The 72,089-nt window shown below is 43.5% G+C and overlaps 1 protein-coding gene across 1 annotated transcript; it reads right to left on the bottom strand.

Annotated features, from left to right (window-relative positions):
- Positions 1-35,813: 35,813 nt before the first annotated feature.
- On the bottom strand, positions 35,814-55,772 carry LOC311113348 (hemicentin-1-like). Its single transcript, XM_084156563.1, has 8 exons — positions 55,713-55,772; positions 51,807-51,889; positions 51,244-51,588; positions 50,148-50,471; positions 47,237-47,356; positions 46,201-46,233; positions 36,733-36,780; positions 35,814-36,369 (listed from the first exon to the last, which is right to left on the bottom strand). Exons 1-8 carry the CDS (start codon positions 55,715-55,717, stop codon positions 36,326-36,328), a joined length of 1,002 nt encoding a protein of 333 aa, XP_084012689.1. The 5' UTR covers positions 55,718-55,772; the 3' UTR covers positions 35,814-36,325.
- Positions 55,773-72,089: the final 16,317 nt, after the last annotated feature.

Here is a 72,089-nt window from a genome sequence, read left to right as displayed (position 1 = left end):
CAATTTGCTGAGTAGAGTGTTGGAGGCTATTTTGTAAATGACATCGCCGAAGTCAAGGATCGGTAGGATAGTCCGTTTTACGAGGGCATGTTTGTGAAGGAGGCTTTGTTGCAAAATAGGAAGCCGATTCTGGATTTAACTATATTTTGGAGATGCTTTATGTGAGTCTGGAAGGAGAGTTTACAGTCTAACCAGACACCTAGGTATTTGTAGTTGTCCACATACTCTAGGTCAGACCCGTCGAGAGTAGTGATTCTAGTCGGGTGGGCGGGTGCCAGCAGCGTTCGATTGAAGAGCATGCATTTAGTTTTACTTGTGTTTAAGAGCAGTTGGAGGCTACGGAAGAAGTGTTGTATGGCATTGAAGCTTGTTTGGAGGTTTGTTAACACAGTGTCCAATGAAGGGCCAGATGTATACAAAATGGTGTCGTCTGCGTAGAGGTGGATCTGAGAATCACCAGCAGCAAGAGCGACATCACTGATATACACAGAGAAAAGTGTCGGCCCAAGAATTGAACCCTGTGGCACCCCCATAGAGACTGCCATAGGTCCAGACAACAGGCCCTCCGATTTGACACATTGAACTCTATCTGAGAGATAGTTGGTGAACCAGGCGAGGCAGTCATTTGAGAAACCAAGGCTATTTAGTCTGCCAATAAGAATGCGGTGGTTGACAGAGTCGAAAGCCTTGGCCAGGTCGATGAAGACGGCTGCACAGTACTGTCTATTATCGATCGCGGTTATAATATCGTTTAGGACCTTGAGCATGGCTGAGGTGCACCCATGACCAGCTCGGAAACCGGATTGCATAGCGGAGAAGGTGGTAGTGGTAGCCAGGTGGAAAGCATGGCCAGCCATAGCAAAATGCTTGTTGAAATTCTCGATTATTATAGATTTATCGGTGGTGATAGTGTTTCCTAGCCTCAGTGCAGTGGGCAGCTGGGAGGAGGTGCTCTTATTCTCCATGGACTTTACAGTGTCCCAAAACTTTTTGGAGTTAGTGCTACAGGATGCAAATATCTCTTTGAAAAAGCTAGCCTTTGCTTTCCTAACTGCTTGTGTATATTGGTTCCTAACTTCCCTGAAAAGTTGCATATCGCAGGGGCTATTCGATGCTAATGCAGTACGCCACAGGATGTTTTTGTGCTGGTCAAGGGCAGTCAAGTCTGAGGAGAACCAGGGGCTATATCTGTTCTTAGTTCTGAATTTTTTGAATGGGGCATGCTTATTTAAGGTAAAGCACTTTTAAAGAACAACAAGGCGTCCTCTACTGACGGAATGAGATCGATATCCATCCAGGATACCTGGGCCAGGTCAATTAGGAAGGTCTGCTCGCTAAAGTGTTTTAGGGAGCGTTTGACAGTGATGAGGGGTGGTCGTTTGACCGCAGACCCGTTACGGACGCAGGCAATAAGGCAGTGATCGCTGAGATCCTGGTTGAAGACAGTGGAGGTGTATTTAGAAGTTAGTCAGGATGATATCTATAAGGGTGCCCATGTTTACATATTTAGGGTTGTACCTGGTAGGTTCCTTGATAATTTGTGTGAGATTGAGGGCATCTAGTTTGGATTGTAGAATGGCCGGGGTGTTAAGCATATCCCAGTTTAGGTCACCAAGCAGTACAAACTCTGAGGATAGATGGGGGGCAATCAATTCACATATGGTGTCCAGGGCACAGCTCGGGGCTGAAGGGGGTCTGTAGCAAGCGGCAACAGTGAGAGACTTATTTCTGGAAAGGTGGATTTTTAGAAGTAGGAGCTCAAACTGTTTGGGCACAGACCTGGATAGTATGATAGAGCTCTGCAGGCTATCGCTACAGTAGATTGCAACTCCACCCCCTTTGGCAGTTCTATCTAGATGTAAAATGTTGTAGTTGGGGATGGACATTTCTGAATTTTTGGTGGCCTTCCTAAGCCAGGATTCAGACACTGCTAGAACATCAGGGTTGGCGGAGTGTGCTAACGCAGTGAATAACTCAAACTTAAGGAGGATGCTTCTGATGTTAACATGCAAAAAAACTATGCTTTTACGGTTACAGAAGTCAACAAATGATAGCTCCTGGGGAGTAGGAGTGATACTGGGGGCTGCAGGGCCTGGGTTAACCTCTACATCACCAGAGGAACAGAGGAGGGCTAGAATAAGGATACGGCTAAAGGCTTTAAGAACTGGTCTTCTAGTGCGTTGGGTACAGAGAGTAAAGGGGGCAGATTTCTGGGCATTGTAGAATAGATTCAGGGCATTATGTACAGACAAGAATATGGAAGCATATGAGTACAGTGGAGGTAATCCTAAGCGTTGGGTAACAATGAAAGAAATTGCGTCACTGGAGGCACCGATTGAGCCGGTCTCCGCGTGTATGGGAGGTGGAACAAAGGAGCTATTTGAGGCAGTTTGAGAGGGACTTGGGGCTTTACAGTGAAATTGTATAATAAGAACTAACTGGAACAGCAATAGGCAAGGCATATTGACATGGGAGAGAGGCATAAAGCAATCACAGGTGTTATTCGAGAGAGCTAAGACAACAACTGGTAATGGCGATGAAAGTTTGGGCTGAGGCTAAACAGATAAACAGGACAGGGTACCGTGTAAAGGAACAGTCCAGCAGGCATCAGCTGTGCAGCTGAGTGATCATAAGGTCCAGTGAACAGCAATATGTGAGTCCGAGAGCAGTTCGAATTGGTGCTACAGCACTGGCTAGCAGGAAGCACGGCTGTTGTTTGCGTGTGCTAGCGGGCTGGGGCTAGCAGATGGATCTTCGTGGTCGTCGAAACGGGAAGCCTGTTGAAACCACAGACGATTACGTCGGCAGACCAGTCGTAATGGATCGGCGGGGCTCCGTGTCGACTCTAGGAGGTCCCGTCCGGTTGACAGAGAGGTAGATAGCCGGGAGATGGGCCTGACTCGAGGCTAGCTCAAGGCTGATTAGCCAACAACAACATACATTTGGTTGCAGCTAGCTAGTTGCGATGATCCGGAGTTAAAGGTCCAGTGATTCAGTGATTCCTGCAGAAAAAACAATATGTTCTGGGTCGATAACGCGCTGTGCAAACAGTGCAGACTGGCCGATAATAGTCCAGGCTAGAGCTGGCTGGTAGGTAGTGCAGGCCACGGACAATGGTGAAAAAACACTAACGGTGGCTAATAGCAACTTATTTGTATCTGGATCAGCAGGCTATGGTTGTTTAGATTGAAACTAACACTTGAGAGCTAACTAAATCGGTCTGGAACACCTCAGGGACCGCTGCCAGTCCATGAACCACAGATTGAGAAACACTAGTCTGGATTCTAGATTACACCATTTTTGTCTGCATGTGAAATTGACTGTCCATTGAGAAGAGTAAAACACATCACCACAACCAGAGTGGAGCCTCTGCCTTGTTTGATATCATTTTCAAACGTGGCTTTATTTAATTTTGTGTAAACACACCAGTAGACTCCTGTGTCCTCTATGGTCAGGTTATTGACGGTGATGGTCAGTTGGTCCACAGGTCCCTCAGTCTTCACTCTGTCCCAGTAGCCTTTCCTGGGTGGACATCTTGGAGTCATGCTGATGGTAATACAGCTCCTCAATGTCCTTGTCCAGCCCAACATACAGGTACATTCCATCCTGGTCTTTTAGAGTGGTGGAGCAATTCATGGTAAACTGCGCCCCTGTATTCACCCTAAGGATGGTTTCTATAGAAAAGAGGTGAACGAAAAGGTAAACCATGATTCAGAGATGCAGTGTAATACATAGATTAAGATTTTGCTACTCAAAACAAAACATCATAGCTGAAAGGCTGAACCCGTTTTCCCCCCAGAAAGGGTTAAACACCAAAAACAAAGCTCAAATTCTATTTTATCTACATACATATCTACATACATAGTAGGGCACTGTACCCTACTATGTCATTTTAGTCTCCAAATGTTTAATACCCATCTGAAAAAACAGGTGCAAACTTTGCACATAGTGTAAACTTTGCTCCTGGTGCAAAAAGGCTTCACAGAGCCCAAACCGGTGATTCTACATTCAATTATGTGAGAAAAAACACAGTTTGTCTTATTACCTGCTGCTGTGGTTGATGCACTGAGACAGATCAACAGCAGATACCAGCGCAGTAACATATCCATCACTTAACCCCTGGGTACTGCTGTCTCTCTGTCGTTATGACTTTTAAAGACAGAGGAAGTGGTATCAATGTCCTCAAAGCCCCTTCTCAACAACCACTCCCTCCTCAACCATCAGTACTGAACATTACACATAATCTAAACAACAATCCTTAATTTAATTCTATTTTTGAGATATGTGTAATCATGTTATCATAGCGTCAATGGGTGTATTGTCGTAGCCTACAATAGTACTGCACTTTGTCTGGGGAAATGATTAATATTCAACTCATTCTGTCATTCAGCAGGGTACCATTTCCTGTAATATCACCATATGACCACTGGATCATTTTCACTTTTCAATACTACCTTTATTGATCTTTTTGCTGTTACATTACCCAACTTGACACACATCACAGGCTGGGAGCAGCCCCTGGAGATCTAGGGTAAAAGGGCCTTGCTGAAGGGCACAACAGTGGAAAGTAGCTCATGGGATATTGAAGCCAGCAACACTCTGGCTGCCAGTTCACTCAGTTATTGAGGAGAGACAGCCCTCTAGTGTCAAGCCATAAAAAAACAGAAGGCAGAAAGAAACAAAGGTTTTATACCATTCCTCAGAAGAGTGTATTCATATAAAGTTATTAACAAGTAATCAATTAGATTTTAACTAACAAGACTGTTTTCTCCCTCAAAAGATGTAACCTGCTTGTCTGATGACTCAAACTGAATTATTCCACTGCTGTATCATTCGCTACATACTTCAGTCTGAGACTGCCATCATTGAAGTAATTTGTGATGACGTCAAAATGAGAGGTGTTGTACAAAACAAAGTCATCAGCGATAGGATAATCTCTAACCAATTAGAGTACCAGATGGGCACGGCTTCTTGACGGCTGGGTGAAAAGGGGTCAGCGTTACCGCAGTAGCTGGAGGACATGGAAGATTTAGGGAGACATCAACGATGGGGAAAATCCGATCAGTGGGCTTTGGGACTCATACATAATAACTATATCAGACACACAATTGTACCAAAAAGAACCAATAAAGGACAGTGTTTCTTAACTGTTTTTTTATCCAGGACCAACAGGCTTTGGTTGCTTATTTGAAACTAGCACGAGAGCTTACTAAATCACCCTGGAACACCTCAGGGACCGCTGCCAGTTTATGAACCACAGATTGAGAAACACTAGTCTGGATTCTAGATTACAAGCAATTTTTTCTACATGTGAAATTACTGTCCATTGAGAAGAGTAAAACACATCACATCTACTATTATAAACATACACCTGCCATTCACCACTACCAGAGTGGAGCCTCTTCCTTGGTTCATGTCATTTTCAAACTAGGCTTTGTTGACTTTTGGGTAAACACATCAGCAGACACCAGTGATGGTAATGGTCAGTTGGTCCACAGGTCCCTCAGTCTTCACTCTGTCCCAGTAGTGTTTCCTGGGGGTTTACGCTGGTAATAATACAGCACCTACCGGTCCCTGTCCAGTCTAACATACAGGTACATTCAATCCTGGTCTTTTAGGGAGGTAGAGCAATTCATGGTAACCTGCTCCCCTGTCTTCACCCGGAGAATGTTTTCTATGGAAAAGAGGTGGAAGAAACAGAAACCATGATTCGGTGCAATGTAATACATAGATTTCTTACTAAAAAAAAAACGTCATAGTTGAACTTTAATGTCTGCACCCGTTTTTCCCCCAGAAAGGTTTAAATACCTTCTAAAAGCAAGCATTATTATATATTTTTACTTTCTTTGGGAAGTAATATGTGACTCTGTCACTTTTAATTGAGCTAATCACTTTCCGAAAAAGATGTTCAACTAAATTGATACTTCATGGTTCAAATAAATTAAAATATTATTTAAAAAATAATATTTTTTTGCAGAATAACATTTGTGTTGAGGGTCAGCGTGGCGGAGAGGTTGTAGCTTACTCTCACCACCTGGGGTCGGCCCATCAGGAAGTCCAGGATCCAGTTGCAGATGGAGTTGTTCAGTCCAAGGGTCCTGAACTTGTAATCTGTAGATCTGTTGGGGCGGTATGCAAACTGGAGTGGGTCTAGGGCACGGTTCCCCAACTGGCGGCCCGAATTTGGCCTGCGGGTGGTTTTATTTGGCCCCCTATGTTTTCTGAGAAAAATAAATCTATATATACACGGTGCATTCGGAAAGTATTCAGACCCCGTGACTTTTTCCACATTTTGTTACGTTACAGCCTTATTCTAACATGGATTAAATTGTTTTTTTTCCTCCCTCATCAATCTACACACAATAGTCCTTTACGTGCCTTTTGGCAAACACCAAGTGGGCTGTCATGTGTCTTTTACTGAGGAGTGGTTTCCGTCTGGCCACTCTACCACAAAGGCCTGATTGGTGGAGTGCTGCAGAGATGGTTGTCCTTCTGGAAGGTTCTCCCATCTCCACAGAGGAACTCTGGAGCTCTGTCAGAGTGACCATCGGGTTCTTGGTCTCCCCCGATTGCTCAGTTTGGCCAGCTCTAGGAAGAGTCTTGGTGGTTCCAGATCTGTGCCTCTATACTTAACTCTATTTCTTGAACTGCATTGTTGGTTAAGGGCTTGTAAGTAAGCATTTCACAATAAGGTCTACTACACCTGTTGTATTCGGCACATGTGACAAATACAATTTGATTTGATTTGATTTTAATCCTGCCTCGGAGCTCTACGGACAATTCCTTTGACCTCATGGTTTGGTTTTTGAGCTGACATGCACTGTCAACTGTGGGACCTTATATAGATAGGTGTGTGCCTTTTCCAATCAATTGAATTTACCACACGTGGACTCCAATCAAGTTGTAGAAACATCTTAAGGATGATCAATGGAAACAGGATGCACCTGAGCTCAATTTCATAACAAAGGTTCTGAATACTAATGTCAATAAGGTATTTCAGTTTTTTCTTTTATATAAAATTGCAACAATTTCTAAAAACCTGTTTTTGCTTTGTCATTATGGGGTATTGTGTGTAGATTGATGGGTTTCAAAAAAGTATTTAATATATTTTAGAATAAGGCTGTAACATAACAAAATATTGAAAAAAGGAAGCGGTCTGAATACTTTCCGAATGCACTGTATGTATATATTTATATATATTTTTTTCATTGTTGGACATAAAAGACTGTAAAAACACCAGGAAATCAGCTCCAAGTGATTTTAATTTAAGAGCCACGTGATCGTATATAAATGTAAGCAAGGTATGAAATGCTACTTTTTTTTGTCAAACATTATGTCTGTTTGGGCTTCTTGCAGTCAATTTGCAGTCTACAAATTATTTGTAATTATGTTCCGGCCCTCCGACCATCTGCTCAAGAAGAAATCGGGCTGAGGCTGAATCTAGCTGATGAACCCTGGTCTAGGGTTTCTGGGATGATGGAGGGGATATGTGCCATGCTGCAAAGGCATCGGTTTCCTCCTAAACTAGCTTTAATTGCGACCAGGCCTAAAAACCTGGGAAAATATGTGTACTGTCCTAAATAAAATAAAATGTTCTACCACCATGCTAGGGTGGTTAATGCTACTCCCGGAGGTTTCATACAGCATTCAACCAATCAGGTTGCACCATTCTATTGTTTACCCCTTGGTTGAACTCACCTGTGACAATGACTCACCTGTGACTATGGCATCACCATCGTCTGTGACCACCATGAATTCATACTCCCCCGTGTCTGCCATCTTGGTATTTGTCAACAACATGAAGACGTTCATATTCTTGTTGTTCCAGGATGGCTCAGCAAATTTAAATCCAGAGGTTGGGTTAATTTTGTCTTTATGGTATTCCAACAAAGCATCAGCTTCACCATCAGCATCAGCTCTCACCTTCTTCCAGTTCACCGCTATGATGTTATAACCTTAACCCTATCCCTTGTTCTAACCCTAACCATAACCATAGCAAGCAGTTACTTATCAACAGATAGTCACACTATCAACAAACTATCTGTAGATCATCTACAGTGGGGGAAAAAAGTATTTAGTCAGCCACCAATTGTGCAAGTTCTCCCACTTAAAAAGATGAGAGAGGCCTGTAATATTCATCATAGGTACACGTCAACTATGACAGACAAATTGAGGAAAAAAAATCCAGAAAATCACATTGTAGGATTTTTAATGAATTTATTTGCAAAATATGGTGGAAAATAAGTATTTGGTCAATAACAATACTTTGTTATATACCCTTTGTTGGCAATGACACAGGTCAAACGTTTTCTGTAAGTCTTCACAAGGTTTTCACACACTGTTGCTGGTATTTTGGCCCATTCCTCCATGCAGATCTCCTCTAGAGCAGTGATGTTTTGGGGCTGTCGCTGGGCAACACAGACTTTCAACTCCCTCCAAAGATTTTCTATGGGGTTGAGATCTGGAGACTGGCTAGGCTACTCCAGGACCTTGAAATGCTTCTTACGAAGCCACTCCTTCGTTGACCGGGCGGTGTGTTTGGGATCATTGTCATGCTGAAAGACCCAGCCACGTTTCATCTTCAATGCCCTTGCTGATGGAAGGAGGTTTTCACTCAAAATCTCACGATACATGGCCCCATTCATTCTTTCCTTTACACGGATCAGTCGTCCTGGTCCCTTTGCAGAAAAACAGCCCCAAAGCATGATGTTTCCACCCCCATGCTTCACAGTAGGTATGGTGTTCTTCGGATGCAACTCAGCATTCTTTGTCCTCCAAACACGACGAGTTGAGTTTTTACCAAAAAGTTCTATTTTGGTTTCATCTGACCATATGACATTCTCCCAATCCTCTTCTCGATCATCCAAATGCACTCTAGCAAACTTCAGACGGGCCTGGACACGTACTGGCTTAAGCAGGGGGACACGTCTGGCACTGCAGGATTTGATTCCCTGGCAGCGTAGTGTGTTACTGATGGTAGGCTTTGTTACTTTGGTCCCAGCTCTCTGCAGGTCATTCACTAGGTCCCCCCGTGTGGTTCTGGGATTTTTGCTCACCGTTCTTGTGATCATTTTGACCCCACGGGGTGAGATCTTGCGTGGAGCCCCAGATCGAGGGAGATTATCAGTGGTCTTGTATGTCTTCCATTTCCTAATAATTGCTCCCACAGTTGATTTCTTCAAACCAAGCTGCTTACCTATTGCAGATTCAGTCTTCCCAGCCTGGTGCAGGTCTACAATTTTGTTTCTGGTGTCCTTTGACAGCTCTTTGGTCTTGGCCATAGTGGAGTTTGGAGTGTAACTGTTTGAGGTTGTGGACAGGTGTCTTTTATGCTGATAACAAGTTCAAACAGGTGCCATTAATACAGGTAACGAGTGGAGGACAGAGGAGCCTCTTAAAGAAGAAGTTACAGGTCTGTGAGAGCCAGAAATCTTGCTTGGTTGTAGGTGACCAAACACTTATTTTCCACCATAATTTGCTAATAAATTCATTAAAAATCCTACAATGTGATTTTCTGGATTTTTTTTCCTCAATTTGTCTGTCATTGTTGACCTGTACCTATGATGAAAATTACAGGCCTCTCTCATCTTTTTAAGTGGGAGAACTTGCACAATTGGTGGCTGACTAAATACTTTTTTTCCCCACTGTATATGGGACTATCCAAATAAAGTGTGGCCTACATTTCTTTTATCTCTATCACATGTTCTAATTTAGTCTGTGTACACTATTGTGTAAACACTGTGATTGCATGCCATGGGCAGAAAGAAAATATGGAGGCTAGTTGTGGAAATTTCAACTGGTCCTACTGCGTGCCATTCGAGCACTGTCATTCTGAAACAGAAAGTAACTATGGCTCATGCTGTGCTGTCCAATCACAACAATGCAGGATATTCAGCCACTCTTGGAGGACAATGGAAATAGAATAGAACTGCATTCCAATTCATTTCGACATGTGGGCATCATAACACCCTGATGAAGACTGTACAGTGTCTTCGGAAAGTATTCAGACCCCTGGACTTTTTCCAAATTTTGTTAGGTTACAGCCTTATTCTACATTTTATTAAATTGTTTTTTTCCCTAATCAATCTACACACAATACCCCATAGTGACAAAGCAAAAACAGGTTTTTAGAAATGTTTGTCTAATTTATTAAAAATAAAAATATTACATTTACATAAGTATTCAGACCCTTTACTCAGTATTTTGTTGAAGCACCTTTGGCAGCAATTACAGCCTCAAGTCTTCTTGGGTATGACTCTACAAGCTTGGCACACCTGTATTTGGGGAGTTTATCCCATTCTTCTCTGCAGATCCTCTCAAGCTCTGTCAGGTTGGATGGGGAGCGTTGCTGCACAGCTATTTCCAGGTCTCTCCAGAGATGTTCAATCGGGTTCAAGTCCGGGCTCTGGCTGGGCCACTCAAGGACATTCAGAGACTTGTCCCGAAGCCACTGCTGTATTGTCTTGGCTGTGTGCTTAGGGTCGTTGTCCTGTTGGAAGGTGAACCTTCGCCCCAGTCTGAGGTCCTGAGCACTGGAGCAGGTTTTCATCAAGGATCTCTCTGTACTTTGCTCCGTTCATCTTTGCCTCGATCCTGACTAGTCTCCCAGTCCCTGCCGCTGACAAACATCCCCACAGCACGATGCTGCCATCACCATGCTTCACTGTAGGGATGGTGCCAGGTTTCCTTTAGATGTGACGCTTGGCATTCAGGCCAAAGAGTTCAATCTTGGTTTCATCAGACCAGAGAATCTTGTTTCTCATGGTCTGAGAGTCTGTAAGTGCCTTTTGGCAAACTCCAAGTGGGCTGTCATGTGCCTTTTACTGAGGAGTGGCTTCCGTCTGGCCACTCTACCATTAAGGCCTGATTGGTGGAGTCCTGCAGAGATGGTTGTCCTTCTGGAAGGTTCTCCCATCTCCACAGAGGAACTCTGGAGCTTTGTCAGAGTGACCATCGGGTTCTTGGTCACCTCCCTGACCAAGGCCCTTCTCCCCCGATTGCTCAGTTTGGCCAGGTGGACGGCTCTAGGAAGAGTCTTGGTGGTTCCAAACTTCTTCCATTTAAGAATGATTGAGGCCACTGTGTTCTTGGGGACCTTCAATGCTGCAAAAATGTTTTGGTACCCTTCCCCAGATCTGTGCCTCGACAAAATCCTGTCTAGTAGCTCTACGGACAATTCCTTCGACCTCATGGCTTGGTTTTTGCTCTGACATGCACTGTCAACTGTGGGACCGTATATAGACAGGTGTGTGCCTTTCCAAATCATGTCCAATCAATTGAATGTACCACAGGTGGACTCCAATCAAGTTGTAGAAACATCTCAAGGATGATCAATAGAAACAGGATGCACCTGAGCTCAATTTCGAGTCTCATAGCAAAGGGTCTGAATACTTATGTAAATACGGTATTTCTGTTTTTAATTTTTGATACATTTGAAACATTTTCTAAAAACCTGTTTTCGCTTTGCCTTTATGGTGTATTGTGTGGAGATTGCTGAGGATTGTATTTTTTATCATCCATTTTAGAATGAGGCTGTAACGTATCAAAATGTGGAAAAAGTCAAGGGGTCTCCTTTCCGTAGGCACTGTAGATCTGAATTTACCACCATCAAATAGCGCAAGACAAGAAGAAAGGAGACAGAGGAAGGACAAAAACATAAACATCTGTGGTAGGAGCGACAGGCTGACCTTTGGTAATAAGAGTGGTTATATGTTACATTCCAGGCCAAATATTATAAAACACAAAGTCAAGTCAAAGGTTGCATTCCAAATGGCACCCTATTCCCTCTGGTCAAAAGTAATGCATTATATAGGGAATTGGGTGCCATTTGGGACTCAAACAAAGAGAATAGAAACAATGTGGTGGGGACTCACATTCTTCCCATAGACATTGTAGCAGAATCAAAGCCCAGGGAGAATAGTGGCAGGCAGGTATCTATTGAAACAACAATTATTTTTCACATTTACAGTTTCATTCCATTGCACTTCCTGGAGGTGATCCCTGAGCAAGATATAGATATACAGTGGGGAAAAAAAGTATTTAGTCAGCCACCAATTGTGCAAGTTCTCCCACTTAAAAATATGAGAGAGGCCTGTAATTTTCATCATAGGTACACGTCAACTATGACAGAGAAAATGAGGAAAAAAAATCCAGAAAATCACATTGTAGGATTTTTAATGAATTTATTTGCAAATTATGGTGGAAAATAAGTATTTGGTCAATAACAAAAGTTTCTTAATACTTTGTTATATACCCTTTGTTGGCAATGACACAGGTCAAACGTTTTCTGTAAGTCTTCACAAGGTTTTCACACACTGTTGCTGGTATTTTGGCCCATTCCTCCATGCAGATCTCCTCTAGAGCAGTGATGTTTTGGGGCTGTCGCTGGGCAATACGGACTTTCAACTCCCGCCAAAGATTTTCTATGGGGTTGAGATCTGGAGACTGGCTAGGCCACTCCAGGACCTTGAAATGCTTCTTACGAAGCCACTCCTTCGTTGCCCGGGCGGTGTGTTTGGGATCATTGTCATGCTGAAAGACCCAGCCACGTTTCATCTTCAATGCCCTTGCTGATGGAAGGAGGTTTTCACTAAAAATCTCATGATACATGGCCCCATTCATTCTTTCCTTTACACGGATCAGTCGTCCTGGTCCCTTTGCAGAAAAACAGCCCCAAAGCATGATGTTTCCACCCCCATGCTTCACAGTAGGTATGGTGTTCTTTGGATGCAACTCAGCATTCTTTGTCCTCCAAACACGACGAGTTGAGTTTTTACCAAAAAGTTCTATTTTGGTTTCATCTGACATTCTCCCAATCCTCTTCTGGATCATCCAAATGCACTCTAGCAAACTTCAGACAGGCCTGGACATGTACTGGCTTAAGCAGGGGGACACGTCTGTACTGCAGGATTTGAGTCCCTGGCAGCGTAGTGTGTTACTGATGGTAGGCTTTGTTACTTTGGTCCCAGCTCTCTGCAGGTCATTCACTAGGTCCCCCCGTGTGGTTCTGGGATTTTTGCTCACCGTTCTTGTGATCATTTTGACCCCACAGGGTGAGATCTTGCGTGGAGCCCCAGATCGAGGGAGATTATCAGTGGTCTTGTATGTCTTCCATTTCCTAATAATTGCTCCCACTGTTGATTTCTTCAAACCCAGCTGCTTACCTATTGCAGATTCAGTCTTCCCAGCCTGGTGCAGGTCTACAATTTTGTTTCTGGTGTCCTTTGACAGCTCTTTGGTCTTGGCCATAGTGGAGTTTGGAGTGTGACTGTTTGAGGTTGTGGACAGGTGTCTTTTATACTGATAACAAGTTCAAACAGGTGCCATTAATACAGGTAACGAGTGGAGGACAGAGGAGCCTCTTAAAGAAGAAGTTACAGGTCTGTGAGAGCCAGAAATCTTGCTTGTTTGTAGGTGACCAAATACTTATTTTCCACCATAATTTGCAAATAAATTCATAAAAAATCCTACAATGTGATTTTCTGGAATTTTTTTCCTCATTTTGTCTGTCATAGTTGATGTGTACCTATGATGAAAATTACAGGCCTCTCTCATCTTTTTAAGTGGGAGAACTTGCACAATTGGTGGCTGACTAAATACTTTTTTTCCCCACTGTAGATATAGATCTGGACGTTCCACCAGTAGATAGTGCAAGACAAGAACAAAGGAGAAAGAGGAAGTACAAAAACAAAAAACATCTGTGGCAGGAGCGACAGGCTGGCTTCTGGTAATAAGAGTGTAAGCCAAAGGTTACATTCCAAATGGCACCCTATTCCCTCTGGTCAAAAGTAATGCACTATATAGGGAATTGGGTGCCATTTGGGACTCAAACAAAGAGAATAGAAACAATGTGGTGAGGACTCACATTCTTCCCATATATTGAATGTTCGCACAACCTTAGTATAGAACAGTGTGTAAAGTTATAGTGATTAGATGGTCTGGTGTTACAGTATAGTAATAACAACCACTATGGTATAATCTACAGTATTAGAAACGTGGAATGTTTACCCATGCACCTTGTGGTATAGTGTGTACAATGATCAGATTACCTGATTATGAAGAAACAAATGCATCAATCAGAATGACCTGAGTGCCAAAGTGACTGTCATCGGACACTTAACAGGAAACAGTCCATCAAAGGATAGTGATGGTGACAAGCCCCTTTTTGATCGTCAAGGAAACAGTCCCTTCCAGAGACTGCCAGCTAACGAATCAGTTACTAGAGACTGGAATGCTGATCCTGTGGACTGTCCCTGTTTAGACCTGGAGAGAGGGAGAGGGAGGGAAGGAGGGAGAGAGAGTGAAATAGAGTGAAAGAGAAAGAGACAGACAGACACACAAACAGACAGAGAAGATGAGAGAGAGAAAGATAGAGAGAAAGAGCATATTGTTACAAAATAATAGAAAGTAAAAACAGGAGAGACACCACTAATCATTACAAGGAACAAGGACAGCATGTAAACTACAAAATAATCAATCATTTAAAAAAACATGTCCCCCATGAAGCTATGATGCTGAATAGAAAGAGAGCTATTATAAATACAGTAGATGTAGATACAATATATTTTAGGTAGATATATTCATTATATATGTACAATATAAATATAGATATATTCATTATTGTCACACCCTGGCTCTGGGGACTCTATATGTTGAGCCAGGGTGTGTAGATTCTATGTGTTCTTGTTCTATGTCGGTATTCTAGAGTTGTGTTTTCTATGTTGGCCAGTATGGTTCTCAATCAGAGGCAACGAGTATCAGCTGTTGCTTGTTGTCTCTGATTGGGAGCCATACTTAAGCAGCCAGTTTACCCACAGTAGTTGTGGGATCTTGTTCCGTGTTGGTTGTGTTTAACCTAGGACGTCATGTTATCATTTATTGTTTTGTTCTTGTTATCACTATCGATAATAAAGTATGTTCGTTCATCACGCTGCGCCTTGGTCTACTCCGTTCAACGATCGTGACAATTATAGATGTACAGTAGAGATATAGACATATTAGATGTAGATACAACATACAGTAAGAATAACTTTTCCTTCTGCCTCCTCATTGTGATGTCTGTCTGTTGGATGGACACTGTGACCTATAACTGACAAGGACAAGTCAGAAGCTGATCTGTGACATATTGTGGAGGAATGTCATCTAACATTTAAATATCCAGAGGAGCATTGCATCCTCCAAAGTTCAGTGAAATTAAGAGTTGGGCAGAAAGAGAAAAGTTAGTCAAGAGACTTGAAAGACAGCAAGTGTTCAGATAGGCCCATATTTCACCCAACATTACATAATAGTAAGACCCAAATAAATAATCTCCCTTCACCACAGCCATGCAAATAAACTACCTTAATTAGGACAGGTAGGAGTCAATTCTTAAGATTTCCCCATGAGAACAGTACAAAAGCGGAGCCATCATCATCGCCAACTGGTTTGGTAAACAATTTATAATCATCCAACCTCCATTTTATACTCCACTTGTGACGGACGAAACACTTCCCTTTGACTTACATTCAATCACCCTAGTAGTCATGTTTAATAGGATAGCTAAGACAGATACTGTGTGTACAGCATATCAGATATTATACTGGGACAGATACAGGGACGGACTGGGACCAGAAACCAGGTCCATGTTTGCCCCTGGAGGCCCCCATACCTGCCCTAGACTGATAGGACAGACACTGTGTGTACAGCATATCAGACATAAGGGCCCAATGCAAACAAAGTATCTCCCTCTGAAGCTACAGTAAAGAGGAACAGAGAGAGGGTGTGGTGAGTGAGGAGATTTGGAAGGGTGACAACAGACAGACATGTGTTCCGGGTGAGTGGCCACTGTTTCACAGTTTTACTGACTAAGGCTGAGTGGCTAGTTTCACAAACCAAAAACATGTGAATGCTAGCCTGGTCAAATGTCTGTTTGTGCTACTCTTGCCAACTCCATAGATCATTGTCAAGACAAAGATGCTAAGCATGACGATGAGTGACGAGTTGGCATGATAGCCCAAACAGACTGGCAGTTTGGTTATGTGAATGCATTATGAAGTGTTGTTTTTGTCTTGTAATCATTTGTTGAGTCCAAATATGATGTAGGTCATTATAAAGTATATGTATTGCTTTTACAGGGAATTCTGTGAACTGTCTAGGAAAGATGGGAAACCATGAACCCAAGGTGACAAATTAAAATTACATATTTTAATAAATACTGAATATTGAAGGACATACTCATTAATGGCAAAGTGGACTGCCTTCGAGCCCCTGGGAAAAAATTACACAAAACCTACTATTACAATTTAGCATAAAACAAACTATACTGAACAAAAATATAAACGCAACATGTAAAGACTTTGTCCCATGTTTCATGAGCTGAAATAAAATATCCCAGAAATGTTCCATATGCACAAAAAGCTTATTTCTCTCAAATGTTGTGCACACATATGTTTACATGCTGTTAGTGAGCATTTCTCCTTTGCCAAAATAATCCATCCACCTGACAGGTGTGGCATATCAAGAAGCTGATTAAACAGCATGATCATTGCACCTTGTAATGGGGACAGTAAAAGGCCACTCTAAAATGTGCAATTTTGTCACACATCACAATGCCACAGATGTCTCAAGTTTTGAGGGAGCATGCATTTGGCATGTTGACTGCAGGAATTTCCATCAGAGCAGTTGCCAGATAATTTAATGTTCATTTCTCTACCATAACCCACCTCCAACGTCGTTTTAGAGAATTTGGCAGTACGTCCAACCGGCCTCACAACCGCAGACAACATGTAACCACGACAGCCCAGGACCTCCACATCCGGCTTCCTCACCTGCGGGATCATCTGAGACCAGCCAACCGGACAGCTGATGAAATTTAGGAGTATTTCTGTCTGTAATAAAGCCCTTTTGTGGGGAAAAACTCATTTTGATTGGCTGGTCCTGGCTCCCCAGTGGGTGGGTCTGGCTCACAAGTGGGGGGGCCTATTCCCTCCCAGGCTCACCCATGGCTGCGCCCCTGCCCAGTCATGTGAAATCCATAGATTAGGGCCTAATGAATTTATTTCAATTGATTTCAACTGATTTCCTTATACTGTAACTTAGTAAAATCCTTGAAATATTTGCATGTTGATGAACAATAAATAGCCTACTATTGCAGTTATCCATTAATAGATAATAGTATTATTGACTTGGATTGAGCATCAACTACACTGTTTTTCATGGTTAGTATAAGCCTATGCCACACATGGCTGAAAGCCACTGATCATATAGTAAAGATGTCTTCTGATGTTTAACTACTGTACATGAAGACTGGCTGAGCCTGGAGTATTTTCACTATGATGTTTGACTACTGAGGTACTTGGCAGTGCTACTTTAAGGTATGCTTCCCCCATTCATAGCCAAAATGGATGGCTGCCAACTGCCAAAGCATGCAGTCCCACTATACAGGTTCATCTAGCACCAACTAGCACATTGTTACACGCACATTGAGAGATCAATGTGCGTGTAACAGCGCCGGAGAAGATGGCTGCCGTTTTACAGCCCTCTAACCATTTGTACTATTATGTGTGTTTTTCCGCGTTATTTGTAATTTATTTTGTACATAATGTTTCTGCCATCGTCTCTTATAACCAAAAAGAGCTTCTGGATATCAGGACAGCGATTACTCACCTCGTATTGGACGAAGATTTTTTCTTCAACGAGGCGGCCGCGAAGGATATCATACAGACACCCGACAAGGCCCAAATCCCCGTCATTCGCGTGAGGAAGAGACGGAGATATCGTGGACGTAGATCGGGGTGCCTTGTAAGGATCCGACGGCGAGCGAGTAAACTGCCTCTTCCATCAATCCTATTAGCCAATCTTCAATCATTGGATAACAAATTGGATGACCTAAGATTACGGTTATCCTACCAACGGGACATTAAAAACTGTAATATCCTATGTTTCACCGAGTCGTGGCTGAACAACGACAATGATAACATACAGCTAGCGGCCTATACGCTACATCGGCAGGATAGAACGGCTGACTCCGGTAAGACAAGGGGTGGCAGTCTGTGTATATTTGTAAACAACAGCTGGTGCACAAAATCAAATACTAAGGAAGTCTCAAGGTTTTGCTCGCCTGAGGTAGAGTGTCTAATGAAAAGCTGTAGACCACTATTTACCATGAGAGTTTTCATCTATATTTTTCATAGCTGTCTATTTACCATCACAAACCAATGCTGGCATTAAGATTGCACTGAATGAGTTGTACAAGGCCATAAATCAACAGGAAAACGCTCATCCAGATGCAGCGCTCCTAGTGGCCGGGGACTTTAATGCAGGGAAACTTAAATCCGTTCTACCTCATTTCTACCAGCATGTTAAATGTGCAACCAGAGGGAAAAAAAACTCTAGACCACCTTTACTCCACACACAGAGACGCATACAAAGCTCTCCCTTGCCCTCCATTTGGCAAATCTGACCATAACTCTATCCTCCTGATTCCTGCTTATAAGCAAAAACTAAAGCAGGAAGCACCAGTGACTCGGTTAATAAAAAAGTGGTCAGATGACGCAGATGCTAAGCTACAGGATTGTTTTGCTAGCACAGACTGGAACATGTTCCGGGATTCTTCAGACAGCATTGAGGAGTACACCACATCAGTCACTGGCTTCATCAATAAGTGCATCGATGATGTCGTCCCCACAGTGACCGTACGTACCCCAACCAGAAGCCATGGATTACAGGAAACATCCGCACTGAGCTAAAGGGTAGAGCTGCCGCTTTCAAGGAACGGGACTCTAACCCGGACGCTTATAAGAAATCCCGCTATGCCCTCCGACGAACCATCAAACAGGCAAAGAGTCAATACAGGGCTAAGATTGAATCGTACTACACTGGCTCTGACGCTCGTCGGATGTGGCAGGGCTCGAAAACTATTACAGACTACAAAGGGAAGCACAGCCGCGAGCTGCCCAGTGACACAAGCCTACCAGACGAGCTAAACCACTTCTATGCTCGCTTCGAGGCAAGCAACACTGAAGCATGCATGAGAGCAGCAGCTGTTCCGGATGACTATGTGATCACGCTCTCCGTAGCCGATGTGAGTAAGACTTTTAAGCAGGTCAACATTCACAAGGCCGCAGGGCCAGACGGATTACCAGGACGTGTACTCCGAGCATGTGCTGACCAACTGGCAAGTGTCTTCACTGACATTTTCAACATGTCCCTGACTGAGTCTGTAATACCAACATGTTTCAAGCAGACCACCATAGTACCCGTGCCCAAGGACTCTAAGATAACCTGCCTAAATGACTACCGATCCGTAGCACTGACGTCTGTAGCCATGAAGTGCTTTGAAAGGCTGGTCATGGCTCACATCAACAACATTATCCCAGAAACCCTAGACCCACTCCAATTTGCATACCGCCCCAACAGATCCACAGATGATGCAATCTCTATTGCACTCCACACTGCCCTTTCCCACCTGGACAAGAGGAACACCTACGTGAGAATGCTATTCATTGACTACAGCTCAGCATTCAACACCATAGTGCCCTCTAAGCTCATCACTAAGCTAAGGATCCTGGGACTAAACACCTCCCTCTGCAACTGGATCCTGGACTTCCTGACGGGCCGCCCCCAGGTGGTAAGGGTAGGTAACAACACATCTGCCACACTGATCCTCAACACGGGGGCCCCTCAGGGGTGCGTGCTCAGTCCCCTCCTGTACTCTCTGTTCACCCATGACTGCATGGCCAGGCATGACTCCAACACCATCATTAAGTTTGCCGATGACACAACAGTGGTAGGCCTGATCACCGACAACGATGAGACAGCCTATAGGGAGGAGGTCAGAGACCTGGCCGTGTGGTGCCAGGACAACAACCTCTCCCTCAACGTGACCAAGACAAAGGAGATGATTGTGGACTACAGGAAAAAAAAGAGGACTGAGCACGCCCCCATTCTCATCGACGGGGCTGTAGTGGAACAGGTTGAGAGCGTCTAGTTCCTTGGTGTCCACATCACCAACGAACTATCATGGTCCAAACACACCAAGACAGTCGTGAAGAGGGCACGACAAAGCCTATTCCCCCTCAGGAGACTGAAAAGATTTGGCATGCGTCCTCAGATCCTCAAAAAATTCTACAGCTGCACCATCGAGAGCATCCTGACTGGTTGCATCACCGCCTGGTATGGCAACTGCTTGGCCTCCGACCGCAAGGCACTACAGAGGGTAGTGCGTACGGCCCAGTACATCACTGGGGCCAAGCTTCCTGCCATCCAGGACCTCTATACCAGGCGGTGTCAGAGGAAGGCCCTCAAAATTGTCAAAGACTCCAGCCACCCTAGTCATAGACTGTTCTCCCTGCTACCGCACGGCAAGCGGTACCGGAGTGCCAAGTCTAGGTCCAAAAGACTTCTCAACAGCTTCTACCCCCAAGCCATAAGACTCCTGAACAGCTAATCATGGCTACCCGGACTATTTGCACTGCCCCCCCACCCCATCCTTTTTAGCTGCTGCTACTCTGTTAATTATTTATGCATAGTCACTTTAACTCTACCCACATGTACATATTACTTCAACTATCTCAACTAGCCGGTGCCCCCGCACATTGACTCTGCACCGGTACCCCCCTGTATATACAGTGGGGAAAAAAAGTATTTAGTCAGCCACCAATTGTGCAAGTTCTCCCACTTAAAAAGATGAGAGAGGCCTGTAATTTTAATCATAGGTACACGTCAACTATGACAGACAAAATGAGAATTTTTTTTCCAGAAAATCACATTGTAGGATTTTTAATGAATTTATTGGCATATGATGGTGGAAAATAAGTATTTGGTCAATAACAAAAGTTTCTCAATACGTTGTTATATACCCTTTGTTGGCAATGACACAGGTCAAACGTTTTCTGTAAGTCTTCACAAGGTTTTCACACACTGTTGCTGGTATTTTGGCCCATTCCTCCATGCAGATCTCCTCTAGAGCAGTGATGTTTTGGGGCTGTCGCTGGGCAACACAGACTTTCAACTCCCTCCAAAGATTTTCTATGGGGTTGAGATCTGGAGACTGGCTCGGCCACTCCAGGACCTTGAAATGCTTCTTACGAAGCCACTCCTTCGTTGTCCGGGCGGTGTGTTTGGGATCATTGTCATGCTGAAAGACCCAGCCACGTTTCATCTTCAATGCCCTTGCTGATGGAAGGAGGGTTTCACTCAAAATCTCACGATACATGGCCCCATTCATTCTTTCCTTTACACGGATCAGTCGTCCTGGTCCCTTTGCAGAAAAACAGCCCCAAAGCATGATGTTCCCAACCCCATGCTTCACAGTAGGTATGGTGTTCTTTGGATGCAACTCAGCATTCTTTGTCCTCCAAACACGACGAGTTGAGTTTTTACCAAAAAGTTATATTTTGGTTTCATCTGACCATATGACATTCTCCCAATCCTCTTCTGGATCATTCAAATGCACTTCAGACGGGCCTGGACATGTACTGGCTTAAGCAGGGGGACACGTCTCGCACTGCAGGATTTGAGTCCCTGGCGGCGTAGTGTGTTACTGATGGTAGGCTTTGTTACTTTGGTCCCAGCTCTCTGCAGGTCATTCACTAGGTCCCCCCGTGTGGTTCTGGGATTTTTGCTCACCGTTCTTGTGATCATTTTGACCCCACGGGGTGAGATCTTGCGTGGAGCCCCAGATCGAGGGAGATTATCAGTGGTCTTGTATGTCTTCCATTTCCTAATAATTGCTCCCACAGTTGATTTCTTCAAACCAAGCTGCTTACCTATTGCAGATTCAGTCTTCCCAGCCTGGTGCAGGTCTACAATTTTGTTTTTGGTGTCTTTTGACAGCTCTTTGGTCTTGGCCATTGTGGAGTTTGGAGTGTGACTGTTTGAGGTTGTGGACAGGTGTCTTTTATACTGATAACAAGTTCAAACAGGTGCCATTAATACAGGTAACGAGTGGAGGACAGAGGAGCCTCTTAAAGAAGAAGTTACAGGTCTGTGAGAGCCAGAAATCTTGCTTGTTTGTAGGTGACCAAATACTTATTTTCCACCATAATTTGCAAATAAATTCATTAAAAATCCTACAATGGGATTTTCTGGATTTTTTTTTCTCAGTTTGTCTGTCATAGTTGACGTGTACCTATGATGAAAATTACAGGCCTCTCTCATCTTTTTAAGTGGGAGAACTTGCACAATTGGTGGCTGACTAAATACTTTTTTCCCCCACTGTATAGCCTCCCTACTGTTATTTTATTTTACTTCTGCTCTTTTTTTCTCAACACTTTTTTTGTTGTTGTTTTATTATTTTTTTGTTTAAAATAAATGCACTGTTGGTTAAGGGCTGTAAGTAAGCATTTCACTGTAATGTCTGCACCTGTTGTATTCGGCGCATGTGACCAATACAATTTGATTTGATTTGATTTGATCACACACATCTGATCAGCCAGGCCCATGTAGCACACAGGCTGTCATCAGTTTGTACTGTATGAGTATGACAATTCATGTACTTACGTTGGGTGGTGCGCCTCTTAAATATCAGCAACGCAGCAAGGAGTCCAATGGTCATAGATCCTATGACCCCAACCGGGGCAAGCCACTTGGTGGTGGAGTCAGAAGCAAAATCCTCTTTTGAACCTTCAACTGCAGGGAGAAAATAAACAATTTGCAAATTAATGTGTTCTTGAATTAAATACAGGTAGTGCTATATCTGTGACCATTTTTTACATTTTAGTCATTTAGCAGACGCTCTTATCCAGAGCGACTTACAGTTAGTGAGTGTATACATTTTCATACTGCCCCCGTGGGAAACAAACCCACAACCCTTGCGTTGCAAGCGCCATGCTCTACCAACTGAACTACAGGGGGACCAGATACAGATGCACAAAGTCCATGACTGAGAACAAATCAAATCAGATTGATTATTTTTACATATCTAATCCAGCAGACCTGGATTCAGTCAACCAGAGTTCACTGTCATTTCTACTAAATAAAAGTTCAAATTACTGTCTGTGTGTGTATACACATTTATTTTCTCAAATATCAAATCCAGAGGAAAAGGTTATTTATGCTTGTTCAAAGTCAGTATCAGGGCATTTCACTTTCTTAAAATAAACACACATACTAAAGCGCTGTTCTAATCTAAATATAATCTTAATTTACTTCCCATTGCTAAGACTAATTAGTTTTGGCATCAGATGGATAATTTTTATTTGGAAATTCCCAGCCAGGCAGGTAAAGATTAAAAATTAAAACATTAAAATTAAAAGGCAGGTCAGAAAAAACATTCAAAATGGCTGCCAGAGGTGAGAAACACAACTGCAGAGGCAGAATGTTCTGGTAAGAAGATATTATGACTGCAATGAATCATGATAAGAGGGAGCATTAGAGACAGATTGGAGACTATCAGCTCTGATTTGTTGTCATGAGAATTTGTATCTCTAATACTAAGCTTTGAATAATTCCTAGAGGTTGTAAGACTCTAGTTAATTAAGAATTAAACAGCTTCTCCAGTGTGTAAGAAATCAGCGATTTTTATTCATGAGAGCTCTCACGCTCAAAACACACACAGCCTTTTTACAGTGGGGAAAAAAAGTATTTAGTCAGCCACCAATTGTGCAAGTTCTCCCACTTAAAAAGATGAGAGAGGCCTGTAATTTTCATCATAGGTACACGTCAACTATGACAGACAAATTGAGGAAAAAAAATCCAGAAAATCACATTGTAGGATTTTTTATGAATTTATTTGCAAATTATGGTGGAAAATAAGTATTTGGTCACCTACAAAGAAGCAAGATTTCTGGCTCTCACAGACCTGTAACTTCTTCTTTAAGAGGCTCCTCTGTCCTCCACTCGTTACCTGTATTAATGGCACCTGTTTGAACTTGTTATCAGTATAAAAGACACCTGTCCACAACCTCAAACAGTCACACTCCAAACTCCACTATGGCCAAGACCAAAGAGCTGTCAAAGGACACCAGAAACAAAATTGTAGACCTGCACCAGGCTGGGAAGACTGAATCTGCAATAGGTAAGCAGCTTGGTTTGAAGAAATCAACTGTGGGAGCAATTATTAGGAAATGGAAGACATACAAGACCACTGATAATCTCCCTCGATCTGGGGCTCCACGCAAGATCTCACCCCATGGGGTCAAAATGATCACAAGAACGGTGAGCAAAAATCCCAGAACCACACGGGGGAACCTAGTGAATGACCTGCAGAGAGCTGGGACCAAAGTAACAAAGCCTACCATCAGTAACACACTACGCCGCCAGGGACTCAAATCCTGCAGTGCCAGACGTGTCCCCCTGCTTAAGCCAGTACATGTCCAGGCCCGTCTGAAGTTTGCTAGAGTGCATTTGGATGATCCAGAAGTGGATTGGGAGAATGTCATACGGTCAGATGAAACCAAAATATAACTTTTTGGTAAAAACTCAACTCGTCGTGTTTGGAGGACAAAGAATGCTGAGTTGCATCCAAAGAACACCATACCTACTGTGAAGCATGGGGGTGGAAACATCATGCTTTGGGGCTGTTTTTCTGCAAAGGGACCAGGACGACTGATCCGTGTAAAGGAAAGAATGAATGGGGCCATGTATCGTGAGATTTTGAGTGAAAACCTCCTTCCATCAGCAAGGGCATTGAAGATGAAACGTGGCTGGGTCTTTCAGCATGATAATGATCCCAAACACACCGCCCGGGCAACGAAGGAGTGGCTTCGTAAGAAGCATTTCAAGGTCCTGGAGTGGCCGAGCCAGTCTCCAGATCTCAACCCCATAGAAAATCTTTGGAGGGAGTTGAAAGTCCGTGTTGCCCAGCGACAGCCCCAAAACATCACTGCTCTAGAGGGGATCTGCATGGAGGAATGGGCCAAAATACCACAACAGTGTGTGAAAACCTTGTGAAGACTTACAGAAAACATTTGACCTGTGTCATTGCCAACAAAGGGTATATAACAAAGTATTGAGAAACTTTTGTTATTGACCAAATACTTATTTTCCACCATAATTTGCAAATAAATTCATAAAAAATCCTACAATGTGATTTTCTGGAGAAAAAAATTCTCATTTTGTCTGTCATAGTTGACGTGTACCTATGATGAAAATTACAGGCCTCTCTCATCTTTTTAAGTGGGAGAACTTGCACAATTGGTGGCTGACTAAATACTTTTTTTCCTTCACACAAAGGAACTTTGCTCCGCCCACCTTTAGGCATCCTGTGACTTTCCACAGTATAGTTTTCAGCAGTTTCTAAGTCCCCTCTTACTATGGTATGTTGGCCTCCAACAGTTTCTACCCATATTACCAGTTAGTGGTTTCATTGTCTTTATAACTCTAACACAGTTATACACAGTTTCGGGGTGGAACAATTTTTGTCATTACCCTAAACATACAAATGTTCCTATCATTTGTCAACTAGCACAGGTAGTTGCAACTCCACTATCATTATTTCATTATTAACCTTGTAATTTCCTATAGTCTCATCAGAACACAAGCAGACTAGGTTAAGCAAACATTGAAGATCTTCTGGATTCATGTTGAAACATGCATGGATTGTTTCTTACCCAAACCAAGACATTCATTTTCTTTTTTTCAAGTTTCAAGGAAGATGCTCTGTCAGATTGGCCTGATCTAGGGCAGTGTTAGGATTCTTTGATCTACTCCACTCTTGTGATGTTGTTCTCTCATTATAAGGCTGACTTTCATTGTGCTCACACGTGATAAAGACGTCGTAAAAAGGCTTATGCTAATAAAAGTAGACTAGATTGAGGCTGAATTGTTTACAATTATCAGTGGTCCTCTGCAGCTCAGTTGGTAGAGCACGGCGCTTGTAACGCCAGGGTAGTGGGTTCGATCCCCGGGACCACCCATACACAAAAATGTATGCGCGCATAACTGTAAGTCGCTTTGGATAAAAGTGTCTGCTAAATGGCATATTATTATTATTATTATCAGGGTTTGGATGAGGTAATAAGGGAGACTGGCAGGTTTTGGACTTGGCCCTGCTTTCACTAAGGATGACATCAAAAACATCATTCATTCAAACTGTGTATACCGACCACGATGGCAGAACGTACCTGCTGAACGTACAAACAGGATCTCAAATGATGCCTTCCCTTCCTGGACTCCATTGGTGTTGTGCACTGTGCATGAGTAGTTTGTGGAACCACTGTATGTAGCATTCAGAACTGTTAGTTTACTGGAGAGGCTAAACAGTTAGTCGTCGGTCTCTTTGGCCACCAGTTCAGCACTCTCTGTGCAGTTTGTGCCAAACTCGTCAAACCACCAGATCAACCCTTTCTGGTGCCCGCATGTAGAGTTGAAGAAAATGGTCACATTCGTGTTCTGTTTGATGCTGTTCTCAGGACTGGAACTCATGGTTGGAGATTTGTACATAGCTGGAAGAGAGAGAGGAAGATACATTATATTATATACATGTGGGTGCTGTTCGCAACAGTAGTTAACAACGTCAGTGGGTAAACATTGTTAAGACAGACTCTACACCTTTTCAACATCAATTCAATGGTTATAACTTGGAATGAGATTACTGTAGGAATTTTTTTTAATAAACTTGAATGACCTTTCTTTTATTACTCACATGTTCTAATTGAGTCTGTGTACATTATTTGTAAACACTGATTGCATGCCATGGGCACAATGGCATTATGGAGGCTAGTTGTGGACGTTGTACTACTGTGTACCATTTGAGCACTGTCATTCTGAAACAGAAATTAAACAACGCTCCTGCTGTGCTGTCCAATCACACACTTACAAATAGATCTGAACTCCCCCTGAACATATTCCAGAATAAACATCCTTATCAACTTTATATCATAACTGTTGAAATTGTGTGTGTGTGACAACAATGGAAATTCAATAGAACTTAATTTGAACGCATTTCGGCATGTGGGCATCCAATCAAATCAAATCAAAATGTATTTGTCACATACACATGTTTAGCAGATGTTATTGCAGGTGTAGTGAAATGCTTGTGCTTCTAGCTCCGACCGTGCAGTAATATCTAACAAGTAATATCTAACAATTTCACAATATATACCCAATACACACAAACTAAGTAAGGGATGGAATTAAGAATATATACATACAGTGGGGAGAACAAGTATTTGATACACTGCCGATTTTGCAGGTTTTCCTACTTACAAAGCATGTAGAGGTCTGTAATTTTTATCATAGGTACACTTCAACTGTGAGAGATGGAATCTAAAACAAAAATCCAGAAAATCACATTGTATGATTTTTAAGTAATTAATTTGCCTTTTATTGCATGACATAAGTATTTGATCACCTACCAACCAGTAAGAATTCCGGCTCTCACAGACCTGTTAGTTTTTCTTTAAGAAGCCCTCCTGTTCTCCACTCATTAACTGTATTAACTGCACTTGTTTGAACTCGTTACCTGTATAAAAGACACCTGTCCACACACTCAATCAAACAGACTCCAACCTCTCCACAATGGCCAAGACCAGAGAGCTGTGTAAGGACATCAGGGATAACATTGTAGACCTGCACAAGGCTGGGATGGGCTACAGGACAATAGGCAAGCAGCTTGGTGAGAAGGCAACAACTGTTGGTGCAATTATTAGAAAATGGAAGAAGTTCAAGATGACGGTCAATCACCCTCGGTCTGGGGCTCCATGCAAGATCTCACCTCATGGGGCATCAATGATCATGAGGAAGGTGAGGGATCAGCCCAGAACTACATGGCAGGACCTGGTCAATGACCTGAAGAGAGCTGGGAGCACAGTCTCAAAGAAAACCATTAGTAACACACTACGCCGTCATGGATTAAAATCCTGCAGTGCACGCAAGGTCCCCCTGCTCAAGCCAGCGCATGTCCTGTCTGAAGTTTGCCAATGACCATCTGGATGATCCAAAGGAGGAATGGGAGAAGGTCATGTGGTCTGATGAGACAAAAATAGAGCTTTTTGGTCTAAACTCCACTCGCCGTGTTTGGAGGAAGAAGAAGGATGAGTACAACCCCAAGAACACCATCCCAACCGTGAAGCATGGAGGTGAAAACATCATTCTTTGGGGATGCTTTTCTGCAAAGGGGACAGGACGACTGCACCATATTGAGGGGAGGATGGATGGGGCCATGTATCGCGAGATCTTGGCCAACAACCTCCTTCCCTCAGTAAGAGCATTGAAGATGGGTCGTGGCTGGGTCTTCCAGCATGACAACGACCCGAAACACACAGCCAGGGCAACTAAGGAGTGGCTCCGTAAGAAGCATCTCAAGGTCCTGGAGTGGCCTAGCCAGTCTCCAGACCTGAACCCAATAGAAAATCTTTGGAGGGAGCTGAAAGTCTGTATTGCCCAGCAACAGCCCCGAAACCTGAAGGATCTGGAGAAGGTCTGTATGGAGGAGTGGGCCAAAATCCCTGCTGCAATGTGTGCAAACCTGGTCAAGACCTACAGGAAACGTATGATCTCTGTAATTGCAAACAAAGGTTTCTGTACCAAATATTAAGTTCTGCTTTTCTGATGTATCAAATACTTATGTCATGCAATAAAATGCAAATTAATTACCAAAAAATCTGTCTCTCATAGTTGAAGTGTACCTATGATAAAAATGACAGACCTCTACATGCTTTGTAAGTAGGAAAACCTGCAAAATCGGCAGTGTATCAAATACTTGTTCTCCCCACTGTATATGGACGAGCAATGACAGAGTGGCATGGACTAAGATACAGTCGAATATTATAGAATACAATATATACATGAGATGAGTAATGCAAGATATGTAAACATTATTAAAGTGACTAGTGTTCCATTTCTTAAAGTGGCCAGTGATTTCTAGTCTATGTCGATAGGCAGAAGCCTTTAATGTGCTAGTGATGGCTATTTAACAGTCTGATGGCCTTGAGATAGAAGCTGGAGGGCGGGTAGTGTGCCCCCGGTAATGCGTTGGGTAGACCGCACCACCCTCTGGAGAGCCCTGTGGTTGCGGGCGGTGCAGTTGCCGTACCAGGCGGTGATACAGCCCGACAGGATGCTCTCAATTGTGCATCTGTAAAAGTTTGTGAGGGTTTTAGGTGCCAAGCCACATTTCTTCAGCCTCCTGAGGTTGAAGAGGCTCTGTTGCGCCTTCTTCACCACACTGTCTGTGTGGGTGGACCATTTAAGTTTGTCAGTGATGTGTACGCCAAGGAACTTGAAGCTTTCTACCTTCTCCACTACGGTCCTGTCGATGTGGATAGGGGGATGCACCCTCTGATGTTTCCTGAAGTCCACGATCATCTCCTTTGTTTTGTTGACATTGAGTGAGAGGTTATTTTCCTGGCACAACACTCCCAGAGCCCTCACCTCCTCCCTGTAGGCTGTCTCGTCATTGTTGGTAATCAAGCCTTCTACTGTTGTGTCGTCTGCAAACTTGATGATTGAGTTGGAGGCGTGCTTGGCCACGCAGTCATGGGTGAACAGGGAGTACAGGAGTGGGATGAGCATGCACCCTTGTGGGGCCCCAGTGTTGAGGATCAGCGAAGTGGAGGTGTTGTTTCCTACCTTCACCACCTGGGGGCGGCCCGTCAGGAAGTCCAGGACTCAGTTGCACAGGTTGGGGTTCAGACCCAGGGCCTCGAGCTTAATGATGAGCTTGGAGGGTACTATGGTGTTGAATGCTGAGCTATAGTCAATGAACAGTATTCTTACATAGGTATTCCTCTTGTCCAGATAGGATAGGGCAGAGTGCAGTGTGATGGCGATTGCATCGTCTGTGGATCTATTGGGGCGGTAAGCAAATTGAAGTGGGTCTAGGGTGACAGGTAAGTTAGAGGTGATATAATCCTTGACTAGTCTCTCAAAGCACTTCATGATGACAGAGGTGAGTGCTACGGGGCGATAGTCATTTAGTTCAGCTACCTTTGCTTTCTTGGGTACAGGAACAATGGTGTTCATCTTGAAGCATTTGGGGACAGCAGATTGGGATAGGGAGAGTTTGAATAGGTCTGTAAACACACCAGCCAGCAGGTCTGCGCATGCTCTGAGGACGCAGCTAGGGATGCCGGCTGGGCCGGCAGCCTTGCGAGGGTTAACACGCTTAAATGTCTTACTCACGTCGGCCACGGAGAAGGAGAGCCCACAGTCCTTGGTAGTGGGCCGCGTTGGTGGCACTGTGTTATCCTCAAAGTGGGCGAAGAAGGTGTTTAGCTTGTCCGGAAGCATGACGTCTGTGTCGGCGACGTGGCTGGTTTTCCTTTTGTAGTCCATGATTGTCTGTAGACCCTGCCACATACGCCTCGTGTATGAGCTGTTGAATTGCGACTCCACTTTGTCTCTATACTGGCGTTTTGCCTGTTTGATTGACTTGCGGAGTAATGGTTGAGGGTTTTAGCTGCGCGAGTACAACAGTTGATATGTTGATAAAACTTCGGCAGCCTAGTCCTCAAATCAGTCATAACACCCTGATGAAGGCTTTGATCCGAAACACATAAAATAAATAAGTTGTTGTATTGTATTGTATTGTATTCTTCTATTGCCCTCCAAGAGTGGCTGAATATCTCACGTTCAGTTTGCTTCTTTCATGAACCTGTGTTGAAAGGTGTTTATCTTTTTGTAATCACACTTGGTTGAACTGTAGACAGTACAGGACTCACCTGTGACACTGAGGCTGGTTGTAGCTGTGGCATCACCACCACTGTCCACTATGCATTCATACGCCCCCTTGTCGGCCATCTTGGTATTTGTCAACAATAAGGACACATTCATATTCTTCTTGTTCCAGGATGGCACGGCAAATTTAAATCCAAGGGTTGAGTTATTTTCTTCTTTATGGTATTCCAACAAAGATGCATCACCTCCCAATCTCTTCCAGGTCACTGTCAAGATGGTCACATTCTGAACAGTTTTGACATTACACACCAGCAGTGACTGCTGATCATGAACCCCATGGTATTCTTCTTTACACTACAGTTTGACAAAAGCTATAAGTAAATATCATTACAGAGAAAAATTGACATTAATACAAAAGAGAATTACTGTTATAGTAGTCAGTTTTATCATAATGTGACCAATCTTATTGAACTTTTAGTAAAAAATAATATACAGTTCTCCCAAACCACAAAGTTAACAATCAGCTGAAAACAATACATCTAGTTTTGTGTTTTTGTATATAACATTTTATAACCATTATTATGGCATAACTTACTCTCAGAGGAATTTCCAGCTCTGATACAGGCAAAATGGATCACTAAAAACAGCAAGCTGGTAGCTGAAGTCATCTTTGGTTCCTGAGAAAGAGTCACAGCAGTATGAGGTAAGTCTATAGACTGCATGAGGTAGGTCTTTAGACTGCCTGTCACCCACAATGGTTCTGGACTGTCATCCAAAAATAAAGACATAAAAAAGTTGCAAACAGAAACAAATCCAGATCGACTAAAGTAAAGTACTGAATAGGTCTTAACTATACTGAATAGAAATATGAAGGCAATATGCAACCATTTCAAAGATTTTATTGAGTTACAGTTTATAAGACGAAATCAGTCAATTTAAATACACTGCTCAAAAAAATAAAGGGAACACTTAAACAACACATCCTAGATCTGAATTAATGAAATAATCTTATTAAATACTTTTTTCTTCACATAGTTGAATGTGCTGACAACAAAATCACGCAAACATTATCAATGGAAATCAAATTGATCAACCCATGGAGGTCTGGATTTGGAGTCACCCTCAAAATTAAAGTGGAAAACCACACTACAGTCTGATCCAACTTTGATGTAATGTCCTTAAAACAAGTGAAAATGAGGCTCAGTAATGTGTGTGGCCTCCACGTGCCTGTATGACCTCCCTACAACGCCTGGGCATGTCCCTGATGAGGTGGCGGATGGTCTCCTGAGGGATCTCCTCCCAGACCTGGACTAAAGCATCCGCCAACTCCTGGACAGTCTGTGGTGCAACGTGGCGTTGGTGGATGGAGCGAGACATGATGTCCCAGATTCAGGTCTGGGGAACGGGCGGGCCAGTCCACAGCATCAATGCCTTCCTCTTGCAGGAACGGCTGACACACTCCAGCCACATGAGGTCTAGCATTGTCTTGCATTAGGAGGAACCCAGGGCCAACCGCACCAGCATATGGTCTCACAAGGGGTCTGAGAATCTCATCTCGGTACCTAATGGCAGTCAGGCTACCTCTGGCGAGCACATGGAGGGTTACCCGCTTTTGGTTCCTTAAAACAGTTTAGATCTTAGAACATGAAAGAATACAGATTAGCCTCCCCATCAATTTTGATTTTCATTTGTTTAAAGATTGTTGTTTTTAATTACTACAATTCAAAAGCTTCCTTTCATTCTATTTACAAAACTTTCTGTGTAAAAACGTTCTTACTGCCCTATATTTAATTAACAGTATCAAGGTGTGAGATTTGAATAGGAATTTCACAGTGCGAAATACATCCAAAAATATCATACAAAAGATGATTTACATGTTTTATCTGAACAAAGTAAAAAAGCTTTAATCTCAATGATCTCATTAATAACAAACAAAGTCACATATAAAAACATACAAAATGTAGCAACAATAAAGTCTGTTATATGGGGTAAAGTGCGGAGTAGGCCTCAAGCAGGCATATCTATCGGCCGAAAACAGGACATTGTCTTTTTTTTTAACCTATTAACAAATCTCATGATAATCACTTCATATACAGACAGGAGTCTGCTCTCATCTCGGCCTCTTACATTATGAAATAACATGTCTTATTTTTGTTAGAAATGGGAAATAAATGTAACTTTACACACAAACATCTCAAGCCACCATAGTAGATTTAAGCAAAGATCAACAACAAAAAAGTCCCTGACTAGTGCCATGCAGGCTGGCATAGAAATAGGTTAATCATATCTTTATCTACAGTGCCAACTGCGAAGTATGCACATAAGCAAAAAGGAGCAGATACTGTAGAAGATTTGGCAGGAATTGTGGGAGGTGGAGTCTTGTTGTGGACAGCATTCGCCTCAAGTTTCCACAATAGAACAACAGATTTCTCTGTTGATATGTAATGCTATCACCAGCAACATGATATCAGAAAAAGGGAACTGAAACAATCATTATATAACTATAAGACAATAGCTGCCTCTTGCATAACACAAAATGTTTCTAAATGGTTTTCCAAAATTATCATAATCAACCACCAGGTGAAAATGTCCATGTTCAATTGAAACTGATACCAATTCTCTCAGATTAATAATTGACTCTAGTCCATTGTTTTTCATGTTTACTGTTGCGTTCCATTAAACTGACCTCATGGAGGCGAGCCCTGGGCAAGACATAGATATAGACACAGATCAGACATAGATATAGACACAGATCAGACATAGATATAGACACAGATCCTGATTTTCCACCAGCAGAAAAAGGAAGGACAAAACAAAAGAAACTGCTGCAGTACAACTGTTGAAGCAACAGGCTGGCTGTTGGTAACAAGGTTGGTTAATGTTTAGAGATTACACAAAGTCATAGGTTGAATTCCAAATGGCACCCTATTCTTTCTAGTCAAAAGTAATGCACTATTTAGCCTAACATTTCTTCCCATACACATTGTAGCATAATCAAAGCTCAGGGAGCATAGTACCAGTGTCACGCTCTGGCTCCGGGACTGTGTAGTTTGAGCCAGGGTGTATTCATTTGGTTGTGTTGGGTATAGGGTGTGTTCATTTGGTTGTGTTTGGTTTTGGTTGTAGTGTCTTGTCTCGTCATGTGACTCCCAATCGGAGGTAACGAGTGTCAGCTGTCGGCTCGTTATCTCTGATTGGGAGCCATATTTAAACTGTCAGTGTTCACCTTAGGGTTGTGGGTTTTTGTTCCGTATCAGTCTTTGTCACTGTGGACTTCACGTATCGTCATTGTTTGTTGTTTTGGTGTTCTATACTTTAATATAATAAAGTCATGTTCGCTCAACGCGCTGCGCTTTGGTCTCCCTCATTGGACGATCGTGACAGAAAAACCCACCACAAAAGGACCAAGCAGCGTATACAGGAACACCCGCAGGAGAGAACGCTGGTGGATGTCCTCCTCGGCTGGGGACATATTACGCAGGAGGAGGCCGTCCGGTACCGGAGGGCGATGAAGGGGGAGAACCTGGCAGGAGAGGAGCAACGGCGTCAGCAGGGCCATCGTCGGATGGAAGAGAGGCAACCCCAAAAAAAAATTTGGGGGGGGCACATGGCTTGGGCGGCTGGGCAGCAGGCGGCTGCTACAGGACGTTTTGGAGAGGTGGTCACTGGGTGTTGGGAGGCAGAAGGCAGGTTGGCGAGGCCTGGAGGTAGAGCGGAACCAACTTCCCGTACTCAGGCATGGCAGCATGAGACGGGGCAGGTTCCGCGATATGCGGAGCAGCGTACTGTGCCACGAGTGGTCCGGCACAGTCCTGTACGTCCTGTGCAAGCACCCCGCACGTGTCGTGCGAAGGGGGGGATGCAGCCAGGACGGAGTGTGCCGGATCTACGCTCGAGGTCTCCAGTGCCTCTCCGCGGTCCCGGATATCCTGCTCCCGCATCGCGTGCTGTCATGTCGGTACGGGTTCACAGCCCTGTACGTCCTGTGCGGATGCCTCACGCAGAGTGTGTGAGGGTAGGCATCCAGCCAGGACGGGTGGTGGCCGCTCTTCGCTCCAGGTCTCCTATCCGTCTCCACAGTCCGGTGAGGCCTGTCCCAGCTCCACGCACCAAACCTACGGTGTGCGTCGCCAGCCCAGCCCGGCCTGTTCCTGCTCCACGCACTAAACCTACGGTGTGCGTCGCCAGCCCAGCCCGGCCTGTTCCTGCTCCACGCACTAAACCTACGGTGTGCGTCGCCAGCCCAGCCCGGCCTGTTCCTGCCACCCGCACCAAGTCTACGGTGCGCGTCGCCAGCCCGACCCGGCCAGTTCCTGCCACCCGCACCAAGTCTACGGTGCGCGTCGCCAGCCCGGTCCGGCCTGTTCCTGCCACCCGCACCAAGTCTACGGTGCGCGTCGCCAGCCCGGTCCGGCCTGTTCCTGCCACCCGCACCAAGTCTACGGTGCGCGTCGCCAGCCCGACCCGGCCTGTTCCTGCCACTCGCACCAAGCCTAGGGTGCGAGTCGTCAGCCTGGTTCAGCTCGTCCCTGCTACTCGCACCAAGCCAAGGGTGCGAGCCGTCAGCCTGATCCAGCCCATTCCTGCTACTCGCACCAAGCCAGGGATGCGAGTCTTCAGCCTGGTGAGGCCTGTTCCGGCTCCACGCACCAGGCAAAGGGTGCGTATCGTCTGCCAGTTCCGGTCCATTCCTACCTCACGCGCCAAGCCAGGGGTGCGCGTCGGAGGTCCTGATCCAGCAAGCTGGGTCAGATCGGACCGGGGGCACTACGGGGGGAGTGAAGTGGGGTGGTGGTCAAGCCCGGAGCCGGAGCCGCCTCCGAGGAGCAACACCCACCCAGCCCTCCCCTATTTTGGGGTGTAGGCGCGGTCGGAGTCCGCGCCTTTAGGGGGGGGTACTGTCACGCTCTGGCTCCGGGACTGTGTAGTTTGAGCCAGGGTGTATTCATTTGGTTGTGTTGGGTATAGGGTGTGTTCATTTGGTTGTGTTTGGTTTTGGTTGTAGTGTCTTGTCTCGTCATGTGACTCCCAATCGGAGGTAACGAGTGTCAGCTGTCGGCTCGTTATCTCTGATTGGGAGCCATATTTAAACTGTCAGTGTTCACCTTAGGGTTGTGGGTTTTTGTTCCGTATCAGTCTTTGTCACTGTGGACTTCACGTATCGTCATTGTTTGTTGTTTTGGTGTTCTATACTTTAATATAATAAAGTCATGTTCGCTCAACGCGCTGCGCTTTGGTCTCCCTCATTGGACGATCGTGACAACCAGGCACAGTAGTATCCATCAAAACCTGATTGTCTGAAGGACAAGTGGATAAACAGGTTAATGTCAAGCCCTGCATGTTTTTTTCTAAAGTTTCATTGAATGTAGGCCTACATTGAACACCACACATTGGCTGCTACTGTAGGATATTTCCATGTTAAAATGTTATGGGATGCATTTGCTCCATTGTTTTTTATGGTAGGCCACTCTAGTAGGCCTACATTATGATAGCCATACTAGCCTACTTGACCACTGTTAAAACTAACTTAAAACGGGTACAGCCTCAGTGTTCACAGTAAAAGCGCGCCAGAAGTTGCACAGAATTTTTGCAACGTTCAAGTTTGCTGGTATTATCAGTAGATTATGAAAAAACAAATGCCTCAATCAGAATGACCTGAGTGCCAAAGTGACTGTCATCGGACACTTAACAGGAAACAGTCCATCAAAGGATAGTGATGGTGACAAGCCCCTTTTTGATCGTCAAGGAAACATTCCCTTCCAGAGACTGCCAGTTAACGAATCAGTTACTAGAGACTGGAATGCTGATCCTGTGGACTGTCCCTGTTTAGACCTGGAGAGAGGGAGAGGGAGGGAAGGAGGGAGAGAGAGAGTGAAAGAGTGAAAGAAAAAGAGACCGACAGACAGACAGACAGAGAAGGTGAGAGAGAGAAAGATAGAGAGAATGAGAGAGAAAGATCATTTTGTTACAAAATAATAGAAAGTAAAAACAGGAGAGACACCACTATCATTACAAGGAACAAGGACAGCATGTAAACTACAAGATAACTACAAGGCTAACTACAAGATAATCAATCATTTAAAAAATGAAGCTATGATGCTGAATAGAAAGAGAGCTATTATAAATACAGTAGATGTAGATACAATTACTTTAGATAGATATATTAATTGTAGATTGAACACATGGACACAGTACCTTTTGCTTCAACATCTTCATCATGCCTGGTATCTGTTTGGTGGCCACCTAAAAAAGAAAAAGACTAAGTCAGTGATCGTGATGTCTGTATGTCTCATCGTGATGTCTGTCTGTTGGATGGCCACTGTGACCTATAACCGACAAGGACAAGTGAGAAGCTGATCTGTGACATATTGTGGAGGAATGTCATCTAACATTTAAATATCCAGAGGAGCATTGCCTCCTCCAAAGTTCAGTGGAATTAACAGTTGGGCAGAAAGAGAAAAGTTAGTCAAGACATCAAGTCTTCCCTCACAGTGCAGGTAGGCCCATATTTCACCCAGCATTACATAATAGTAAGAGGCAAATAAATAATCTCCCTTCACCACAGCCATGCAGCTAAACTACCTTAATTAGGACAGGGGTGAGTCAATTCTTACGATTTCCCCATGAGAACAGTACAAAAGAGGAGCCATCATCATTGGCAACTGGTTTGGTAAACAATTTGTAATCATCCAGCCTCCATTTTATACTCCACTTGTGACGTGTGGTATCTGAACTTCTATAACTTTGGCTGAGGTTTTCATATTGTGGGTTAGATTAACTTTACTCTACTTTGCTGAAACATCTGGAAAGTGTTACTATAGGGGCCCCCTAAAACAGAGGAGATTCTGCTATGTGGAGGCCAGGGATTGGTCTATTCAAATCATGCCACCTTATGTTACATTAAGCATAGGATATATATACCATGTTTTAACAAAAGAATGGGAGAGTGATCGTATTTGGGATTGGTTTTGTTGCTCTCCAGATTCTGCAGAGTCTGTAAATTGATGCTGAAATCTTTGATATAATAAACTTTTATAAATATGTACAGTGTCAGCGGATTCCTTATCAACACATCATCGCAGCATCGTTGTTCGGACACCACAGTTGCGTCTGTTTCAACGTTCCATCATGGGCTCCGAGCTGACTCCCGCTCCAGAGGCCGGCAGATAAGGTGAACTTTCTCACAACTTTGGGAGCTGGTCAGTTCATGTGGCTGTGTGTGCGTTGAGGGAATGCACCGTGAAGAACCTGTGTGTGCCATGCTGTGATTGCTGTGTGATGAGATTCCGTTCTAAATTTCAAAATGTTGTTTGCGTTGGAAACAACGCAAACAGGGGGGAGTGTGAATATAATAAAGGATCAAAGGAAAAAAAGGAATTGATAACACTGGGCCCAGGGAAATTTGGCTTGAATAAAATTAAAGGGAAAAAGGAATAAAATAAAGGAATAAAATAAGGAACTAAGGAAAACAGGAATAAGGATTAGGACGCCGCTGATCTACGGAAGCCCTCAAATTAGGCGATCATTAGATGGGCCGCAAATCCTGGAAAGTCACTAGGTGAATTTTCGGGTCCGTTCCAAGGAACTGGGAGATTGTAGAATACAAATTAAATTGTATGTTACCTTTCGATATATAGTTGACGAGATATATGTCCGAAGTAGCCTCTCATTGAATATCTGCAACTCAAGGCAACAAAAATTTTGGAAGAAAAGGAATAAAGGAAAAGGAGCGGCGGAAGCATGCTTTAGGAACTGTATGAATGAATGCATTCTTGTTGATTGGATAGTTTTCATGTGTGTATGAGAGAGAGAGTGTGTATGTGTGTGTGGAAAGAAAGATGTCTTGTGAAAATGTGCATCCTGACAACATTCTGATTGACCCACTAGGACAACAAGAAAATCCGAGAGCCTCTGTGTCAAGAGCTCATCAAGTGTGGAGAAATATTACCGGAAATGATCCAGATGTGAGTCAAATGGAGCAGTCAATTTTGCGAGCTAAACTGCAGATGGGGCTGCCCTCACCAGTAAGGAGCAAATTGGCAGAGGTGGTTGGACTTGGAAGCATGGCAAAAGGTATCTATACAGATCATATAGCCCATCAAGTGGATCTATACAGGAAAAAGGAACACAACCAGAAAGAACAGGACCAAGAAACTCTCAGAAAACTCAATCAAATACAACTGGTGGAGAATAAGAAGAAGGAGAAGAAACAGGCTTTGGTTATGCAGAATCAGTGTTCACCAAATCAACAATCACTGCCACAGCTTCAACCGAACCAGGTCCAACCGCAATTGTCCCAGCCACCACTAGTGGTACCAGTTGTTTCATATCCACAGCCAGTTTCCGGACAGACACAGAATTGGAGAGGAAGAGGACGAGAAGGTTTAGGAAGAGGAAGAGGAGGAAGATGTAATCCATACTTCCAGCAATCTTCAGAAGTGTGTTATAATTGTGGACAGGTTGGTCACTTTGCCCGTGAGTGTAATGGGCCAGGAGGAAACACCATAGGAAATTTCAGAGGAAGATACAGGGGCCAGTCAAGATCATTTGGAGGACCGGTGAACCCTTATAGGGGCCCGGAGCCAGGATTCTAGAGGTGCCCAGAAGATCCGAAAGGGGGGTGTCAGCTGGTAGCATCAGGACCGGAAAAAGATCCAACAATTGAGGTGAATGTAAACAACCGACCATTGGAAGTGATGGCGGATAGCGGAGCTGCTTTCACCTGTGTTCGGCCTGAAGATGCTACACATCTCCCCATGTCCAATTAACTGATTCGGACAATCGGGTTTGAGGGAGTGAAACAGCTGATTCCTCTTACGGAACCAATTGAGCTCTGCTATAAAAATCAGAAAACTACAATACCCATACTGGTATCGGAACATACACCTATTGCGTTGTTGGGAAGAGATGCATTGTGTAGATTGAATTGTACAATAAAATGTACGCCAGACGGCTGTCTGGTAGAAGTGCCAAAAGAAACGGTTTACCAAATGTTGATGACGACAGAGATTGACTCTTCTTCAGTATTTTGGATTGGAAATCTCAGTGCAGATTTTTTGAAGCCGGCTAAAATATGGGAGAAACTCATTGTGGCAAACATGCCAGATGCGAGGCTTCCGGAATATCCATTTCATTGTACGCTCAAGTATTTCAAGAATGCTGCCCAATCGAACTCAGAGGAATGGTTGAGTCATCAACCAAAGAAAGTTCAACTCAGCTCATGTTGCATAATTTTAGGACCACAAGGAGCAGCTATGAAGATAAACACAGACGATTATCTGGATAAAGAATTTGAGATTGAGAAGAGTGTGCCACATGTGACCTTGTTGGTTTCTGAAGACTATGAGCAGAAGCATTTAGGAGAAATGATGACAGAAGCAGAGAAAGCTGTTTTTGTACCGATGAAAGAGAATTTGGCGATTTGGAGGAGTGAAGATCAGCGATTTCTCAAAATCATGATTTTGGCTCAAGGACAAGGACAGCCACAAGCTGTACGGATGACACATGAATCTATTTGCAGTGCGAAGATGGATTCAGACCCTATGAAAGAGGAGATGTTGCAACAAGTTCCAGAATGTTTGTGGTCTCAACACAGTACCGATATTGGACTTGTGAAATCAGCCCAACCGGTGAAAGTTGAACTTCGACCAGGAGCCAGACCTCCTTGGAAGAATCAGTATCCATTGAAAGGTGAAGCAATCCAAGGGACTGAACCACAAATTGAAGGACTTTCGAAAGCAGGTGTTTTGAAGACAATAAAAAATCCTCAGAGTAACACGGCTTTGTTGCCTGTGAAGAACCCCGATGAGACTTATCGTATGGTTCATGATTTGAGAGCAGTGAATGAAGTAGAAACTGATTTTCCAGCAGAAGTGCCAGACCCGCATACCTTGTTAGCCCAAATTCCTCCTGATGCGACACATTTCACGGTGTTAGACTTATGTGGTGCATTTTTTTGTGTTCCACTTAGTGTAGAAAGTCAGGGTTTATTTGGGTTCACATATAATGGACAGTTCTATGAGTGCAGGCGATTGCCACAAGGGTTCAAACATAGTCCTCACATTTTCAATAAAGTACTGAAGGACGATTTGGTAGGGATAGATCAGATATTGCAAAGCACTGTCATTCAGTACGTGGATGATATAATTATCTGTTCACAGAATGAGGAAACATGTCATAAAGACTCAATTAAATTCCTCCTGATGCGACACATTTCACGGTGTTAGACTTATGTGGTGCATTTTTTTGTGTTCCACTTAGTGTAGAAAGTCAGGGTTTATTTGGGTTCACATATAATGGACAGTTCTATGAGTACAGGCGATTGCCACAAGGGTTCAAACATAGTCCTCACATTTTCAATAAAGTACTGAAGGACGATTTGGTAGGGATAGATCAGATATTGCAAAGCACTGTCATTCAGTACGTGGATGATATAATTATCTGTTCACAGAATGAGGAAACATGTCATAAAGACTCAATTAAATTGCTACAGATATTGGCAGAAAAGGGCATAAGGTTTCACAGAAAAGGTTGCAATATTGCCAGGAGAAGGTCGTTTCTTTGCATCACAAAATAACGCATGGACACAGAAGCATTTCTGACAGTCAATTGGAAGCTATTCGTAAGGCTCCGAAGCCTAGAACTGTCAGAGAGATGATGACATTTCTTGGTATTGCTGGTTATTCTTCAGCCTGGGTTGAGGGCTATGCTAGTTTGACGGGACTTTTGAGAGCTATGGTTAAAGATACTGGGAATGGTCAACTCCATAGCAATCTTTCCTGGACACAGGAAGGCCTTGTAGCATTTGAAACGATCAAACAGAGGTTACAAGAGGCACCAGCACTCACACTACCAGACTACTCTAAGAATTTCTTGCTATAAGTGTCTACTTCTACTGGAGGTAAATATGCATGTGCAGTTCTTTGTCAGCCGACAGGTACAGGGACGAATCCTCAACCTATTTTCTACTACTCTACTGCCTATTCAGAAGTAGAACTAGGGCTACCACTGTGCTACAGAGCAATGGTGGGAGTATAGTTAATGTATGACAAAGCATCATCTGTTACGATGGGTTACCCAGTAATAATTCTTACCCATCATAGTCTCAGAAATCTTCTGAACTATGGAAAATATACATTAACTATGCCTAGGCTCAGAGACTATCATAGGCTCTTAGAGCAGGAAGATGTCACCCTAGTGAGGTGTGATACGGTGAATCCAGCCGAGAATTTGCCAACTTCAGAGGATGGTGAGCCACATGATTGTGTTCAAGAAGCAGAGAAATACTTGAGGCTTAGATCAGATTTGCAAGCCCTTCCATTACGTGAGACAGACCTGGAGTATTGGACTGATGGGTCTTGTTATCGTGTGGGAGATAAATTGTGTGCTGGCTATGCAGTAGTTAAAGCCCAAGGAACTGGATTTGTTGTTGAAAAGGCTGAAGTAATACCACAGCCTGCGTCCGCACAACTTGCTGAACTTGTGGGGCTAACAGAAGCGTGTTTGTTAGCAGAAGGAAAGCGAGTGACGATATATACTGATTCTGCATATGCACATAATGTATGTCATTTGTTTGGAGCAGTGTGGAAAGGTCGAGGGTTTAAGAAAACGGATGGTTCTCCGATACAACATCACGCGCAAATAATGAAACTGTTGCATGCTATGATTAAGCCTAAAGAGATAGCGATAGCTAAGTGTGCAGCTCATAAAACAGATGTGTCAAAAGTCACACAAGGGAACAAAGCTGCTGATGAAGCTGCAAAAGCCGTCACAGGAGCGGACAAATTGGGAAAGGTTTTTCTGGTCACTCATGGAGTGGACTTGGAAGACAAAATTACGCTTAAGGATGTGATTTTGATGCAGGAAGCTGCTTCTACGATTGACAAACAGTTATGGCTAGACAGAGGTGCCGTCAAAGATGTTACGGGTCTTTGGAGAAACCATGAGGGGTTGATAGTAGCGCCTCTAGACCTATTAGGTCTGATGATTCAGGAAGCACATGGGTTAGCTTATGTTGCAAGGGGGGAGGTTAGGAGAAAGATCACAAAGGAGTATGGTTTTTGGGCACCATATTTGCTTGAGCAGGTTGACTATGTCATAGGCAGGTGCACAATCTGTCTGAAAAATAATGTTTGCAGGGGTGTGACTGTTCTTCCTAGTCACATTCCAACACCGAGAGGTCCTATGCGTGAGTTGGTTATCGACTTTGTTGATATGATAAAACCAGTTGAAGGGAAAAGATACATGCTGGTGGTTGTGGATAGATTTTCACGATGGCCGGAGGCCTGTCCAACCAAGCGAAAAGACGCTCAGTCGGTTGCCAAGTTCTTGTGTAAAGAAGTCATAAGCAGGTGGGGACTTCCCGATCAAATATCCTCAGATAATGGGAAAGAGTTTGTGGATAAATCAGTGAAATTGATTTAGCAAAAATTGGGAATTAAGCAACGTCTAGGAGCAGTTTATCACCCACAAAGTCAAGGGATTTGTGAAAAAATGAATGGTGTTTTGAAAAATCGCATTGTCAAGATTTGCCAGCATACGGGTCTAAACTGGATAGCGGCGCTCCTTTTAGCATTAATGGTGTGTCGCTCAAGTGAGTTGCGTGATCTACGTATGACACCCCATGAACTGGTCACAGGAAGAAGGATGCCTACGCCTTGTTTGCGAACAAGCGGAAAGGGTCCAAGTTTGGCTCTTTTGGAAGATGAAATGAGAGCATATGTTACATATATGGCCAATTTTCATAAAAAGTTATCCACATATGTTTCTGACAGGCAAAGAAAAGAAGAGGTGCAGGAGAAGCTCGATGAGCAAAAAAGGAGTACAGTGCAACCTGGGGACAAGGTGTTCGTGAAGGTATTTAGAAGGAAGTGGTATAACGAACGCCGTGAGGGACCATTTGAAGTTGTTCGTAGTACTGGAACGGCTGTCCAGGTTAAAGGGTCTCCAACGTGGTATCATTTGTCATATTGTGTTAAAGCGCCTAGAGAAGAGGTGCCATGCGCAGAGAGCCAAGATGTTGAAGGCTCAAGAGAGCAGGATGAAGATAGGGAAGAACAGACAGAAGGAGAGATGCATGACAATATCCAGAGTCAAAACCCAGAAGGAGAGATTGTCCATGCTGTGGACAACGTTGATGATCATGTGTACACTTCTGATGATGTCAGACACGACTCTGCAATGGATGGACAGGAAAGGAGATTTGGGGACATTGATTTTCAATACGTCCCAGAAACAACAGGGCATATTTCAGTGGAATGTGAAACCGCAGAGATCACCAAGGGCAACTCTGTTACAGGAGAAGCCGGTGATTCGGTTAGACAAAGTAGCCCCAGACCAGTTCAGAAAAAAGTCAGACCAAAACATTACGAAAACTAGGGTTGAAGTAACTCTAGGAAAGTCTTTGTTATTGACTTTTGCGAAGGCTATGATATTGAGATGGGTTGGAGTTGTGATGCCTGGAGACAACACTCAGATGCTGTTGTTAACCGTGACTGATCTAGATGGAGATGAACAAGTGGTACTGGATGGAGTATTGATGGATAGATATCCATTTTGAATATCTGATTGTGCGATAATTTTCAAATTTCTTTGCATATTGTTGTGATATTTAGTGTTTTCTTATGAATCAAAGGGGGAAATGGAATGTGATTCATTTTTATATTTCATTTTTATATATCATTTTTATATATTATTTTTGATATTTATGTTTTAATTTTCATGTGTTGCTTTGCAAAAGATACTGGTTGGTGTTTTCTATTCTTCCAGAAGCATATGGGGAATGTGCAGAGTGGGATTCAAATACTCAAACATGGACAATATGAATGGACTGGAGGAAGCTGAACAAGGACGGTGTGGAAATGTTCAGATTTCATCATCGACGTTGCATTGAAAGTCGATACTGCTGAGGAGCTGCAGTGTAGTGGACTACATTCCAGTGTCTGCACTGATATATATACATATTTGCATGTGTAATACATAATTTGTGTCATATTCTTTCTGTATTCATTTTTTGAAGAATTATGTTTTCTGTTGTTGGGTACATGTGGGGACCTCAGATGTTTTTCTTTTTTCTTTGACGCTTAGGGATATTGGGTCTAGGCAGGGACAGAGAGAATCCACGGGAGGGTCCGATGGGTCGACCAGCCTGAATGTGGACATTTATTTTATTTTATTTTGTTTTCTGAGGCTTTCACGTGTATTCGATTGCACCATAGCTTAAAATGCATTGATAAAGATTTATAAATTGATCTGGAGTACTTAGGTGGTCGCCTGGGGCAGAGGGGCCATGAGAGAATTTTCCTATCTTGATTGATTGATGGATATTTGGAAAGAAAGCTGCCAGACAGGTTTTTCGCTCTTACACTCCATAAAAATGTGTTCACACTCCATAAACTTTGTTTTATTGCTAAAGTTACACAAGAAGCTTGATGTAATAAAAATTGTTATTTGTCATAATCCTATTCTTTTTGTTTTCGAGACTTAATTAGTCTCGAAGGGGGGAAATATGTGGTATCTGAACTTCTATAACTTTGGCTGAGGTTTTCATATTGTGGGTTAGATGAAATGTACTCTACTTTGCTGAAACATCTGGAAAGTGTTACTATAGGGGCCCCCTAAAACAGAGGAGATTCTGCTATGTGGAGGCCAGGGATTGGTCTATTCAAATCACGCCACCTTATGTTACATAAAGCATAGGATATATATACCATGTTTTAACAAAAAAATGGGAGAGTGATCATATTTGGGATTGGTTTCATTGCTCTCCAGATTCTGCAGAGTCTGTAAATTGATGCTGAAATCTTTGATATAATAAACTTTTATAAATAAGTACAGTCAGCGGATTCCTTATCAACATATCATTGCAGCATCGTTGTTCGGACACCACAGACGCATGTGATGAAACACTTCCCTTTGACTTACATTCAATCACACTAGTAGTCATGTTTAATAGGATAGCTAAGACAGATACTGTGTGTACAGCATATCAGATATTATACTGGGACAGATACAGGGACGGACTGGGACCAGAAACCAGGTCCATGTTTGCCCCTGGAGGCCCCCATACCTTCCCTAGACTGATAGGCAGACACTGTGTGTACAGCATATCATAAATAAGGGCCCAATGCAAACAAAGTATCTCCCTCTGAAGCTACAGTAAAGAGGAAAAGAGAGAGGATGTGGTTAGTGAGGAGATTTGGAAGGGTGACAACAGACAGACATGTGTTCCGGGTGATTGGCCACGGTTTCACAGTTTTACTGTCCAAGGCTGAGTGGCTAGTTTCACAAACCAAAAGCATGTGAATGCTAGCCTGGTCAAATAGCTGTTTGTACTACTCTTGCCAACTCCATAGCTCATTGTCAAGACAAAGATGTTACGCATGACGATGAGTGACGAGTTGGCATGATAGCCCAAACAGACTGGCACTCAGGCTATGTGAATGCATTATGGAGTATTGCTTTTGACTTGGAAAATTGAATAATTTGTTGAGTTATAATTTTGATCAAAAGTCCAAATATGATGTTGGTCATTATAAAGTATATGTATTGCTTTTACAGGGAATTCTGTGAACTGTCTAGGAAAGATGGGAAACAATAAACCCAAAGTGATAAATAAATCAAATATTCAACATTTCAATAAATACTGAATATCGAAGGACATACTCATTAATGGCAAGGTGGACTGCCTTCGAGCTCCTGTAAAAAAAGACACAAAACCTACTATTACAATTTATCTTAAAACAAATTACATTAAAAATATCATAATTAACGTTAGTACTTAATACATTAATAGATAATAGTATTATTATAATATTATACACCGAGTATACAAAACATTTAGGACACCTGCTCTTTCCATGACATAGACTGACCAGGTGAATCCAGGTGAAAGCTATGATCCCTTATTGATGTCACCTGTTTAAATTGACTTCAATCAGTGTAGATGAAGGGGAGGAGACAGGTTAAAGAAAGATTTAAGCCTTGATACAATTGAGACATGGATTCTGTATGTGCCACTCAGAGAGTGAATGGGCAAGACAAAATATTTAAGTGCCTTTGAATGGGGTATGGTAGTAGGTACCAGGCACAACTGTAGAACTGCAAAGCTACTGGGTTTATCACGCTCAACAGTTTCCCGTGTGTATCAAGAATGGTCCACCACCCAAAGGACAACCAGCCAACTTGACACAACTGTGGGAAGCATTGGAGTCAACATGGGCCAGCATCCCTGTGGAACACTTTAGACACCTTATAGAGTCCATGCCCTGACAAATTGAAGCTGTTCTGAGGGCAAAAGGAGTTTGCAACTCAATGATAGGAAGGTGTTCCTAATGTTAGGTGTACTCAGTGTATATTATAATAGTGTTATTGATTGTATTAAGTACTGACTATACTGTTATTCATGGTTAATAGTATGCCACAACATGCCACTGATTTGACTACTCTAAACGATTGGCTGAGTTACCAGACAACATTACAGGTTGTGTAATCCCCCATGCAAAGCCAAAATGGATGGCTGGCAGAGCATGCAGGCTTGGCAGAGGAAGGGCCTCTGTACAGATTAATCTAGCACCAGCTAGCATGACAAACAGATACATGATCAGATACATGATCAAAGCTCCATGTAATGATATTTGTTTATGGACTTATACAGACACAACAGTCTCTACTGTATGAGTATGACAATTCATGTACTTACGTTGGGCGGAGCGCTTCTTAAAAAACAGCAGCGCAGCAAGGAGTCCAAAGATCAGAGATCCTATGACTACAACCGGGGAAAGCCAATTGGTGTTGGAAACAGAGTTGTCAGCTTTACTACCTGGACAGAAAAAATTGACAAAAATTGGGAGTTACAAAATAAATAGGCAATTCATATGAAGTCAAGAGAAAAAGGTTAGCTATAAAACGGGTCAAAGTCAGAATCAGGGCATTTCAGACACACAGACTTGAGCTCTGTTCTAATCTAAATGCATCTTAATAACCTTTTACTGCAGTGGGCTAAATCAGAGTCACTCAGAGAGATTATTGGTAGTCTTAAACAAATCTAGAAGACTGGAATATAACAAAACCGTTTGACATAGAAACACAGGATTTTCGTTGTTTTTTTAAATAATACTTTATTTATTAATTGTGAAATTCTGAAAAATATTAATAACATTCCACCCATGAGGCCAAAGAGGGCGCTTTTGGTCACTGACTGCAGGAAAGAGCTACTTTACTTCCCATTGCTAAGAACAATTAGTTTTGGCATTAGATGGATCCTTTTTCTTAAAAAGTTCCCAGCCAGGCTAAAGAACAACAGCTGGAGGACTGCAGATCAGAAAAAAATAATTTAAATGGCTGCCAGAGATTAGAAACAACTGCAGAGACAGAATGTTCTGGTAAGAAGGTATTATGACTGCACTTATGAATCATTATAAGAGGGGGCATTAGAGACAGATTGGAGACTATCAGCTCTAATTTGCAACTAGCGCAGGTTGTTACAACTCCACTATCATTATTTCCCCCTCTATGGACCTATTGGATCAGATTAACCAAGTAATTTCCTATAGGCTCATCAGATGGCTTTATTTTGGAAGATGTTAACCACTTAGCTAGATAGCTAACTAGCTACTAAATTAGCAAACCAAAGCATTTGCCACATTTTAGACAGTAAACTTAATAGTTATAAGATATCTCGCTGGCAAACATTTAGTTGTGAATTCCATACTGTAACTAGATCACCTGGGGTGTGCTGCACAACAGTGAGTGACTCAAGGCTCTGGTCTCTTGTTATTGTGTGCTTGTAAACAAACACCATGTGACTGGGGACTACCGGTAAGCTTCATAATGAACAATTATGTGACGGGTTAAATGAAAAACACGATCTTCTTTATCTCCTAACGTATAAGTTGACTTGAGAGATTTACTTAAAAAGTAGTAACAAATATTCACATTTATTTTTAAAAATTCAAAGAAATAGTATTAAGGGTATTGAAAAATCATCCTGTGGCTATTTCCAAATAACCCATTATACGGTATATACGGTATACCGCCCAAGCCTAATTGGGACACAGTGTGTCCTACTGACCTAGGTAAGGCAGGGGTTGGGTTAAATGCGGAAGACACATTTTGGTTGAATGCATTCAGTTGTACAACTGACTAGGTATCCCCTTTCCCTGTGGTACTGCTTGGCCAATTGATCTAATTTCCTGTTGGTAACACTAGGCTAGCTGTCTCTCTCCAGGTGGTTGAATTCTATTGTGTATGATGTTATTATTTTCTGTGATGTTATTGAGTTCTGCTGGAAGGTCAACGTGAAGCTTATGAATGTCTGCTGCTATTCCCATTAACCCTGAGGAGCTAAGGGACAGACACTGTTCATCCAATTTGTAAGTCGCTCTGGATAAGAGCATCTGCTAAATGACTTAAATGTAAATGTTAAATGTAAATGACAAGTAGACTGGGTTAAGAAAAAATTTAAGATTCCTGTTGAAACAAGCATGAATAGAGCTTGCCAGCTTGTAGTCCTAAAACCCGGAAATGAGTTACCCTTGGTTCGTTCAGCCATTCCTATGGCAAAAATTAAAGGGGAAGGAATACGGTTTTGAGATAAACGCCGAAAATAAGGTCTGAGGTTAACACAGGTTTAGGAGGTCTTATACGTTTTGTTCTATGAGATAATATCAGTCGGTTAACATGACCTGTACTATCATTCCAGTGTTAATACTAATTGTAATTATTTTGCACTATAGCCTATTTATTGCCTTACCTCCATAACTTGCTACATTTGCACACACTGTATATATATTTTCTGTTGTATTTTTGACTTTATGTTTTGTTTTACCCCATATGTAACTCTGTGTGTTTTTATCGCACTGCTTTGCTTTATCTTGGCCAGATCACAGTTGTAAATGAGAACTTGTTCTCAACTGGCTTACCTGGTTAAATAAAGGTGAAATAAATAAATAAAATAAAAATGAATTATGAAGCCTTTATGTGCATTATTAAATTACATAAATGCTTCAAAATTCACAAAAGGTTACATTACCTGATGAAGATTATCTCATAGAACAAAACGTATAAGATCTCCTAAGCCTATGTTTACCACAGACCTTATTTTTGGCATTTATCCAAAAACCCTCCAAAAACTCCACTAATTTACTCCATAGCCTTTGTCCAACGAACCAGGGTGGAGTTATTGCCTACAAAAAGACACCACTACTATTGCGCTCTATTGTTTCTTATCCAAAACAAGACAAGCATTTTCCTGTTGTTCGAGTTTCAAGGAAGATGTTTAGTCAGATTCGGGAGCATGTTATGGCCTGACCTAGGGCAGTGTTATAATTCTTTGTATCTACTCCACTCTTCAGTGACATGTTGTTCTCTCATTATAAGGCTGACTTTTATTGCGTTCAGAAATGTGATAAAGACGGCGTAAATAACATCTATGCTATTAAAAGTAGACTAGATTGAGGCTGGTGAGGTTTTGAGGTTGAGGTTTTACAATTATCAGGGTCAGGATGAGGTAATAAGATAAACTGGCAGGTTTTAGACTTCGCCCTGCTTTTACAAAGGATGACATCACCAACATATTCATACCATTAGGTAGCAGCCATGGCAGAACGTACCTAAGTCTCGGGGCACAAACTGGATCTCAAATGATGCCTTCCCTTCCTGGACTCCATTGGTGTTGTGCACTGTGCATGAGTATTTTGTGGAACCACTGTATGTAGCATTCAGAACTGTTAGTTTACTGGAGAGGCTAAACAGTTTGTCGTCGGTCTCTTTGGCCACCAGTTCAGCACTCTCTGTGCAGTTTGTGCCAAACTCGTCAAACCACCAGATCAACCCTTTCTGGTGCCCGCCTGTAGAGTTGCAGTAAATGGTCACATTCGTGTTCTCTTGGATGTTGGTGTCAGGGATGGAGCTCATGGTTGGAGTTTTGTACTTAGCTGGAAGAGAGAGAGAGGAAGGGGAAATTATATTATACATGTGGGTGCTATTTGGTACATCAGTAGTTATACAACGTCAGTGGGTAAACATTGTCTAGACGGACTTTGTACCTTTTCAACGTCAATCCAACGATTATAACTTGGAATGAGATTACAGTAGGAGTGATTTTAATAAACTGGAATGACCTTTATTTTATCACTCAGATGTTCTAATTGAGTCTGTGTACATTATTTGTAAACACTGATTGCATGCCATGGGCAGAATGGCATTATGGAGGCTATTTGTGGACGTTGTACTACTGTGTACCATTTGAGCACTGTCATTCTGAAACAGAGAGTAAACAACGCTCCTGCTGTGCTTTCCAATCACACACTTACAAATAGATCTGAACTCCCCCTGAGAATATTCCAGAATAAAAATCCTTATCAACTTTGTATCATAACTGTATGGAAGTGCTTTCTCAGAAATGAAAAGCCTGTTCTACTGTATTTCACAATTCTATCCTCGATGCAAGACTTAGTGGTTGTATGGTTGTGTGCGCGTGTGTGTGTGACAACAATGGAAGTTGAATAGAACTTTCCAAAGGATTTCAGCGTATGGGCATCATAACCTATGAGCCGAGACACATTAAAAAAAATAAGTTGTCTATTCTTCTATTGCACTCCAAGCTTGGCTGAATATCTCACATGTTTAGTTTGCTCCTTTCAAGAACCGGTGTTGAAAAATGTGTATATTTTCCTAAAATGACACTGTAGACAGTCTATGACTCACCTGTGACACTGAGGTTGGGTGTAGCTTTGGCAGTCCCAACATCTGTTTCCACCTCGCATTCATACTCCCCATTGTCGGCCATCTTGGTATTTGTCAACAACAAGGACACATTCATATTCGTCTTGTTCCAGGATGGCTCAGCAAATTTAAACCCAGGGATTGCGTCCATTTTATCTTTATGGTATTGCAACAAATTAGCAGCAGCTTTAGCAGCAGCTCCCACTCTCTTCCAGGTCACCGTTATGATGGTCACATTCTCAACCACTGGTTTGACAATGCACTCTACAATTGACTGCTGACCATAAACCCCATGGTATTCTGTTTTACACTCCAGTTTGACAAATGCTGTTAGTAAAATATCAGAGAAAACAATTGACATTAATACAAGAGAGAATTACTGTTATTGTAGTCAGTTTTATCATGTGACCAATCTTATTGAACATTTGGTTTAAAAAATAATACACAGTTCTCCCAAACCACAGAGAAAGGTAACAATCATCTGAAAACTATTTTTGTATATAACATTTTATAACCAATATTATGGCATTCATGGCACAACTTACTCTCAGAGGAATTTCCAGCTCTGATACAGGCAAAATGGATCACTAAAAACAGCAAGCTGGTAGCTGAAGTCATCTTTGGATTCCTGAGTAGGAAGAAAGAAATGTACAATGACAACACTTATCACATCAGTATGAGGTCAGTCTATAGACTGTGTAAGGTAGGTTAATAGACTGCCTGTCACTCACAATGGCTCTGGACTATCATCTGAAAATAAACATAAACCAGTTGCTAACAGAAACCAGACAGAAATTAATTATAATCCAGTGCTGAATATGTCTTAACCAGTGCTTGACTGTCCGGAACTGTCCGGAACGCCATACTGGCAATTCTAATTTTGGGTGATTTGCGTACAAGCTCCTCTGTAAAAACAAAGTAGCCTATCGCTGGCCCAGATTCACACACCGAAGAAAAAAAGGTTAATCAAACCGGATTTGTTTTTGGGTGTATTTTATTAGGATCCCCATTAGCTGTTGCAAAAGCAGCAGCTACTCTTCCTGGGGTCCACACAAAACATTACATAATACAGAACTTGAATAGACAAGAACTACAGAAAACATTATTTAAAGGCACACGTAGCCTACATATCAATACATACACACAAACTATCTAGGTCAAATAGGGGAGCGGTGTTGTGCAGTGAGGTGTTGCTTCATCTGTTTTTTGAAACCAGGTTTGCTGTTTATTTGAGCAATATGAGATGGAACAGAGTTCCAAGCAATAATGGCTCTATATAATACTGTACGCTTTCTTGAATTTGTTCTGGATTTGGGGACTGTGAAAAGACCCCTGGTGGCATGTCTGGTGGGGTAAGTGTGTGTGTGTCAGAGCTGTGTGTAAATTCACTATGCAAACAATTTGGGATTTTCAACACATTAATGTTTCTTATAAAAAGAAGAAGTGATGCAGTCAGTCTCTCCTCAACTCTTAGCCAAGAGAGACTGGCATGAATAGTATTTATATCAGCCCTCTGATTACAATGAAGAGCAAGAAGTGCCGCTCTGTTCTGGGCCAGCTGCAGCTTAACTAGGTCTTTCCTTGCAGCACTGGACCACACGACTGGACAATAATCAAGATTAGACAAAACTAGAGCCTGCAGAACTTGCTTTTTGGAGTGTTGTGTCAAAAGATCAGAGCATCTCTTTATTACAGACAGACCTCTCCCCATCTTTATAACCATTGAATCTATATGTTTTGACCAATCTAAGGTAACGCCAAGTAATTTAGTCTCCTCAACTTGTTCAACAGCCACACCATTCATTACCAGATTCAGCTGAGGCCTACAACATAGGGAATGATTTGTACCAAATACAATGCTCTTAGTTTTAGAGATGTGCAGGACACACCATCACACCTCCTCCTTCATGCTTCACGGTGGGAACCACACATGCGGAGATCATCCTACACAAAGACACGGCAGTTGGAACCAAAAATTTGAAATTTGGACTCATCAGACCAAAGGACAGATTTCCACCGGTCTAATGTCCATTGTTCGTGTTTCTTGGCCCAAGCAAGTCTCTTCTTCTTATTGGTGTCCTTTAGTAGTGGTTTCTTTGCAGCAATTCGACCATGAAGGCCTGATTCACTCAGTCTCTTCTGAACAGTTGATGTTGAGATGTGTCTGTTACTTGAACTCTGTGAAGCATTTATTTGGGCTGCAATTTCTGAGGCTGGTAACTCTAATGAACTTATCCTCTGCAGCAGAGGTAACTCTGGGTCTTCCGTTCCTGTGGCGGTCCTCATGAGAGGCAGTTTCATCATAACACTTGATGGTTTTTGCGACTGCACATTAAGAAACTTTCAAAGTCCTTGAAATGTTCCTGATTGACTGACCTTCAAGTCTTAAAGTAATGATAGACTGTCGTTCCTCTTTGCTTATTTGAGCTGTTCTTGCCATAATATGGACTTGGTCTTTTACCAAATAGGGCTATCTTCTGTATACCACCCCTACCCTGTCAAAACACAACTGACTGGCTCAAATGCATTAAGAAGGAAATAAATTCCACAAATTAACTTTTAACAAGGCACAACTGTTAATTGAAATGCATTCCAGGTGACTACCTCATGAAGCTGGTTGAGAGAATGCCAAGAGTGTGCAAAGCTGTCATCAAGGCAAAGGGTGGTTATTTGAAGAATCTCAAATATAAAATATGATTTGTTTAACACTTTTTTGGTTACTACATGATTCCATATGTGTTATTTCATAGTTTTGATGTCTTCACTATTATTCTACAATGTAGAAAATAGTAAAAATAAAGAAAAACCCTGGAATGAGTAGGTGTGTCCAAACTTTTGACTGGTACCCATAGAAATATTTTTACCAAATATGGCTATCTTCTGTATACAACCCCTACCCTGTCACAACACAACTGACTGGCTCAAATGCATTAAGAAGGGCTAAGTACCTTGATCAAGGGCACAACGGCAGGAGGAGGTGGGTCTACATGGGATCAGACACAGCAGCTTTCCAGTGTCAATAATGCTTACTTTTTCGTGTAGGCTATAATAATAGTCATGGAAATTTGGTTAAAAGTGATGGAGAATTAATGGAAAATGTGTATAAACTGTTAACAGTGAATAATCAGAGGTCTCTATAGCATAATGTAATTTGTGAATTTCAGTGAACATAGTCTAATGGACCGACTTGGAAAAAGACAGCTCCTGCACTTCTTCCATCCCAAGTCAAGCACTGGTCTTAACTAAGTGCATTGTGAATATGGGCCTCACATAGGCAACTGTCCCCTATTTAGCTATCTACTGGTCACCTCCCATCTGGATTGTTAACACGTCTGTTTCAACTATTTATTCGGCAAACAAATGCAATATAATCTGAACATTATACAAACACACAAAAGAGCATAACATTCACTGAAGGAAACACATTATATTATTAAGGAAACTGTGTGGGAGATGACAGTAATGTTAAAATAATTAAAGTGGCCACTAAAGCTGTTGGAGTTATTCTCCCCCACAATATCCTCATTGCTTCGGGAGCAAATGAAGCTGATTTATGCCCAAAGGAATAAACAGCTGCAATGGGAGAATAAGGGATTTGTTCCTCCCTACAGAAGGCTACTGGAGGGACCTTTTATGGAAAGATGCATGAAATAGGGCTACAGATGCTAAAATGCATGCAATAATCGAGGGACAAATGTGCAGTATCCCCCTCTTCAATTGTTTATTTAGCACACTGGTTGTACTCCACCTGGTCTTTGGTTTTAAACTTTTTAAAGCATTTATTAAAAAAAAAAGATTTACATGTTTTTTATTGTGATATATGCTGTGTATTGCCTTGCACCTTTGTGTCCCCAGATGGTTGTAATGCAATTTCCAAATTCCTTTTTTACTAACCTAGACATTGGCTTGTATGGGAGTAATGTCAATAGGAAAATATATCTGGAGTAAACCAACCAATTATTGAATACATTTTGCAGTAGATTCCCAGTAAACCTCACTTAAAGGGGAAGTAAATTAGAAGGAAGTTATGTAACTACAATTCAGCCTATGAACTTAGCACTTCATTTGGTTGTGGTTTGAGGACGAAAACAAACAAAAAATTCCATATAGTATACTTGACATGTGGTGAAAGCTCCAAAATGTTGGATACGCAAAATGAAACATAACCTGCTTGCAAATGCCAGACTCAGACCTTTCACTTTTACTATTTATTGTTTCTGCAGTGAGGATTCACCCTCTTTATATAATTATGTTGTAACTTATCTGCATTAAACCGTTGTTTAAGCTCAACAAGCAGTAGTAGCAGTATGCAAATCAGGGAGCCAAATGGACGGTTCTTTTTTATCGGTAAACGCACACTTGTAATGCAATATATATGGTCAACAATTAATAAGCTTTCATTATTATTAAGAAAAGCTAGGCTACAGACACAGAACAAGTCCAAATCTTACCGCATAAACGATTCAGGCTGTTACCGTTCAGAAGGTCTGAGTGAATCTGATAAACCATTACATTGAGAGGCTGTTTAAACTTTCAGTTTCGATTTGACGCATTGGATTCAAAACATTCTATTCATTGACATGTGGTTTTACTCCCCTGCGGCTTAGTTCTCAGGGTCATTGCAGTACGCAAGCTTCTCAACCGCGGCAAGGTGAAAGTTCAGCAAAGGGTTGGTCTTTATACATTAGTGAATTTATATAAAATAGAAAAAGTTATTAAACAAGGGTCTGTTGTAGCCATTTTTACATTTAACAGACGTTCTTATCCAGAGCGATTTACAGGAGCATTTAGTGTTAAGGGCCTTGCTCAAGGGCACATTAACAGATTTTTCACTTAGTCGCCTCGGGGATTCGTACCAGCAACCTTTCGATAACTGGACCAATTGTCTGAACCACTTGGCTACCTGCCTAGACTCACGTCTTCTCTGCTTTCCTCATGTGAAAATAAAAGTTCCCCACAAGTTATCTGCTTGTTTGTGCATATATGGCAGCGCACGTGCAGGAATTCGATTTTGACACGAGGAAAGCAGGAGGAAGTTGGTCTATCAGGCAAGGGATAGCATCTTCACGTCGGGACTAGGCGACCTCATGGACGGTCTTGACTTGCCTCAATTCTAGACCATAGAAGTTACAGTGGGAAAAAAAGTATTTAGTCAGCCACGAATTGTGCAAGTTCTCCCACTTAAAAAGATGAGAGAGGCCTGTAATTTTCATCATAGGTACACGTCAACTATGACAGACAAATTGAGATTTTTTTTCTCCAGAAAATCACATTGTAGGATTTTTTATGAATTTATTTGCAAATTATGGTGGAAATAAGTATTTGGTCACCTACAAACAAGCAAGATTTCTGGCTCTCACAGACCTGTAACTTCTTCTTTAAGAGGCTCCTCTGTCCTCCACTCGTTACCTGTATTAATGGCACCTGTTTGAACTTGTTATCAGTATAAAAGACACCTGTCCACAACCTCAAACAGTCACACTCCAAACTCCACTATGGCCAAGACCAAAGAGCTGTCAAAGGACACCAGAAACAAAATTGTAGACCTGCACCAGGCTGGGAAGACTGAATCTGCAATAGGTAAGCAGCTTGGTTTGAAGAAATCAACTGTGGGAGCAATTATTAGGAAATGGAAGACATACACAAGACCACTGATAATCTCCCTCGATCTGGGGCTCCACGCAAGATCTCACCCCGTGGGGTCAAAATGATCACAAGAACGGTGAGCAAAAATCCCAGAACCACACGGGGGGACCTAGTGAATGACCTGCAGAGAGCTGGGACCAAAGTAACAAAGCCTACCATCAGTAACACACTACGCCGACAGGAACTCAAATCCTGCAGTGCAAGACGTGTCCCCCTGCTTAAGCCAGTACATGTCCAGGCCCGTCTGAAGTTTGCTAGAGTGCATTTGGATGATCCAGAAGAGGATTGGGAGAATGTCATATGGTCAGATGAAACCAAAATATAACTTTTTGGTAAAAACTCAACTCGTCGTGTTTGGAGGACAAAGAATGCTGAGTTGCATCCAAAGAACACCATACCTACTGTGAAGCATGGGGGTGGAAACATCATGCTTTGGGGCTGTTTTTCTGCAAAGGGACCAGGACGACTGATCCATGTAAAGGAAAGAATGAATGGGGCCATGTATCGTGAGATTTTGAGTGAAAACCTCCTTCCATCAGCAAGGGCATTGAAGATGAAACGTGGCTGGGTCTTTCAGCATGACAATGATCCCAAACACACCGCCCGGGCAACGAAGGAGTGGCTTCGTAAGAAGCATTTCAAGGTCCTGGAGTGGCCTAGCCAGTCTCCAGATCTCAACCCCATAGAAAATCTTTGGAGGGAGTTGAAAGTCCGTGTTGCCCAGCGACAGCCCCAAAACATCACTGCTCTAGAGGAGATCTGCATGGAGGAATGGGCCAAAATACCAGCAACAGTGTGTGAAAACCTTGTGAAGACTTACAGAAAACATTTGACCTGTGTCATTGCCAACAAAGGGTATATAACAAAGTATTGAGAAACGTTTGTTATTGACCAAATACTTATTTTCCACCATAATTTGCAAATAAATTAACTAAAAATCCTACAATGTGATTTTCTGGATTATTTTTTTCTCATTTTGTCTGTCATAGTTGACGTGTACCTATGATGAAAATTACAGGCCTCTCTCATCTTTTTAAGTGGGAGAACTTGCACAATTGGTGGCTGACTAAATACTTTTTTTCCCCCACTGTATCTGTAACGGGTACAAATGTGTCCCAGACCAGACCAAGGCACTCAAAATGCAGACTGGAATGCAGACCGAAACCATTATATTTATGCCTGCTGCATGCATAAAACTGTACATTCAAGCCTATAATTGTTGCCTATAATTCAGCTATTTTTACATGGCTCTGCAGTTGTTGAGATGGATTGTTTGAATATGTTCTTATTGAAATAATTATCATTTGATGTTACCAGAATGTGTTGTGATAAAACGGAGGAGACAGGCATCAAATACAGATGCAGTAGTGCACCAGGGCTACTATAAATGAAATTATATTATTTAATTGTTGTGGTAAACATATGTCACAAGACTGCAGGCGGACGCAGTCTCGAATTAATCTTAGTAGAAGATGGCAGCGCCGTCGGGAGGAGTCGATTCAGGCTATACAAACGCCTCACACCGCGTGGCTGCTGCCTCTCTAACCTGGTGGTCCCTGCACGCACCACCCACGTGGAGTTCCAGGTCTCAGGCAGCCTCTGGAACTGCCGTTCTGCTGCCAACAAGGCAGAGTTCATCTCAGCCTATGCTACCCTCCAGTCCCTCGACTTCTTGGCGCTGACGGAAACATGGATTACCACTGAAAACACTGCTACTCCTACTGCTCTCTCCTCGTCTGACCATGTGTTCTCGCATACCCCGAGAGCATCTGGTCAGCGGGGTGGTGGCACAGGAATCCTCATCTCTCCCAAGTGGACATTATCTATTTTTCCCCTGACCCATCTGTCTATCTCCTCATTTGAATTCCATGCTGTCACAGTCACTAGCCCATTTAAGCTTAATATCCTTGTCATTTATCGCCCTCCAGGTTCCCTTGGAGAGTTCATCAATGAGCTTGACGCCTTGATAAGTTCCTTTCCTGAGGATGGCTCACCCCTCACAGTTCTGGGGGACTTCAACCTCCCTACGTCTACCTTTGACTAATTTCTCTCTGCCTCCTTCTTTCCACTCCTCTCCTCTTTTGACCGCACCCTCTCGCCGTCCCCCCCTACTCACAAGGCAGGCAATACGCTTGACCTCATCTTTACTAGATGCTGTTCTTCTACTAATCTCACTGCAACTCCCCTCCATGTCTCCGACCACTACTTTGTATCCTTTTCTCTCTCGCTCTCCTCCAACACTACTCACTCTGCCCCTACTCAGATGGTAATGTGCCGTCGCAACCTTCGCTCTCTCTCTCCCGCTACTCTCTCCTCTTCCATCCTATCATCTCTTCCCTCTGCTCAATCCTTCTCCCACTAATCTCCTGATTCTGCCTCCTCAACCCTCCTCTCCTCCCTTTCTGCATCCTTTGACTCTCTATGTCCCCTATCCTCCCGGCCGGCTCGGTCCTCCCCTCCAGCTCCGTGGCTTGATGACTCATTGCGAGCTCACAGAACAGGGCTCCGGGCAGCCGAGCGGAAATGGAGGAAAACTAGACTCCCTGCGGACCTGGCATCTTTTCACTCCCTCCTCTCTACATTTTCTTCATCTGTTTCTGCTGCTAAGGCCACTTTCTACCACTCTAAATTCCAAGCATCTGCCTCTAACCCTAGGAAGCTCTTTGCCACCTTCTCCTCCCTGCTGAATCCTCGTCCCCCTCCCCCCACCTCCCTCTCTGTGGATGACTTCATCAACCATTTTGAAAAGAAGGTTGACGACATCCGATCCTCGTTTGTTAAGTCAAATCACACTGCTGGTCCTGCTCACACTGCCCTACCCTATGCTTTGACTTATTTCTCCCCTCTCTCTCCAGATAAAATCTTGCGACTTGTGACGGCCGGCCGCCCAACAACCTGCCCGCTTGACCCTATCCCCTCCTCTCTTCTCCAGACCATCTCCGGTGACCTTCTCCCTTACCTCACCTCGCTGATCAACTCATCCTTGACCGCTGACTATGTCCCTTCCGTCTTCAAGAGAGCGAGAGTTGCACCCCTTCTCAAAAAACCAACACTCGATCCCTCTGATGTCAACAACTACAGACCAGTATCCCTTCTTTCATTTCTCTCCAAAACTCTTGAGCGTGCCGTCTTTAGCCAACTCTCTTGCTATCTCTCTCAGAATGACCTTCTTGATCCAAACCAGTCAGGTTTCAAGACTGGTCATTCAACTGAGACTGCTCTTCTCTATGTCATGGAGGCTCTCCGCACTGCTAAAGCTAACTCTCTCTCCTCTGCTCTTGTCCTTCTAGACCTGTCTGCTGCCTTTGATACTGTGAACCATCAGAATCTCCTCTCCACCCTCTCCGAGCTGGGCATCTCTGGCGCGGCTCACTCTTGGATTGCGTCATACCTGACCGGTCGCTCATACCAAGTGGCGTGGCGAGAAGCTGTCTCCGCACCACGTGCTCTCACCACTGGTGTCCCCCAGGGCTCAGTTCTAGGCCCTCTCCTATTCTCGCTATACACCAAGTCACTTGGCTCTGTCATATCCTCACATGGCCTCTCCTATCATTGCTACGCAGACGACACACAACTAATCTTCTCCTTTCCCCCTTCTGATAACCAGGTGGCGAATCACATCTCTGCATGTCTGGCAGACATATCAGTGTGGATGACGGATCACCACCTCAAGCTGAACCTTGGCAAGACAGAGCTGCTCTTCCTCCCGGGGAAGGACTGCCCGTTCCATGATCTCGCCATCACGGTTGACAACTCCGTTGTGTCCTCCTCCCAGAGTGCGAAGAGCCTTGGCGTGACCCTGGACAACACCCTGTTGTTCTCCGCTAACATCAAGGCGGTGACCCGATCCTGTAGGTTCATGCTCTACAACATTCGGAGAGTACGACCCTGCCTTACACAGGAAGCGGCACAGGTCCTAATCCAGGCACTTGTCATCTCCCCTCTGGATTACTGCAACTCGCTGTTGGCTGGGCTCCCTGCCTGTGCCATTAAACCCCTACAACTCATCCAGAATGCCGCAGCCCGTCTGGTGTTCAACCTTCCCAAGTTCTCTCACGTCACCCCCCTCCTCCGCACACTCCACTGGCTTCCAGTTGAAGCTCGCATCTGCTACAAGACTATGGTGCTTGCCTACGGGCTGTGAGGGGAACGGCACCTCCATACCTTCAGGCTCTGATCAGTCCCTACACGCAAACAAGGGCATTGCGTTCATCCACCTCTGGCCTGCTGGCTCCCCTACCTCTGCGGAAGCACAGTTCTCGCTCAGCCCAGTCAAAACTGTTCGCTGCTCTGGCACCCCAATGGTGGAACAAGCTCCCTCACGATGCCAGGACAGCGGAGTCACTCACCACCTTCCGGAGACATTTGAAACCCCACCTCTTTAAGGAATACCTGGGATAGGATAAAGTAATCCTTCTACCCCCCCCTTACCCACCCTACCCCCCCCCCCCCCCCCAAAAATAATAATAATAAAAACATTGTAAAGTGGTTATCCCACTGGCTATAAGGTGAATGCACCAATTTGTAAGTCGCTCTGGTTAAGAGCGTCTGCTAAATGACGTAAATGTAAATGTAAATGTAATTTAACAAAGGGCAGATGGACAGCATTAAATTAATTGGACAGATGGATGCTTGTATAGGCCTACAGTTGGAGCATACTTGTCACACCCTGGCTCTGGGACTCATTATGTTGAGCCAGGGTGTGTTTATTCTATGTGTTATATGTCGATGTTGGGGGTTCTAGTTTGTTTTATTCTATGTTTGACTGAGTGACTCCCAATCAGAGGCAACGAGTGTCAGCTGTTTGCTGGTTGTCTCTGATTGGGAGCCATATTTAACTGTCTGTGTTTCACTTTGGGTTTGTGGGTTTTTGTTCCGTGTTCGGTCATTGTCACCGTGGACTTCACGAGTCGTGTTTTGTTTTGTATTTAGAAACTTTAACTAATTAAAGTCATGTTTGTTTCTCACGCTGCGCCTTGGTCTACTCATTACTACGACGATCGTGACAGAAAAACCCACCAAACCAGGACCAAGCAGCGTGTCCAGGAACACACGCAGGAGGTAACGCTGGTGGATGTCCTCCTCGGCTGGGGGCAGATTACGAAGGAGGAGGCCGTCCGGTACCGGAAGGCGATGAAGGGGGAGACCCAGGCAGGAGAGGAGCAGCGGCGTCAGCAGTGCCATCGTCGGACGGACGAGAGGCACCCAGCCCGGCCTGTCCCTGCTCCACGCACTAAACCTACGGTGCGCGTCGCCAGCCCGGTCCGGCCTGTTCCTGCCACCCGCACCAAGTCTACGGTGCGCGTCGCCAGCCCGACCCGGCCTGTTCCTGCCACCCGCACCAAGTCTACGGTGCGCGTCGCCAGCCCGACCCGGCCTGTTCCTGCCACTCGCACCAAACCTACGGTGCGCGTCGCCAGCCCGGTCCGGCCTGTTCCTGCCACCCGCACCAAGTCTACGGTGCGCGTCGCCAGCCCGACCCGGCCTGTTCCTGCCACCCGCACCAAGCCTATGGTGTGCGTCGACAGCCCGGCCCGGCCTGTCCCTGCTCCATGCACTAAACCTACGGTGCGCGTCGCCAGCCCGGTCCGGCCTGTTCCTGCCACCCGCACCAAGTCTACGGTGCGTGTCGCCAGCCCGACCCGGCCTGTTCCTGCCACTCGCACCAAACCTACGGTGCGCGTCGCCAGCCCGGTCCGGCCTGTTCCTGCCACCCGCACCAAGTCTACGGTGCGCGTCGCCAGGCCGACCCGGCCTGTTCCTGCCACTCGCACCAAACCTACGGTGCGCGTCGCCAGCCCGACCCGGCCTGTTCCTGCCACTCGCACCAAACCTACGGTGCGCGTCGCCAGCCCGGTCCGGCCTGTTCCTGCCACTCGCACTAAGCCAGGGGTGCGAAAAGTCAGCCTGGTAAGGCCCGTTCCTCTTCCACGCATCAAGCCAGGGGTGCGAGTCGACAGACTGGACCAGGGGTACTATGGGGGGTGTAGTGGAGGGTGGTGGTCAAGGCCGGAGCCAGAACCGCCGCCGAGGAGGTATGCCCGCCCAGCCCTCCCCTGGTTTGTTTAGTTGAGGCGCGGTCGCAGTCCGCGCCTTTAGGGGGGGGTACTGTCACACCCTGGCTCTGGGACTCATTATGTTGAGCCAGGGTGTGTTTATTCTATGTGTTATATGTCGATGTTGGGGGTTCTAGTTTGTTTTATTCTATGTTTGACTGAGTGACTCCCAATCAGAGGCAACGAGTGTCAGCTGTTTGCTGGTTGTCTCTGATTGGGAGCCATATTTAACTGTCTGTGTTTCACTTTGGGTTTGTGGGTTTTTGTTCCGTGTTCGGTCATTGTCACCGTGGACTTCACGAGTCGTGTTTTGTTTTGTATTTAGAAACTTTAACTAATTAAAGTCATGTTTGTTTCTCACGCTGCGCCTTGGTCTACTCATTACTACGACGATCGTGACAATACTGTTCTAGAGCCAATTCATCCAAACACTGGTTTACTTTTGAATTCTCAGTAAAGATCAGAAATGTAGTGTGTTAATGTTTTTTTTTTTTTTTTTTTTGGGGGGGGGGGGTAGATCAGCTTAATATTGCAGATAGATTGTAACTTCCATCAATTTAATTTTCTGCATCACTTCCAATCCACCATGTTTTATATATATATATATATATATATATATATATATACACATATATACATACATTTATCATAGGTACACCTCAACTGTGAGAGATGGAATCTAAAACAAAAATCCAGAAAATCACATTGTATGATTTTTAAGTAATTAATTTGCATTTTATTGCATGACATCAGTATTTGATACATCAGAAAAGAAGAACTTAATATTTGGTACAGAAACCTTTGTTTGTAATTACAGAGATCATATGTTTCCTGTAGGTCTTGACCAGGTTTGCACACACTGCAGCAGGGACTTTGGCCCACTCCTCCATACAGACCTTCTCCAGATCCTTCAGGTTTCGGGGCTGTCGCTGGGCAATACGGACTTTCAGCTCCCTCCAAAGATTTTCTATTGGGTTCAGGTCTGGAGACTGGCTAGGCCACTCCAGGACCTTGAGATGCTTCTTACGGAGCCACTCCTTAGTTGCCCTGGCTGTGTGTTTTGGGTCGTTGTCATGCTGGAAGACCCAGCCACGACCCATCTTCAATGCTCTTACTGAGGGAAGGAGGTTGTTGGCCAAGATCTCGCGATACATGGCCCATCCATCCTCCCCTCAATATGATGCAGTCGTCCTGTCCCCTTTGCAGAAAAGCATCCCCAAAGAATGATGTTTCCACCTCCATGCTTCACGGTTGGGATGGTGTTCTTGGGGTTGTACTCATCCTTCTTCTTCCTCCAAACACGGCGAGTGGAGTTTAGACCAAAAATCTCTATTTTTGTCTCATCAGACCACATGACCTTCTCCCATTCCTCCTCTGGATCATCCAGATGGTCATTGGCAAACTTCAGACAGGCCTGGACATGCGCTGGCTTGAGCAGGGGGACCTTGCGTGCGCTGCAGGATTTTAATCCATGACGGCGTAGTGTGTTACTAATGGTTTTCTTTGAGACTGTGGTCCCAGCTCTCTTCAGGTCATTGACCAGGTCCTGCCGTGTAGTTCTGGGCTGATCCCTCACCTTCCTCATAATCATTGATGCCCCACGAGGTGAGATCTTGCATGGAGCCCCAGACTGAGGGTGATTGACCGTCATCTTGAACTTCTTCCATTTTCTAATAATTGCGCCAACAGTTGTTGCCTTCTCACCAAGCTGCTTGCCTATTGTCCTGTAGCCCATCCCAGCCTTGTGCAGGTCTACAATTTTATCCCTGATGTCCTTACACAGCTCTCTGGTCTTGGCCATTGTGGAGAGGTTGGAGTCTGTTTGATTGAGTGTGTGGACAGGTGTCTTTTATACAGGTAACGAGTTCAAACAGGTGCAGTTAATACAGGTAATGAGTGGAGAACAGGAGGGCTTCTTAAAGAAAAACTAACAGGTCTGTGAGAGCCGGAATTCTTACTGGTTGGTAGGTGATCAAATACTTAAAAATCATACAATGGGATTTTCTGGAATTTTGTTTTAGATTCCATCTCTCACAGTTGAAGTGTACCTATGATAAAAATTACAGACCTCTATATGCTTTGTAAGTAGGAAAACCTGCAAAATCCGCAGTGTATCAAATACTTGTTCTCCCCACTGTACATATACACATATATATACATACATACACACACACATACATACATACACACATATATACACATACTTACACATACATATATACATACTTACACATACACATACATATACACACATACACACACATACACACATACATACACATTCATATCCCTTAAAAAAGTATATATATTCCCCTTTATTACTTTCCAACCCCACCACCCTTTCCCTACTTGGAGTAAACTCGTGAACAACAATGCTTAGGCCTCTACTTCCAGCTTATACCTACTATCTACATTTTATGGACACAGTGTGTTAATGTTTGTGTTTCAGGTGCAGGTGAATTAGAGGGTGATGCCTCTGGAATTTATACACTGATTGAGTAGGTGAAGTTATGGAGAATGTACTCCTGTTAGAGAGACGTGAGAGAGAGACAGTTCCTCAGTTTAGAGTTCTTTAATGTTGATTGGAGATTAACAACGTTTGCAATTCTGTGCCATGTCACTCAGCTGTGATTATCCAACTAACTGTCCATTTATCCATACAAGATGTGGTCTGAAAATAATAAACATGAATACAATGGCATCAATACTAAGATAAGGCACATTCATTTAGCAATAACAAACAAGATATACAACTCTCATCTGTTATAATAATCCAACGACTGAAACGAAAATACAAGTAGCTAGCAACATCAGACTAACAATGACAGGCGAAAATGTAGCTAACAATGTTAGATAGCTAGCATAAAAACGAGATACATAATTCTGTAATAATGATGAAAATATTCTTCAACTATTGACAACTTTGTCAGTAAAACAGGGGAAAACATATACAGTGGCTTGCGAAAGTATTCACCACCCTTGGCATTTTTCCTATTTTGTTGCCTTACAACCTGGAATTAAAATTGAATTTTTGGGGGTTTGTATCATTTGATTTACACAACATGCCTACCACTTTGAAGATGCAAAATAATTTTTTTGTGAAACAAACAAGAAATAAGACAAAAAAACAGAAAACTTCAGCGTGCATAACTATTCAACCCTCCAAAGTCAATACTTTGTAGAGCCACCTTTTGCAGCAATTACAGCTGCAAGTCTCTTGGGGTATGTCTCTATAAGCTTGGCACATCTAGCCACTGGGATTTTTGCCCATTCTTCAAGGCAAAACTGCTCCAGCTCCTTCAAGTTGGATGGGTTCCGCTGGTGTACAGCAATCTTTAAGTCATACCACAGATTCTCAATTGGATTGAGGTCTGGGCTTTGACTAGGCCATTCCAAGACATTTAAATGTTTCCCCTTAAACCACTTGAGTGTTGCTTTAGCATTATGCTTAGGGTCCTGCTGGAAGGTGAACCTCCGTTCCAGTCACAAATCTCTGGAATAATGAAACAGGTTTCCCTCAAGAATTTCCCTGTATTTAGCGCCATCCATCATTCCTTCAATTCTGACCAGTTTCCCAGTCCCTGCCGATGAAAAACATCCCCAGAGCATGATGCTGCAACCACCATGCTTCACTGTGGGGATGGTGTTCTCGGGGTGACAAGAGGTGTTGGGTTTGCACCAGATATAGCGTTTTCCTTGATGGCCAAAAAGCTCCATTTTAGTCTCATCTGACCAGAGTACCTTCTTCCATATGTTTGAGGAGTCTCCCACATGCCTTTTGGCGAACACCAAATGGGTTTACTTATTTTTGTCTTTAAGCAATGGCTTTTATTCTGGCCACTCTTCCGTAAAGCCCAGCTCTGTGGAGTGTACGGCTTAAAGTGGTCCTATGGACAGATACTCCAATCTCCGCTGTGGAGCTTTGCAGCTCCTTCAGGGTTATCTTTGGTCTCTTTGTTGCCTCTCTGATTAATGCCCTCCTTGCCTGGTCAGTGAGTTTTGGTGGGCGGCCCTCTCTTGGCAGGTTTGTTGTGGTGCCATATTCTTTCAATTTTTTAATAATGGATTTAATGGTGCTCCGTGGGATGTTCAAAGATTGGATATTTTTTTATAACCCAACCCTGATCTGTACTTCTCCACAACTTTGTCCCTGATCTGTTTGGAGAGCCCTTTGGTCTTCATGGTGCCGCTTGCTTGGTGGTGCCCCTTGCTTAGTGGTGTTGCAGACTCTGGGGCCTTTCAGAACAGGTGTATATATACTGAGATCATGTGACAGATCATGTGACACTTAGATTGCACACAGGTGGACTTTATTTAACAAATTATGTGACTTCTGAAGGTAATTGGTTGCACCAGATCTTATTTAGGGGCTTCATAGCAAAGGGGGTGAATACAAATACACGCACCACTTTTCCGTTATATATTTTTTTGATTTTTTTTAAATTTCATTTAAATTACAGTTGTAATGCAACAAAATAGGAAAAACGCCAAGGGGGATGAATACTTTTGCAAGGCACTGTACAGTACCAGTCAAAAGTTTGGACACACCTACTCATTCAAGGGTTTTTCTTTATTTTTACTATTTTCTACATTGTAGAATAATAGTGAAGACATCAAAACTACGAAATAACACATATGGAATCATGTAGTAACCAAAAAAGTGTTAAAAAATCAAAATATATGTTTTATTTTAGATTCTTCAAAGTAGCCACCCTTTGCCTTGATGACAGCTTTGCACACTCTTGGCATTCTCTCAACCAACTTCACCTGGAATGCTTTTCCAACAGTCTTGAAGGAGTTCCCACAATGAGCACTTGTTGGCTGCTTTTCCTTCATTTTGCAGTCCAACTCATCCCAAACCATCTCAATTGGGTTGAGGTCAGGTGATTGTGGAGGCCAGGTCATCTGATGCAGCACTCCATCACTCTCCTTATTGGTCAAATAGCCCTCACACAGCCTAGAGGTGTGTTGGGCCATTGTCCTGTTTAAAAACAAATGATAGTCCCACTAAGTGCAAACCGTATGGGATGGCATATTGCTGCAGAATGCTCTGGTAGCCATGCTGGTTAAATGTGCCTTGAATTCTAAATAAATCACTGACAGTGTCACCAGCAAAGCACCCCCACACCATCACACCTCCTCCTCCATGCTTCATGGTGGGAACCACACATGCAGAGATCATCCGTTCACCTACTCTGCGTCTCACAAAGACATGGCGGTTGGAACCAAAAATCTCAAATTTGGACTCATCAGACCAAAGGATAGATTTCCACTGGTCTAATGTCCATTGTTTGTGTTTCTTGGCCCAAGCAAGTTTGTTCTTCTTATTGGTGTCCTTTAGTAGTTTTTTCTTTGCAGCAATTCGACCATGAAGGCCTGATTCACACAGACTCCTCTGGACAGTTGATGTTGAGATGTGTCTGTTACTTGAACTCTGTGAAGCATTTATTTGGGCTGCAATTTCTGAGGCTGGTAACTCTAATGAACTTATCCTCTGCGGCAGAGGTAACTCTGGGTCTTCCTTTCCTGTGGCGGTCCTCATGAGAGGCAGTTTCATCATAGGGCTTGATGGTTTTTGCGACTGCACTTGAAGAAACGTTCAAAGTTCTTGAAATGTCCCGTATTGACTGACCTTCATGTCTTAAAGTATGATGGACTGTCATTTCTCTTTGCTTATTTGAGATGTTCTTGCCATAATATGGACTTGGTCGTTTACCAAATAGCGCTATCTTCTGTTCACCACCCCTACCTTGTCACAATACAACTGTTTGGCTCAAACGCATTAAGAAGGAAATAAATTCCACAAATTAACTTTTAACAAGGCACACCTGTTAATTTAAATGCATTCCAGGTGACTACCTCATGAAGATGGTTGAGAGAATGCCAAGAGTGTGCAAAGCTGTCATCAAGGCAAAGGGTGGCTACTTTGAAGAATCTCAAATATAAAATATATTTTGATTTGTTTAACACTTTTTTGGTTACTAAGTTTTATTTCATAGTTTTGATGTCTTCGCTATTTTTCTACAATGTAGAAAATAGTCAAAATAAAGAAAACCCCTGGAATGAGTAGGTGTGTCCAAACTTTTGACTGGTACTGTACCTTACTTACAGATTTGGAATTTACGCACATTGATGAATAAATTGGTCACAAAGGAAATAATGTCAAAAACTGAGATTTGTGTTCACATCAGTAGGTGGCGAGCTACACTTGGTAATGAACAAAAAAACTCTGCCAGCTTGTGATAGCTGTGACGTCATCACTGAGTTCTTAAAGGGACAGTATGAGTCACCTTCCCAACAGGCCAACGATGAAAACCACTTGATCCACAGTAAGTTCCCTTCCCTCCTTCCTCCACTTCTGTCTTTCCTGTAGACTTGGCAAGTAATAGCGAACGAACTGGGACCAAAAGTGATCGGCAAGGACTTGGCTTCAGTCACAGTCTGTTTCTTGAGTATGACCTTGAGAGCATTCTTCACTGATTTCACCTCTCTTTCCCACGTTCTACCAAAGTGAGGAGCGCTTGGTGGGTTGAACCGGAATGTTATCCTCTGTTCGGCCAACTGTTTCTTCAGGTGGGAGGCCATCGCTTTGAAAGTCTCTCACAGTTCTCGGTCTCCTCAAATGAAGTTCGTGCCATTGTCCAAAAGAAGCTCGAAAGGCATGCCTCGACGTGTAATGAAGCGTCTTAGAGACATCAGGAAGGCATCGACATCCAGGCTCTCAAGGAGGTCCAGGTGGGTGGAGTGGCTGGTAATGCATTTGTAGACAATGCCCCATCTCTTTTCTTTGCGATGTCCGATGTTTATGTTGAATGGTCTGAAACAATCCACTCCGGTAGAGTAGAAGGGTGGCTTGTACAATCGCAGACGATCAGGAGGTAGGCCTGCCATCTTTGGGACTTCAGGTTTGGCGCACCATCTTTGGCATTGCAAACAGGTATCTACGATGCAGTAATGCAAGAACCCTCTCTGAGCCTGGATGGAGGAGTGTCTCGTCGAAATCTTGAATGAGTAGCTTGGTCAGTGGACGATGCGGATCCAAGACGATGGGGTGCATAGCATCCATCTCCAAGTGCTCTGCTCTTCACAGTCTACCGCCAACTCTAAGGAGTCCTGAATCCTTATCATACTCAGGAGACAAGGGACCCAGACAACTGTTAGAAGGTATAGACCGGTTTGACATGAAGGCCTTGACCTCTTCAGAAAACGATTCCATCTGAGCTTGCTTCAGGAGGAGGTTCTCTGCGGCTATGTAGTCTGCTGCTTTGCTGGGTGAACTGGAGAGTGGATCGGCCGCCCCGTGTAGGGATCTAGTTGTTGCCTTCATCAGGTCTTTCCATGTATCAAACTTGCTGATATCTGGAAGCTGAGGACTGTAACTGACATACACATGTCCGCAGAAGGCTGATTTTTTCAGTTCACTGTCATCAGGCTCCAGGTCAGCAGAAGACATTGAAGGCCACTGATCTTCTGAGTGGTGGAGGATCTCAGGGCCTTGGTGCCATTGATGTGGTTGGGCCAGCTCTTTCAAGGTCTTGCCCCGAGTGATGTCATCTGCCGGGTTGTTCGAGGTATCCTGTGGCGTACTGCATTAGCATCGAACAGCCCCCGCGATATGCAACTTTTCAGGGAAGTCAGGAACCAATATACACAATCAGTTAGGAAAGCAAAGGCTAGCTTTTTCAAACAGAAATGTGCATCCTGTAGCACTAACTCCAAAAGGTTTTGGGACACTGTAAAGTCCATGGAGAATAAGAGCACCTCCTCCCAACTGCCCACTGCTAGGAAACACTGTCACCACCGATAAATCGAATAATCGAGAATTTCAACAAGCATTTTGCTACGGCTGGCCATGCTTTCCACCTGGCTACCACTATCCCAGCCACCAGCTCTGCACCCTCCACTGCAACTTGCCCATGCCCCCCCCCCCCCCCCGCTTCTCCTTTACACAAATTTCAGACAGCTGATGTTCTGAAAGAGCTGAAAAATCTGGACCCCTACAAATCAGCTGGGCTAGACAATCTGGACCCTTTCTTTCTAAAATTAGCCGCCGAAATTGTCGCAACCCCTATTACTAGCATGTTCAACCTCTCTTTCGTAACGTCTGAGATCCCCAGAGATTGGAAAGCTGCTGCGGTCATCCCCCTCTTCAAAGGGGGTGACACTCTAGATCCAAACTGTTACAGACCTATATCCATCCTGCCCTGCCTTTCAAAAGTTTTTGAAAGCCAAATTAACAAACAGATCACCGACCATTTCGAATCCCAACGTACCTTCTCCGCTATGCAATCCGGTTTCCGAGCTGGTCATGGGTGCACCTCAGCCACGGTTAAGGTCCTAAACGATATTATAACCGCGATCGATAAAAGACAGTACTGCACAGCCGTCTTCATCGACCTGGCCAAGGCTTTCGACATTCTTATTGGCAGACTAAATAGCCTTGGTTTCTCAAATGACTGCCTCGCCTGGTTCACCAACTACTTCTCAGATAGAGTTCAATGTTCTTAAACACTAGTAAAACGAAATGCATGCTCTTCAACCGAATGCTGCTTGCATCCGCCCACCCGACTAGAATCACTACTCTTGGCGGGTCTGACCTAGAGTATGTGGACAACTACAAATACCTAGGTGTCTGGTTAGATTGTAAACTCTCCTTCCAGACTCACTTTAAGCATCTCCAAACAAAAATTAGATCTAGAATTGGCTTCCTATTTCGCAACAAAGCCTCCTTCACTCATGCTGCCAAACATGCCATCGTAAAACGGACTATCCTACCGATCCTTGACTTCGGCGATGTCATTTACAAAATAGCCTCCAACACTCTACTCAGCAAATTGGATGTAGTCTATCACAGTGCCATCCGTTTTGTCACCAAAGCCCCATATACTACCCACCACTGTGACCTGTACGCTCTTGTTGGCTGGCCCTCACTACATATTCGTCGCCAAACCCACTGGCTCCAGGTCATCTATAAATCACTGCTAGGCAAATCCCAGTCTTATCTTAGCTCACTGGTCACCATAGCAACACCCACCCGTAGTCTGCGCTCCAGCAGGTATATCTCACTGGTCATCCCCAAAGCCAACACCTCCTTTGGCCGCCATTCTTCCAGTTCTCTGCTGCCAA

This window comes from Coregonus lavaretus (genome assembly GCF_964263955.1).
Source record: "Coregonus lavaretus genome assembly, chromosome: 40".
Lineage (NCBI taxonomy): Eukaryota > Metazoa > Chordata > Actinopteri > Salmoniformes > Salmonidae > Coregonus > Coregonus lavaretus.
This window is presented reverse-complemented; position numbering and strand designations above follow the sequence as displayed.

Excerpts from the sequence above, each read along its gene's own strand:
- LOC311113348 (XM_084156563.1), bottom strand. Across the intron at positions 51,589-51,806 it reads AGCTGGAAATTCCTCTGAGA|CATTTGTCAAACTGGAGTGT; the intron begins GTAAGTTGTGCC and ends TTTTACTAACAG. Across the intron at positions 36,781-46,200 it reads GTCCACCTTGCCATTAATGA|GTGGCCACCAAACAGATACC; the intron begins GTATGTCCTTCG and ends TTTCTTTTTTAG.